The sequence below is a fragment of the Triticum urartu genome, chromosome 6A (assembly GCF_056163025.1).
Source record: "Triticum urartu cultivar PI428250 chromosome 6A, HENAU_Tu73, whole genome shotgun sequence".
NCBI lineage: Eukaryota > Viridiplantae > Streptophyta > Magnoliopsida > Poales > Poaceae > Triticum > Triticum urartu.
This window is the reverse complement of record NC_141878.1, coordinates 373,455,637-373,527,725: the sequence shown is the minus strand read 5'-3', so window position 1 is coordinate 373,527,725 and position 72,089 is coordinate 373,455,637. Positions and strand designations below refer to the sequence as shown.

Genomic DNA, 72,089 nt, shown 5'->3' with positions numbered 1-72,089 from the left:
TCTTCTAGTCGAGAGCGAAACTGTTACAACTGTGGAAGACCCGGACATTATTCCAATGAGTGTACGGCTCCCTACAAGAGAAGAGAAGATTCTCCAAAAAGAAGAAGCAAAGGATCACCACCAAGAGAGAGAAGGAGTAGAGATGATCGTTATGAACGAATATACTCACGGAGAAGCAAGGATTCGGAAAGGAAGGAAAAATCATCAAGGAGCTACACAAGACGAAGACATCAAGCTCATGTTGGTGAATGGGTATCCGGCTCCGACTCCGACAGCCACTCCGAGAGAAGTTATCACTCCGACTCCGAAGATACTCAAGATGAAGGTGTTGCCGGTCTAGCACTTGTGTCAACCAACTCCTACGACATATTTGACTCACCAAATGAAGGAATTGGGAGATGCTTCATGGCCAAAGGTCCTAAGGTAACACACCCCGAGTATGTTGATTTCAATAGTGATGAAGATGACTTGTTAGGTGATGATTTGCTTGGTGACAACTCTAGTGATGAATACTATGATGAAAGACCAATTAATCATGCTAATCAAGATAAAACGAATGACAATGATAAGGATAAGATTGAGGCTCTAACTAAAAAACTAAAAACTCTTAAGTTAGCTCATGACACTATCTTCGAAGATCATCGAGAACTTTTAAGAGCTCATGAGAAACTACGCTTTGAAAAGCTCAATCTTGAGCAAGAGCATGAGTTCTTAAAGGCAATCAATGATGATCTTCGCAAGAAAAGTTCTTCTTACATTGCCAAGCGTTTACTCTTGTCCACTTACATGCCTCAAGTCAAGTCTAACAAGAAAGATTCTTCCTCTAGTAGTAACAATGATCATGCTAAATCCAATATTGTTACTTCTAGTAGTTCTCTTGATTCCACTAATGATTCTCTTAGCCAAGTTACACTTGAGCAAGAAAATAGCTTATTGAAGGGAATTATAGAGAAAGGAGTGTACAAAAGCCTTGCTGGGAGTAAGCAATTCGAGGAAATTATGCGCAAGCAAGGAATGCACCAGAAGAATCAAGGTGTTGGTTTTGAACGAAAGTTCAATGCCAATGGAGTTGAATGGGAAGAAGATCAATACCCCAAGACGAAGTTTGTCCCTCAACAAGAGAAGTATACTTCTTTCAATGGGACACAAGCTCAAGATGATCTTCCACCACAAGACTATGAGCAAAAAGGCAAGGACAAGCTTCAAGAGGATATTGATGCATTTGAAGAAGCTCCTAAGACCTTAGTCAAGTGGATTCCCAAGACTACTTCAAGTTCCACTTCATCAAGTACGACTACAACTCCAAGGATTCCCATCAAGATGATGTGGATCCAAAAGAAGAAGAACTAGAGAGTTCTTGAGGGTGACTCCGCCAACATACTTCACTCTTATCATTTTGGCAAGAACAAGTGCAATCAACTTCCACATCTTGCACTAGTTTAAGGAGTCACAAACCCTCTTGTTGGTAAGACAAGGGACAAGGTAACCTAAAAGTTTTCATGGACATCATCTTTGTGTGCATCACTCTATGTCTATGGATATCCTTGTTTGTTCCTTGTGGGACTAACCCATGTAGGTATTGAAAGTGCAATTCACTCAAATGGATAGCTCCAAGAGATCTACATCAACATTGAGCATCCACATCTTCAATATCTACATGAAGTCATCATCGACAAAACCCAAGGTTAGTTCATCCCTCTTAGGGGGGATATCACATCTAGGGGGAGCTTTACTCTAAGACTTGAGCTAAAGCAACTCTAAAGATGTGAACACAACAATGCTTTATGTAAAAGTGGTAACCCCACTTGAGCTTAAACGATGAGTATGACCTACGATCAAGTGTTCTCACTTGACTCCTAAGTCAATATACTCATATATAGATGACCTAGTCATCGCAAATTGCTTGATAGATGCTAGAATTGGTTGTGCATGCCTTGCCACATATTTCATTTGCTATCTTATTGTGTGAGCATGCTGATTGCATATTTTACTCATTCGAGGACATCCACTTGTTGTTTTGATTGTTTGGCTTTATCTTCTTTTGCCAAGTGGATGGACAAGAATGGCTAAGAACCTCCTCTAGCTATCTATGCTTTTCTCGTCTCAAACTCTATTCATGCTGCATCACAAAATTTGATCAAGTCAGATTCGAACCACTCTGTGTGAGGAGCGTTCGGAGTCCCCGATTCGTCATAGACTTAACCTTCCAAAACCTCTTTATGATTCTCGGTCTGACCGATACTCCACTTTCGGTCCTACCGAGATCATTAAGTTGATCTAGGTTTTCGATCTCGGTGCAACCTATTTGAACCTTTCGGTCTCACCGAGTTTCAGTAACTGCACGCAGTTATGAATCTCGGTGCCACCGAGTTGTTCCACTCGGTCACACCGACAGGGTCGGGCTATATATAGTCACGGGCAAAATTTGGAAATTTCTCCGAACCCCTCGCCCGCGCGATAGCCTGCTCTGCCCTCGAGGTCTCCGGATCGTCTTCTCGCCGCCAGCAGCCTCCAGTCGCTGGTCTCCATCGCCGTCAACGGGAATTCTGCCCCGCCGTTGCCGTCGTAGCAAGTCCCCGCCGAACTAGGGTATGGACTTGATCTTTGTGCTATTCCTCAATCTGATTCCTAGCACATTGTGATCGCATTGATTCTTGCCACGATTGAGAAACTTCTATCCAGTCAAAACGCTCATAGATTAGGTTTGATTCGAAAATTCTAGGTTTAGGTTTCCGCCGAAACCATCTCGGACCCACCGAGTTGAAAAACTCGGTCCCACCGATTTGGCTTATGCCATTGCACAAGTGAGACTCGGTCTGACCGAGAATTACTATCAGTGTGACCGATTTTTGAACCCAGTGAAACCCTAGCAGTCTCGGTGCCACCGAACTGTGACTCGGTCCTACCGAGTTCACTAGTTTAGGTTCCAAAACTGCTTCGGTATCACCAAGTTTTAAAATCGGTAGATCTGAGATGATTTCAGTGGGAAACTAAAACTAAGTTTTTGGATCATTCTTTTTGCAAAAATCTCTGCATTTTGTGATGCTCATCCACTCTATCTCCTCTATAATCTATTCACAGGGTCAGCAGTCAGTTTGCAACATGTCAGACCAGAGTGACAGCCAAAACTTGTCAGAGCAGCAAGTGCAGCTGAGTGAGGGCACTAGCCCCTCAAGTTCATCAGATGATGGCAGCAGGAGCACACCCAGCAACCTGCCTAAAGCTGCCACGAGACAAAGGAAGAAGAAAACCTCAGATTCTGAAGATGAGGACTATGTGGTAGAGGAAGAGGCCACTTCCAAGAGAGTTGAGCCAGCTCAAGGCTCAAAGCCAGGCCTGAAGATCAAAAGGCCAGCAGGCAGGCAGCCCATGTCAAAGGCTAGATCCTCAACTGAGAAGCCTGCTCCCATTGAGCCCGTTGCAGCTGAGGGCAAGAAAAGGAAGGAGAGAGTGAAAAAGACTGTGGCTAGGGTACTTGGCAAAGCCTCCATCATGGTAGAAGAGGAGGAGGAAGAAGAGGCAGCTGCACCAGCGCCCAAGGCAGCCAAACTTATTGGAGATGCCATAAGGTCAGGGGGAGCTGCATCCAAGCCCAAGGAAGCACCTAAGGCTGCATCTAAGCCTAAGAGCGCACCAAAGAGGAACACAAGAAGCATTCCAGCCACTGAGAAGAACAAGGCCCCAGTGTCTGAGACTGTTGCTGAGGAAGAGGTAGAGAGTGTCCTTCGGAAGCTCAAGCCCAAGATCCCAGACCACAATGATGCTCATCCTGTGGCTGAGGATATGAAGCTCAGGAGAGACTCAGGGCTCAGGAAGTGGAGAGAAGCAGATCCATATGCTTCTAGGAGAAGGACTGCAGTGGACTACAGGTTTCATACCAAGGAGCAGCAGGATTTCTATGAGACAGTGCTACTTGACAAGAAGCTAATTGTATGTGACATGAGATGGGTCGACTGGACCTATATCAAGGACAATGAAGAGTACTACCCAGGAGTTCAGGACAGCTTCAAGGCGTGTGGAGTAGAGGACTTTGTTGGGCAGAAGCTCACAAAGTGGAACGAGAAACTCATCATGCAGTTCTACTCCACAGCTCACTTTTATCCAGATGGGAGGATCACATGGATGTCAGAAGGTACGAAGTACCACTCTACTGTTGAGGAATGGGCGAAGCTAATCAATGCCCCAGAGGAGCAAGCAGATGACTTGGACATTTATGCCAAGAAAAAGATGGACCACAACTCCATGTCCAACATGTACAAGGAGATTCCGAATGAAGCACTTGACACGTTCAAGTTTGGCTCAGTGCATTATCTGCTCTCAGGATTGCCTACGATCAACTGGATCCTTAGGCACACCCTTCTGCCCAAGTCTGGAGATCACAAGATGATCAGAGGTCACGCGATCAACTTGCTTCATGTTTTTGACATGCCTCAAAAATTCAAAGTCATGAGCCTTATAGTGGAAACAATCAAAAGGACTGCGGCAGATCAGAAGAGGAGCTGTGGATATGCCCCTCAGATTCAGGAGCTCATCAACTCCAAGATGGGCACGGGCGTATATTTGTTGGATAAGGAACATCTGCCCATCTGTCCAGATTTTGAGAACAATGAAGTTGTGATGACAGAGAATGAACCATCATCTGCCCATGCACAAGCTCAGAAGGAGAAGGCCAGGAAGGAGAAAGCTGCCAGGATGCCTACTCAAGCGGAGGCATCTGATTATTTCTTGAAGACCAAGCAAGAGCAGCTCAGTTACTTGATTGCGTCCACCCTGCGGATTGAGCAGAGTATAGCCACCCTGACTCAGAACCAGGCGAGCTTAGAGAGGATCATGGAACAGAGATTCTATGACTTGGACATCAAGGTGACAGAGATACAGACTGCCGTGGAGCAGCTCCAGGAGGACATGAATGAGAGGAGAGGCAGGACCACGACTCATGCTTTTGCGAGGGTGCCACGAGGTCCGAGGTCGTCTGCACTGCCAGTTGCTGACACCAGAGCTACAACGTCTGCACCAGCCACAGCCTCAGTTCCACCAGCTCCAGCATCCACTTCAGCCTCCACTCCGACCACGTCTATCGAAGGCTTCGTCCTTGGAGTGCTCCGGACTCCACCACCACCTGAAGATCAAGTCTGAGCGTCGATCTAGTGCTATGCATTTTCTAGGAACTTTTTGGTAACTTGTTGCCAAAGGGGGAGAAGATGTATAGATCATAGGCTTCGAGAGAGAGAGAGTGTTGCTTTTCTCTCTTGCCTTGTTTGGTTTTTTTCGAACTTTGTTTGCTTGTGTGTGAGATACTACGTCCTTATGTTTGTGAGACATCGATGATCATGTGTTTGATCATAAGCTACACTTAATGTTTGCTTAATACTTGCTTAAATATTATCATTCTATCTATCGTTTGTGATCATTCACTATTCTTGGTGATGAGTGCATGTATTTCAATCTTATCATTTTTTAGCGCTCCACCAAGATGTATGTGACATGGAAGAGTAACCCATAATTCTAATTCTTTGTGCATTTGCAGTCCAAAGCAAAATTTAAATATGCACAAATTTAGGGGGAGCTCTTACTTATCACATACTTCTCAAAGCGACGATATATTTCATGCTTATTATCATTTGTCGAAGCTTTGATCTATATGTTGTCATCAATTACCAAAAAGGGGGAGATTGAAAGTGCAACTATCCCTAGGTGGTTTTGGTAATTCATAACAACATATAGCTCATTGAGCTAATGCTATTCCAAGATAATTATTTCAGGAAAGCTCAATGATTGGCATGGCATGGATGTGAAAGTGGAACCCTCAAAATGCTAAGGACAATGGATTGGCTCAAGCTCAAAAGCTCAAGACTCTTCATTTTATATTTTAGTGATCTAAGATCACATTGAGTCCATAGCAAAAGCCAATACTATTAAGGAGGGATGAGGTGTTGCTTAATGAGCCTCTTGCTTCATGTGCTTAGTGATATGCTCCAAAATCCTCAACTACTTTCCCATATCCACATATGACCTAAACTCTAAGCCAAACTCGGTTCTACCGATTCTTCCTATTCGGCACTACCGAGTTTCATTTGTCATAAGCCACTGCCAAACCCTAGCAATTCGGTTCTACCGATAAGGATCTCGGTCTCACCGAGATAGGGTTGCAAACTCTCTGTTTCCCCTTCGTAACTTTTCGGTCCCACCGAAAGAGCGAATCGGTCCCACCGAGATTGCAATGTAAACTCGGTGTTTCCCCTTTGTAACTTTTCGGTCTCACCGAGTTCCACTCGGTCTCACCAAAAGAGCAAATCGGTCCCACCGAGTTTGCCTGACCAACTCTCTGGTTAGCTAATTACCAAATTCGGTCTCACCGAGTTTGTGTAATCGGTCTCACCGAGATTACGTTATGCCCAAACCCTAACCGAATCGGTCCTACCGAGTTGCATGTCAGTCCCACCGAAATTCCTAACGGTCACTAGGTTTACTATTTCGGTCAGACCGAGTTTTCTGATTCGATCCCACCGAGATTGGTAAATTGTGTGTAACGGTTGGATTTTGTGTGGAGACTATATATACCCCTCCACCTCTTTCTCATTCGAAGAGAGAGCCATCAGAACACACACATCATTCCAACTCATTTGTTCTGAGAGAGAACCACCTACTCATGTGTTGAGACCAAGACATTCCATTCCTACCATATGAATCTTGATCTCTAGCCTTCCCAAGTTGCTTTCCACTCAAATCTTCCTTCCACCAAATCCAAATCCTATGAGAGAGAGTTGAGTGTTGGGGAGACTATCATTTGAAGCACAAGAGCAAGGAGTTCATTACCTACACACCATTTGTTACTTCTTGGAGAGTGGTGTCTCCTAGATTGGCTAGGTGTCACTTGGGAGCCTCCGACAAGATTGTGGAGTTGAACCAAGGAGTTTGTAAGGGCAAGGAGATCGCCTACTTCGTGAAGATCTACCGCTAGTGAGGCAAGTCCTTCGTGGGCGATGGCCATGGTGGGATAGACAAGGTTGCTTCTTCGTGGACCCTTTGTGGGTGGTTGCTTCTTCGTGGACCCTTCATGGGTGGAGCCCTGTGTGGACTCGCGCAACCGTTGCCCTTGGGTGGAGCCCTGTGTGGACTCGTGCAACCGTTACCCTTCGTGGGTTGAAGTCTTCATCAACGTGGATGTAGGATAGCACCACCTATCCGAACCACGGGAAAAACATCCGTGTCTCCAATAGCGTTTGAATTCTCCAAACCCTTCCCTTTACATTCTCGCAAGTTGCATGCTTTACTTTTCGCTGCCAATATACTCTTTGCATGCTTGCTTGAATTGTGTGATGATTGCTTGGCTTGTCCTAAAATAGCTAAAATCTGCCAAGAACTAAAATTGGGAAAAGGTTAGGTTTTTATTTGGTCCAGTAGTCTAATCACCCCCCTCTAGACATACTTTCGATCCTACAGTCGTCTTGTGAAACAAAGACAGTTCATATTCACCCGACTGAACCCAATGTTGCTCCGACTCACATATCGACAACACTCGACAACAAATAGGAAGAAGCGCTCATCCAGTTCCTTCGTGAGAACTAGGACATCTTTGCATGGAAACCTTCTGACATGCCAGGTGTACCTAGAGAACTGGCTGAGCACCGTTTGTGAGTCGACCCAAAAGCAAGACCTGTCAAAGAATATCTCCGACGGTCCGCCGTGGAGAAATGAAAGGCAATTGGTGAGGAAGTGGCTCGGCTTCTGGCAGCTGAGTTCATCCGAGAGATTTACCACTCCGAATGGCTCGCCAATGTAGTTATGGTTCCCAAGAAGGACGATTCACTCTGTATGTGTATCGATTTCAAGCATATCAATCGGTCCTGCCCGAAAGATCACTTCCCTCTTCCTCGCACCTATCAAATAGTTGACTCGACCGCGGGATGTGAGCGATTGTCCTTCCTGGACGCATATTCTGGGTACCATCAGATCCGACTGTATGGACCCGATGAAATAAAAACAGCTTTCATTACCCCATTTGGGTGCTTTTGCTATGTTACCATGCCCTTTGGTCTCAAGAATGCTGGCGCCACACTCATGCGTATGATTCACAAGTGCCTGCTCACTCAAATCAGTCGAAATGTGGAAGCATACATGGATGACATCGTGGTTAAGTTGCGAAAAGGTTCTGACCTGCTGACTGACCTCGCTGAAACATTTGCCAACCTGAGAAGGTATGATATCAAGCTTAACCCGTCGAAGTATACATTTGGAGTTCCAGGCGGAAAGTTGCTCGGTTTCCTCATTTCCGAACGTGGAATCGATGCTAACCCAGAGAAGATTGGTGCAATCCTCTGAATGAAAAGCCCTGTGCGCATACACGACGTTCAGAAGCTTACTGGTTGTTTGGACGCCTTGAGTCGATTCATCTCTCGTCTCGGTGAAAAGGCATTGCCTCTTTACTGACTGATGAAGAAATCTGACAAGTTCGAGTGGACTCCTGAAGCTGACGCAGCATTTGCATAGCTCAAAACCCTGCTTTCCACCCAGCCGGTGCTCGCTGCTCCAATCAGCAAAGAGCCTTTACTGCTTTATATTGCAGCCACCGGACAAGTTGTCAGTACAGTACTCACGGGCGAGCGGGAAGAAGAAGGTAAAGCCTACAGAGTTCAGCGCCCAATGTACTATATTTCTGAAGTGTTAACTCTGTCCAAGCAGAGATATCCGCATTATCAGAAGCTTGTATATGGAATTTACTTGACTTCGAAGAAGGTGGCACATTATTTCTCAGATCACTCCATCATAGTCATCAGCGATGCTCCATTATCAGAAATTCTGAACAACAGAGACGCAACTGGTTGAGTGGCAAAATGGGTGATTGAACTCCTTCGATTGGATATCAAGTTTGAGGCAAAGAAAGCAATCAAGTCCCAGGCAATAGCAGATTTTCTTGTCGAGTGGATTGAACAACAACAACCGACTCAAGTCCACTCGGAACATTGGACTATGTTTTTTGATGGATCCAAGATGTTGAATGGTTCTGGTGCTGGTGTAATTTTGGTATCCCCGCGAGGTGATAAACTCAGTTATGTCCTCCAGATTGACTTTGATTCCTCCAAAAATGAAGCTGAATATGAAGCACTGCTATACGGGTTGCGAATGGCCCACTCGTTGTCCGTCGCCTAATGGTATATGGCGACTCAGATTTGGTGGTCAATCAAGTGATGAAAGAGTGGGATGTCAAAAGCCCAACCATGACTGGCTATTGCAATGCAGTAAGAAAGTTAGAAAAGAAGTTTGAAGGTCTAGAGCTCCACCATATTCCCTGACTGAAGAACTAGGCAGCAGATGACCAGGCTAAGATAGGTTCCAAGTGAGAGCCTATTCCTAGCAATGTGTTCTTGGAGCATCTTCACACGCCATCAGTCCAGGAAGATCCCTTCATGGAAGAGCCCCCGCAACCTAAGAGTTCCACTGATCTGACTGAAGTTGAAATCCCAGCTATGGTCGACCTAGTCGTGGAAGTTTTGGCCGTCATTCCTGATTGGACTGTACCGTACATCGCATATATTCTCAGGAAAGAACTGCCAGAAGACAAAGATGAAGCACGACAGATCGTCCGTCGATCCAAAGCCTTCACCGTGATAAGCGGTCGACTGTACAGAGAAAGTGTCACTGGAGTTGCTCAGTGATGCATTACCCCAGAAGAAGGTCGAATGATTCTCAATGATATCCACTCGGGGACCTGTGGTCACCATGCGTACTCATGGACAATAGTGGCCAAAGCATATCGAGCAGGTTTTTACTGGCCGCGAGCAAATGAAATGGCAAAGGAAATAGTCGACAAGTGTGAGGGTTGCCGGTTCTACTCCAACATGTCTCACAAGCCCGCTTTAGCCTTGAACACCATTCCACTCATCTGGCCATTTGCCGTTTGGGGGTTGGATATGGCCGGACCCTTGAGGACTGGCAGAAGTGGTTTCACTCACCTACTTGTTGCAGTCGACAGGTTCACTAAATGGATTGAAGCCAAGCCCATCAAGAGCCTCGATTCGAGCACTGCCGTCAGCTTCGTCAGGGGGTTAACATTCATATTTGGAGTCCCGCACAGCATCATCATAGACAATGGTTCAAACTTTGATTAAGATGAGTTCAGAGCTTTCTGTGCTTCCCAAGGCACTCGGGTCGATTATGCTTCGGTCACTCACCCATAGTCGAATGGACAAATAGAAAGAGCAAATGGTTTGATCCTCCAAGGGTTGAAGCCCATATTAATGCGAGACCTCAAGCATGCAGCCGACGCCTGGGTAGATGAGTTACCATCAGTACTATGGGGCCTAAGGACAACGCCAAATCGGTCGACTGGCCGGACTCCCTTCTTCCTGGTTTATGGAGCCGAGGCCGTGCTACCAACTGATTTACTCCATAATGCCCTGCGAGTGGAACTCTTTTCAGAGGCAGAAGCAGAACAAGCTCGTCAAGACATCGTTGACCTTCTGGAAGAGGAAAGAGAGATGGCCCTGATCCGGTCGACCATCTATCAACAAGACCTGCGTCGTTTCCACGCCAAAAACGTCAGGGGTCGAGCATTTCAGGAGGGAGACTTGGTTCTCCGAGTGGACCAGCAACGTCCACACAAGCTTGCTCCTGCCTAGGAAGGCCCCTTCATCATCACCAAAGTGCTCCACGATGGTGCATATCACCTGTACGATGTGGGACACAAGAAAGACGAGCCAAGCGCCTGGAATGCGGAGCTTCTCCGCCACTTTAACACTTAAGCATTCAGACTATCGAGATGTAATAAGAAGTACCTTTCAGTTTGTTTATCAAAGACATGGTTTTGCAGTCTCCTAAATGATTGTTATTACTTATACATGTGTCCAAAATCCCCCAGTGGGTGGCTTAGTCGCGAATCCGATTCGCCTAAGTTACAAAAAACAAAATCCCACCGAGTGGAGAGCATGACTCCCACTCGGGGGTTTAGCTGCGAACTTGATTCGCCTAAAGTTTCAAAAATCCTACCGAGTGGAGAGAAAACTCCCACTCGGGGGCTTAGCTGCAGTCTAGTACCCGCCTAAGTTTAAAAAATCCTACCGAGTGGTGAGCAACCCTCCCACTCGGGGGATTAGCTGCAGTCCAGTACTCACCTAAGTTTAAAAAATCCTACCGAGTGGTGAACAACCCTCCCACTCGGGGGCTTAGCTGCAGTCCAGTACTCGCCTAAGTTTAAAAAAATCCTACCGAGTGGTGAGCAACCCTCCCACTCGGGGGCTTAGCTGCAGTCCAGTACTCGCCTAAGTTTTAAAAACCCTACCGAGTGGTGAGAAACCCTCCCACTCGGGGGCTTAGCTACAATACAGTACTCGCCTAAGTTTAAAAAATCCTACCGAGTGGTGAGCAACCCTCCCACTCGGGGGCTTAGCCGCAGTCCAGTACTCGCCTAAGTTTAAAAAATCCTACCGAGTGGTGAGCAACCCTCCCACTCGGGGGCTTAGCTGCAGTCTCGTACTCGCCTAAGTTTTAAAACACGCTCTATCCTTATCCACAAGGATGATAAGGTGCAAGTGGACCACAACCTTATCCTCGAAGCTTCGACACAAATACAACGTCCGCTCCATCCTTATCTGCAAGGACGGTAAGGTGCAGGTCGACCACAAGTTGTCCTTGGAGCTCCGACACAAATACAACGTTCGCTCCATCCTTATTCGCAAGGACGACGCGGTCAGGTCGACCACGACCTTATCCTCGGAGCTACAACACAAATACAACGTCCGCTCCATCCTTACCTGCAAAAAGACGACGAGCAGGTCATGGACGGCATCAGATGCCCTTGTCTGTCATCCACTCGACTGAGCTACACCACAAAGTCAGTAGCAACACAGATTGAAGAATCAAAGCCAAGAGATTCAAAAGCAACCAAGTTCAGATAAAACCTAAGAGGTTCCAGACTGCAGTTCAAAGGACTCGGGCATCAGGCCCGAAAGAGTTTAAACAGTTACAAGACCACTCGGCATACCGAGGCAAATTCAACCGGATTATAAAAGTTTGTTCACTCCGCGGGGGAAGGACTGGAAGGCTCGATGAACTCGTCCAGGTTGATTCCATCTGCAATTTGAGTGGCAGCAGCAATGAAGGTCTCCATGAAGGACCGGAAGTCATGTTTCCTGGCATTGGCAACCTTGATCGCTGCTAGCTTTTCCTCCTTGGCCTCCTTGGAGTGGACTCGAACTAGCGACAGAGCTACATCGGCACCGCAACGAGTAGATGACTTCTTCCACTCCTGCACTCGGCCAGGGACCTCATTGAGTCGAGTCATCAAGGACTCAAGGTCATTCTGGAGCGTCTCCCGTGACCAAAGTGTTGATTCATTCCGTGACACCGCAACCTTCAGACGTGCAAGGTAGTTTGTAACACCGGCGACGCGGGATTCCATTCGGAGCACGTTCATGGCAGCTTCATCACCGACACGGGAAAGGATGGGGTCTAGGCCTGTCATGATGCGCCCAGTTTCTTCCTCAAAGTTCTGACAGAATTCTACAAACACAAAGAGATACCGATGTGATAATGAGTCGGCAGTTTTATGGTGAGTCGAGCTAAACAATCGGACAAGGAAAATTACCTTCGAGCATAAGGAACAACTTCTTGGCGAGTGCCCCCGGATAAGCCTCCAGGTCATTTCTCTTACGAGAAATGCCTTCAATATTCTCATTCAAAGCAACTTTGTCTTTCTTCAGATGGGTCACTTCTTTGTTGGCCTCGGTGAGGGATGCCTTTAGCTTGGCGTTGTCTTCCTCCAGTGCCCCGATTGAAGCCAGCTTTTTGTCGGCGAGTGTAGTCTTCTCCTGAGCCTCCTTCTGCGTAGCTGCAAGGTCAAGTTCCTTCTGTACCAGGACTTGCTTCATTTTCTCTGAAGAATGTGCACTCAGTTCAGAGAGAAGAACGAAGAGATAACTTGAGAGATGGTCAAGATAGACAGTCGACAGGTCATTACCTTCCGTACCAGCTACTTCTTCTTTAGCCTTTTTCAAATTCTGATTGGCTAGCTCCAAGTCAAGGTTGAGCTATCTCTACTTTTCCTCGAAATCGGCAAACTTGGAGATAAGATCACAAGATTTCTGCAGTCAGCAAAAAGATACATCAATAGACAGGATCAAAGATCATTCACTTCCGAGTGAAAAGAACTCTAAGACTACTACAGAATCAAACATTCGACAATAGTCTCGGGGAATACACCCAGTGGGTGCACTTAGCGTGCCCCCACTGGTTCAGATTCCACTCGACATGGCCCGACTAGACTGAGTGGAAGAAAAAAAAGAGAAGCATTCTCAGATCCCAACCGGCTGGTCGCAGTCGATCGCGGTCTCGGGGACTACACCCAGTGGGTGCACTCTGTGTGCCCCCACTGGTTCAAGTTCCACTCGACATGGTCTACTCAAACCAAGTGGAAGAACGGAAGGAGAAGATGTTTTTATCAGGGCCCCCACCGAATCACACATTCGACGGCGACCTCGGGGACTACACCCAGTGGGTGCCCTTTGCGTGCCCCCACTAGTCCGAAAACTACAATCGACACAACCTAGTCGACTCAACTGGGAAAAATATTCGACATAAATTAAAACACCTAGTGGGTGTGCAGATGAGAAGAGCAGACTGATAGACGGACGCACAAAGAAGAGTTTTTTCGGGTAGCATATCCTAACAGAACAAGCGACGACATAGGAGCTCAGTCGGAAATCAACTTACCTGGACATTGGCTCGGAGGGCTGTACTGGCATCATAAGCAGCTTGACTACTCTCGTGCATAGTCTTCACCCGCTCCATCATCAGGCCCGCTTGGCGTATAGCTTCTGCTGCGGCGCTTGCCTGATCCTCCGGGACGTGATGGGTGGTGAGGAACGGAGTTGTCAGTTCAGTTGGAGCAGCCTGAGAATCCGAGGCGTGACGTTGAATAGATGAAGCAGGGATGGGCACAGTCAATGATGAAGGGCGTTCAGTCGACACTGGAACAGCAAAAGTGACAGAGGTCTGGTTCACATCTTTAGGCTGTTGAACCACTGGCTCCGTCACCGGCACCGACTGAGACGTTTGGCCAGCAGTTGCCTTCTTGCTCGAAGCCTTGCCCCTCCTTCCCATTGTCCTCTGCGGCACGTCTTCATCATCATCCGGAAGCTCAATGACATTGGGCGGAGCTGCAAAGAAATCGTTTACGGGAGTTTACTCGACCGTCAAAAAAGCAGATTAAATAATGACAGAAGGGCAAAGAGTTTTACCTGCATGAGAAGTGACCGCGTCCTCCATCTCTTCATCTTCGTCATCTTGGTAAATAGAAGTCCCAGAGGCAACACTACAAAAGTCAGAATTCACTCAGTCAGAACAAGAGAGTGAGTCGACCAAAGTTTGAATCATGCGAAAACTAAAGAGTTGGGCTCAATAATTACCCAGAAGCGATGGGGACAGACACTTTGATCTTGGGCAGAGCCTTCCGAGGTTTTGATGTCATGACTTTGGGCTGCTGGGAGCTTTTTCAGTCGGCACAGGAGAAGACGTTCGAGTACGCTTTAAAGGCTGACTAGTCGGAGGAGTCATTTTGCCCCGAATGCTTGCTGGATCCTGCCTCTGTTTGGAGCGCCTCTCTGTGCGAGGCGGAGAGTCGACCTCCTCGCCACTGCTCGAGTCCTCACTCTCCTTGTCTCCTCCTCCGTCCGAGTGCCAGTCGCCGCTGTCACCCCCGCTCGCCTCTCCCTCCTGCTCTTGCTTTTCGTTGGGCATCGAGTACGGTTCAGTGAAGGTCTGCAAAGGATAGAGTCGAGTGGATATTCGTCAATTTCAAAAGCTAACACATATTAGAGCAAAATACACTTGGAAGGAAAGAATCAAACCTTGTCAGGCTCAGTGGTGTTGTCAAGTGGAGGAACCCTTCTGGACCCCCCCGGGTTTTCCTTATTCCCAGTGATGCCTTGCAGCCACAGCTCCACCATCTCTTCACTGACTTCCTCCGGGTGGATCCGAGTGATGTCCTCAATGCCCGAGTACAACCACATTGGGTGGTCACGAGCCTGGAGCGGTTGTATGCGTCGACTCAGAAAAGCTTCTAGCAAATTCATACCAGTCACGCCATCGCGGACAAGTTGGACCACTCTCTCGACCAGCATAGCAACCTCCTCTTTCTCCTTTGGAGTCACTCTCAACGAGGAAGGCTTCTGTACTCGCTCAGTGGAATGCGGAGGAAGACCAGTCGACTGACCAGGAGTTGCTTCATCCTTACAGTAGAATTAGGTCGATTGCCACTCCCTGATGGAGTCGGGAAGAATCATGGTAGGGAAAGTGCTCTTCTTCCTCATCTAGATCCCTAAACCCCCACACATCTGAATCACATGTGTTCTCTCATCACTCGGATTGGCCTTTTTTACCGACTGAGAGCGACAGGTGAAAATATGTTTGAAGAGGCCCTAGTGTGGTCGACAACCCAGAAAATTCTCGCACATGGACACATAGGCAGCGATGTATGTGATAGTGTTGGGGGAGAAGTGATGAAGTTGAGCTCCGAAGAAATTCATAAAACCCCAGAAGAAAGGATGGGGGGCAAAGAAAAACCGCGGTCGACGTGGGTCGCGAGTAGGACACACTCACCCTCTTGTGGTCGCGGCTCAGTCTCGTCCCGCGGAAGCCGCCAAGACTCGTGGGCAATCAGCCCTCCATCCACCAGATCTTCCATGTCCTCTTTCACGATGGTCGACCGGATCCAGTCGCCCTAGATCCAGCTGTGCGGTAGAGCAGATCTTGACAATGACCCGCCCCGGCTCGTCTTCTTCCCCTTCGCCTTCGCCGTCGCTTTCTTCGCTCGCTCCAGAGCGGCGGTCTTGTCCTTCCCCATTGTGGTGGAACGGGCTCGAGCTGGGCGGCGACGCCGAGAGTGGATGCGGAAGCAGTGGGGAGCGGAGGAAGGAGGAGGAGAATGGGGCGCACAGTGCGAAGGCAGCGGCCTTAGCGCCTTATATTGCCCCGTTCCCTGAGTGGTTGACCGGTGGACCCAGGCGATCCTGTCAAATCCCGCAACAGGCGCGCACGCAGTACGTGGCGAAAAAGGTGGCATGGGGATCGAGGCGCCCCTGCCTAATCTGCTCCTATTACCACGGTCCTCTCCGCCCCGCGCGTTTCCCCAAATTTCGAATCCCGCCAGATCCGGGAACAGCAGGGCAGTCGATCATAAGATTCTATACAACACTAGCAGTAGAAACTCATCGGCAAAAACTTCACTCGACAAACTTATGAATGGCTCAAGGCGACTAAAAATGAAGTTGAAGTTGTTGCAAGGTTCGCCAATCCGATCTTATGCTTCCGTACCATCAAGGTTGGGTCGGAATCGTTGTCAACTTCATTTTCCACTCGAACCCAGAACCATTCGGGGGCTAATGACAGTGCCGTGTACCTAGGGTAGGGCAATAGACCTGATCTAAGTACCCTCCCCAAGGACACTGCCCTATAGTCAAAGACATCCAAAGGATAGCAAATTCTATCGACTGGAATCACCTCAAGATGCAACCCACTCGTCCATGAGTTCCACTCGGGTATCCCAATTCCATTCAACCATGACATAATCATTCAACCACATCATGAACCACTCGGAGCGCAGAAGATCTAAGGCCACTCAGGATGGCAACAGTCAGGAGTTCACTCTATAGTCTTAAGGGTCATTTATATCACTTTAATGCTGACGTTACCAGTAACGTCCCCTCTTTATGTACATTGAACCCTTGTAACATGGGTTGGCTGGGGTCCTGGCGCACTCTATATAAGCCAACCCCTCCCCTGAGACAAGGGTTCACACCCCCTGTGAGGAAGTCCTGGATTAGGGGGTATTCGGACAACCGGATTATATCCTTTGGCCGGACTGTTGGACTATGAAGATACAAGATTGAAGACTTCGTCCCGTGTCCGGATGGGACTCTCCTTGGCGTGGAAGGCAAGCTTGGCAATACGGATATGTAGATCTCCTTCCTTGTAACCGACTCTATGTAACCCTAGCCCCCTCCGGTGTCTATATAAACCGGAGGGTTTAGTCCGTAGGACCAAGAACAACAATCATACCATGGGCTAGCTTCTAGGGTTTAGCCTCTTCGATCTCGTGGTAGATCAACTCTTGTAATAGTCATATCATCAAGATGAATCAAGCAAGAGTAGGGTTTTACCTCCATAGAGAGGGCCCGAACCTGGGTAAAAACATCGTGTCCCCCGTCTCCTGTTACCATCCGCCTAGACGCACAGTTCGGGACCCCCTACCCGAGATCCGCCGGTTTTGACACCGACATTGGTGCTTTCATTGAGAGTTCCTCTGTGTCATCATCGTCAGGCTTGATGGCTCCTTCGATCATCGATAGCAATGCAGTCCAGGGTGAGACTTTTCTCCCTGGACAGATCTTCATATTCGGCGGCTTCACACTGCGGGCCAACTCGCTTGGCCATCTGGAGCAGATCGAGAGTTACGCCCCTGGCCACCAGGTCAGGTTTGAAAGCTTAAACTACACGGCCGACATCCGCGGAGACTTGATCTTCGACGGATTCGAGCCCCTGCCGAGTGCGCTGCACGGTCACGATGAGCATGATTTAGCTCTACCATCGACAGTGTTCAGGAGACCGCACCGGCAACCGCTCCGACCGTCAATGCGGAGCCAATTGCGCCATCCATGGACGGGTGGATAGACCCCACCACAGAGGCCGCATTCTCAGCGGCGATCGAGCCGAGTATCGACCTTACCCTTCACGAGAGCCGTTACGCCAAACTCCCGGATTCTTCCCCGGCCACGGACTCCGAACCGCCTGCGCCCGTGCCTATCGAATCGGACTGGACGCCGATCATGGAGTTCACCTCCGCGGATATCTTTCAGCACTCACCCTTTAGCGACATACTGAACTCATTAAGGTCTCTCTCCTTGTCAGGAGAGTCCTGGCCGAACTATGTCCGGCAGGATTGGGATGCGGATGACGAAGAAATTCGCCGCCCACCCACCACCCACTTAGTAGCCACTGTCGACAATTTGACCGACATGCTCGACTTCGACTCCGAAGACATCGACGGTATGGACGACGATGCAGGAGACGAACAAGAACCACTGCCCACAAGGCACTGGACAGTCACCTCATCATATGATATATATATATATATGGTGGACACACCCAAAGAAGGCAATGGCGACGGGACAGCGGAGGATGATCCCTCCAAGACGCAACCCAAGCACCGACGTCAGCGGCGTCGCTCTAAGTCTCGCCAAGGCAAAAGCGGTGATACTGGCACAGTAGATAATAGCACTCCGGACAGTGCCGAAGATGACGACAATCCCCTCCAGCAAGATTTAGAGCAGGAGGATGGAGAAGCCAGCCCTCCCGAGAGAGCGGCGGATGGAGAGGCGGAGGATGATAATTACATGCCTCCCTCCGAAGACGAGGCAAGCCTCGACGGTGACTAATTTGTCGTGCCTGAGGATCCTGTCGAGCAAGAGCGCTTCAAGCGTCATCTTATAGCCACGGGAAATAGCCTTAAGAAAAAGCAACAACCGCTTCGAGCTGATCAAGATTTGCTAGCTGACAGATGGACTGAAGTCCTTGCGGCCGAGGAATATGAACTCGAACGCCCCTCCAAGAGTTACCCAAAGTGCATGTTGCTACCCCGACTGGAGGAGGAAGCATTAAAACCTACATCTCCAGCGTATGACGTGGCTGATCGGCCACCTCGTGGCCCCGACAGAGAGGTGTTTCAGCAAAAAGCTCAGCCCGCACCCCGTCGCCACTCAAATAAAAATGTCAAGGCACGGAGAAACATGATAGACCTGCAAGATGTATTGGAGGACAAAGCAAAACACGCAATATCGATCTACGGATCACAAGGGTGCGCCACAACGCGAGACGATAACCGTCACACCAGATACATTAAAAGTAAATCCGGCCGGGCCGAACACAGCGGACAAGACTCATTTGAGCTACGTCGCGATATAGCCCAGTACAGAGGCGCCGCACACCCCCTATGCTTCACAGACGAAGTAATGGATCACCAAATCCCAAAGGGTTTCAAATCCGTAAATATCGAATCATACAACGGCACAACAGATCCTGCGGTATGGATCGAGGACTTCCTCCTGTACATCCACATGGCCCGCGGTGACGATCTACACGCCATCAAATACCTCCCACTCAAACTCAAAGGACCAGCTCGACATTGGCTCAACAACCTGCCAGCAGAATCCATTAGCTGTTGGGAAGATCTGGAAGCCACATTCCTCGACAACTTGCAGGGCACTTATGTGCGACCACCAGATGCCGATGACTTGAGCCACATAATTCAGCAGCCAGAGGAATCGGCCATGCAATTCTGGACACGGTTCCTGACAAAGAAAAATTAAATCGTCGACTGTCCGGATGCAGAGGCCCTAGCAGCTTTTAAGCACAACATCCGCGACGAGTGGCTCGCCCGGCACCTTGGCCAGGAAAAGCCGAAATCTATGGCAGCCCTCACGACACTCATGACTCGCTTTTGCGCGGGAGAGGACAGCTGGCTGGCTCGCAGCAATAACATATCAAAGAACCATGATACTTCAGATACCAAGGATAGCAATGGCAGGTCACATCGCAACAAACACAAGTGCCGCATCAATAGCGACAATACCGAGGATACGACAGTCAATGCCGGATTCAGAGGCTCTAAACCCGGTCAGCGGAAAAAGCCATTCAAAAGAAGCACTCTGGGCCCGTCCAGTTTGGACCGTATACTCGATCGCTCGTGTGAAATACACAGCACCCCCGACAAGCCAGCCAACCACACCAACAGGGAATGTTGGGTGTTCAAGCAGGCCGGCAAGTTAAATGCCGAAAACAAAGATAAGGGGTTACATAGCGATGACGAGGAGGAGCCCCGGCCGCCGAACACCGGAGGACAGAAGAGGTTCCCCCCACAAGTGCGGACGGTGAACATGATATATGCAACCCACATCCCCAAGAGGGAGCGGAAGCGTGCGCTAAGGGACGTATATGCGTTGGAGCCAGTCGCCCCAAAGTTCAACCCATGGTCCTCCTGTCCGATCACCTTCGATCGCAGGGACCACCCCACTAGTATCCGTCATGGCGGATTCGCCGCACTGGTCCTAGACCCAATCATCGACGGATTTCACCTCACTCGAGTCCTTATGGACGGCGGCAGCAGCCTGAACCTGCTTTATCAGGACACAGTGCGCAAAATGGGTATAGACCCCTCAAGGATCAAACCCACAAAAATGATGTTCAAAGGCGTGATACCAGGTGTAGAGGCCCATTGCACAGGCTCAGTCACACTGGAAGTGGTCTTTGGATCCCCGGATAACTTCTGAAGCGAGGAGTTAATCTGCGATTTAGTCCCGTTCCGCAGTGGCTATCATGCACTGCTCGGGCGAACCACATTTGCGAGATTCAATGCGGTATCGAATTATGCATACCTCAAGCTCAAGATGCCAGGACCACGGGGGGTCATCACAGTCAATGGAAACACAGAGCGCTCTCTCCGCACGGAGGAGCACACTACGGGCCTCACAACAGAAGCACAAAGCAGCCTCTTCAGGCAATCCACCAGTTCGGTGATTAAACACCCGGACACCGTCAAGCGCGCCCAGAGTAATCTGCAGCAAGACCGCCTGGCACGTCCCGAGATCGCATATCAATGCGGCCCCCACCCTAGTCCTAGCCAAACGGCGTAATCCGTGCCACGCGTACATAATTACGCATTGAAAATACCAAGGGCATAGGTGGGGGGGCACGACTACGGCACGCCCCAAAACGCGGCTCAACCACACGAGGGGCTTCCCACTTTGCTATTTTTTCTCTCTTTCAGGACTTTACTCTCTGGAAACCCCGTCTGGCAGTTTGATTGCCGGACACACGATAGAACAACCAAGGAGGCAGAAAGCTACGTCGCACCATGGAACTCCCAGGTGGTCTCTGATAACGAGTGAAATACCTGCTTTAAATACCATTCCTCAGCTTGCCCTTGGAGGGCACATGTCAAATAGTCCTACTTTTTGCTTATCGCACTACTTGTATCATTCTGCTTCGACGCACCTTTTTGAATAAACAATGCATAACACTAGACTATTACCGCATTCTCTATTCTTTTATATATATGTTCATTCATGACATTCAGCACCCGTACACTCTGGTACGGCCAATACGCCAGGGGCTTAAGTACCCATAATACGGCGTGAGAAGTCTGAACACTTTCGACAGTGCGGCACGCCGAACTTATAGCATTATATGCATCAACTCCGAATCATGTCTTGGGTCAATAGTTGGGTTTGCCCGGCTCCCATGTTTTGGTACCTTACGTTCTGCTATATCGGCTAAGGTAGCACTGGAAGAACTACTGCGATTGTGCCCCGATTTATCTGGGCAAGCACCTCAGTAGAGAAAGCTAAAACTGACTGTCATGATAAGGCGAGAGCTGGTCGCTGTTCGAGAGGTCTCGACTCCCTAAAGACTTATGCCGCTTAGGGCGAGGAGCCGGCTTTGTCCGGCTTAGGCGTGTATAGCGCCCCGAATTCGGCCTTCCTAATACTAGGGGCTTTGTCAAAATTTAAAATTGTAGACTTCTATGGCTAAGTGAGAGTGATAAAGCATTATAGTCCGATTGCCTTGTTCGTTGTGCTGAGCACCTCCCTCGAAGGACCCAACAATGGGAAAAAGAGTGCTCAGATTTATCCCGAACACCCCAGCACTCGTGGCATGGGGGCAGAAGCCGACGACTGGCCATCTCTCAGATTTGATAAACAGCCGCACAGAAGGTAATATTTTAAATTCAAACAAGCGTTGCATAGCGCACATGAACAAGTTTTCATAATACAGGATCACACGAGCAAGTTCATTCAAAAATTACATCCTTCGCACACTCGTCCGCCACAAGACGGGAACCCTTCAGGACACCCTCATAATACATTTTAGGGTGGCGATGCTCCTTGCCCTGCGGCGGCCCCTCCTTCACCAGCTTCTCGGCGTCCATCCAGTGCACCTTCGCACTGGCAAAAGCCCAGCGTGCACCTTCGATGCAGACAGACCGCTTTATGACTTCCAGCCGTGGGCAGGCATCCACAAGCCGCCTCACCAGGCCGAAGTAGCTGTTGGGAAGGGAGTCGCCCGGCCACATCCGAACTATAAGGCCCCTCATGGCCTGTTTGGCCGCCTTGTGCAGCTCGACCAGTTGCTTCAGCTGGTCGCTCACAGACATCGGGTGTTCGTTCCCAGTATACTGAGACCAGAACAACTTCTCCGTAGAGCTTCCCTCCTTGGCCTGGTAGTACTTTGCGGCATCCGACACGCTGCGGGGCAAATCTGCGAATGCTCCTGGAGAGCTCCAGACTCGGGTAAGTAACAAGTAATTTACTTTCACATGCTTGCTTTGCATAATGAATGCCTTACCCGCCGCTATCTTCCTCATCGCCTCAATTTCCTGGAGGGCCTTTTGGGCTTCTGCCTTGGCATGCTTTGTGCTCTCGAGGGCCGTGGCAAGCTCGGACTCTCGCATCTTTGAGTCAAGCTCCAAAGTCTCGTGCTTCTTCACGAGAGCCTGGAGCTCTTGCTGCACCTCGCCCACCCGTGCCTTTTGTTTCTCCCGCTCGGTGCGCTCCTCGACCGCTTTGTTTTCGGCCTCGGACAGCGCTCGCTTCAGGGTCGCCACTTCGGTCGTGGCCCCTGGCACATCCATGATGATCCTATCATTTTGCAACCACATCTTATATATATAGACCAGGTATTACTTACCTTTGTTCTCCTCGAGCTGCCTCTTGGCAAGGCCGAGTTCTTTCTCGGACCGCTCGAGGTTCTGCTTCAGTGTGGCGACCTCCGCAGTCAGTGCGGCAAAGGTCAGCAGCGAAGCCTGCATACGCATATAGACATACTTGTATTAGACTCCTGCATATATTATTTGATCCTCTATTTGGCTTTTCTTTGTGAACACCAAACAGAGCATCAGGGGCTACTGTCTATGCAGTAATATTTTCCTATATTTTAAATACTTACCTCAAAGCCTATTAGAAGGCTGGCACAGGCTTCAGTCAGTCCGCTCTTGGCGGACTGAACCTTCTTGATCACCGCACTCATAATAGTGCGGTGCTCTTCGTCGATGGAAGCGCCGCGAAGCGCTCCCAGCAGGTTGTCCAGTGCCTCTGGATAGACAGAGGTCACCGGCACGGGCGGCTTGCCCCTCTTGGCAGGGGGCCACCTGCTGGAGTCCGGAACCACTGGAGGTTCCGGCGCGGTGTTCGGCTGAGGGCCGAACTTGGAGCCCTTGGGAGTCTTGCTCCCTTTGCGCCTGGAGTCCGGTAGGTCGCCTTGAGGCGCCTCCAGGACTATCTCCCCTCGGTTCGGTGCCCCTTGAGACAATACCTCGACATTGTCCGTAGGGCGAGGAGAGGAGGCAGTTGGAAGTGAATCGCTATTCATATCCGACGAGTCCAAGGAACCATCCGACGAGGATACGTCGATGCGGGCTCGGGGCGGACTGCATGATCATATTCGATGTTAGGAGAAGCAGTGCGATAAAAGTATGCTATGAGTTACTATGGTATCCGAATACTCACGACTTCGCCAGGGACTTGACCCTGAGTAACCACTCATCTTCGCTGTCGGCGGCGGTGGTGGAATAGTCCGGAAGGAGAGTCCTTCCCTTCTTGGACCCTCCGGCCTCCTCGGTTGGGGCGGCCTTCCTTTTCCTGTCTCCCCCGGCTGGAGGGGGAGAACCGTCATCTTCCTCCTCCTCGTTTTCACGGGAGGAGTGCGTCTCGGAGTTATCGGACGATGAGTCCGATACCACCTGGCGCCGGGAACTCTTTCGGGTTCCCGTGGCCTTCTTCTTGATCTTCTTCTCCGACACCTCATAAGGAGCCGAAGTCCACATCTCCGTCAGGAGAGCGTTTGCAGGGTCTTCGGGCAGAGGGGCCGGACAGTCAATCTGCTCCGATGTCTCCACCCAGTCCTATCAAAGGCATGGGAGCTTAGACCCCGCAGATGGTTAAACTATGGAAAATAAATACCCTACAAGGTGTACAGAACTTACCGGATTCGTAGGGCGCGCCGCGCTTAGCCCGCGGTCCTCGGTAAGGGGAGGGGGGACCTCGGCGCCCTTGAACAGCACCTTCCAGACGTCCTTATGCGTCGTGTCGAAGAGCTCGCGTAGTCTGGTGCTGGGCCGGGTCGAACTCCCATAAGTTGAAAGCCCGTCGTTGACACGGGAGGATCCGGCGGAAGAGCAAGACCTGGACAATGTTGACAAGCTTGAGTTTCTTGCCTATCATGTTCCCGATACACTTCTGGAGTCCGTCCAGCTCCACTGTTGAGCCCCAGGACAGGCCCTTCTCCTTCCAGGAAGTGAGCCGCATGGGGATTCCGGATCGGAACTCGGGGGCCGCCACCCAGTTGGTGTTGCGCGGCTCGGTGATGTAGAACCACCCCGATTGCCATCCCTTTATGGTCTCCACGTAGGAGCCCTCGAGCCATGTAACGTTGGGCATTTTGCCCACCATGGCTCCGCCGCATTCCGCTTGTTGGCCGCCTACTACCTTCGATTTGACATTGAAGGTCTTCAGCCACAGGCCGAAGTGGGGCCGGACGCGGAGGAAAGCCTCGCACACGATGATGAATGCTGAGATGTTGAGGATGAAATTCGGAGCTAGATCATGGAAGTCCAGCCCATAATAGAACATAAGGCCGCAGACGAATGGATGGAGGGGAAACCCCAGTCCGCAGACGAAGTGGGTGAGGAAAACCACCCTTTCGTAAGGTTCCAGGGTAGGGACAATCTGCCCCACGGCTGGCAGCCGGTGCGCAATATCCGCGGCTAAGTATCCGGCCCCGCACAACTTTTTGATGTCTCCCTCCATGACGGAGGAGACCATCCACTTGCCTCCCGCTCCGGACATGTTTGGAGAGGGTTGAGGAGAAGGATGTGGACTTGGGCGCTGGAGCTCGAGTGCGCGAGAATGGATGAGCAAGGAGGAAGAAGGCGTGGGTAGAAAAAGGTGAACCCTTATCCATTTATAAGGGAGGACGAAACTATGCGCACCCACCAGCCTGGTAAAACTCGCTTATCCCCCAAGCGCCGTAATTGATGGCGCGGTTGGGTTACCCATGTCCGTATTGATGGGAATCCCGTAATAAGGGGACACGATCTCTGCTTCGACAAGACGTGCCAAGGAAACCACCTCGCGAAACACACTAAGGTTGGTTGTGAAAAACGATTCGAATGGTGACCTGGCTGTGGTGTGATGTCACACTGCGGAATGCGTCGGCAGATTAGATTTGTGAAAATATTATTCTCTCTACGGTTGTATGTGAAACTTGTTTTGCAGAGCCGGACACGATCCTCGTGTTCAAAATCTTCTATGAAGTATTCGGAGGAGGAACCCGCCTTGCAATGCCGAAGACAATCTGCGCGCCGGACTCATCGTCATTGAAGCCTGGTTCAGGGGCTACTGAGGGAGTCCTGGATTAGGGGGTATCCGGATAGCCGGACTATATCCTTTGGCCGAACTGTTGGACTATGAATATACAAGATTGAAGACTTCGTCCCGTGTCCGGATGGGACTCTCCTTGGCGTGGAAGGCAAGCTTGGCAATACGAATATGTAGATCTCCTTCCTTGAAACCGACTCTGTGTAACCCTAGCCCCCTCCGGTGTCTATATAAACCGGAGGGTTTAGTCCGTAGGACCAAAAACAACAATCATACCATAGGCTAGCTTCTAGGGTTTAGCCTCTTCGATCTCGTGGTAGATAAACTCTTGTAATACTCATATCATCAAGATCAATCAAGCAGGAGTAGGGTTTTACCTCCATCGGGAGGGCCCGAACCTGGGTAAAAACATCGTGTCCCCCGTCTCCTGTTACCATCCGCCTAGATGCACAGTTCGGGACCCCCTACCCGAGATCCGCCGGTTTTGACACCGACACCCTGTAACTTCACACATAATCCAATCGACCGAGCCTCCGGGTACCCAGACGTAGGGCTATTACTTCCACCACGAAGGGCCTGAACTCGTACATCTTGTGTGCACAATCTCACTGTAGCTAGGATCTTGCCTCTACATTCCTACCCCCCTACTTTACTGTCAGACTTATAACCACGACAGTGCCGCCTGCCCACATATATAAAGGAGGGAGGAGGAGGAAGCCGGCCTAGGAGGGGCGCACCTATAGGGGGAGTCGAACTAGGATTCCCAATCCTAGTTGGAGTCCCCTTCCTTTTCCAAGAGGGGAGAGAGGGAAGGAGTAGGAGAGGGAAAAGGAAAGAGAGGGGGCGCCGCCCCCCCCCCCTAGTCCAATTCGGACTTGACGTGCGGGGGGGGGGGGGGTGGCCACCCCTTGAGACCCTTCTCTCCTCTCCCATATGGCCCATTAAGGCCCATTACTTCCCCCGGCGAATTCTCGTAACTCTTCGGTACTCCGAAAAATACCCAAATCACTCGGAAACTTTCTGATGTCTGAATATAGCCTTCCAATATATCGATCTTTACTTCTCAACCATTTCGAGACTCCTTGTAATGTCTGTGATCTCATCCAGGACTCTGAACTACCTTCGGTACATCAAAACACATAAACTCATAATACCGATCGTCATCGAACGTTAAGCGTGCGGACCCTACGGGTTCGAGAACTATGTAGACATGACCGAGACTCATCTCCAGTCAATAACCAATAGCGAAACCTGGATGCTCATATTGGTTCCTACATATTCTACGAAGATCTTTATCGGTCAAACCGCATAACAACATACGTTGTTCCCTTTGTCATCGGTATGTTACTTGCCCGAGATTCGATCATCGGTATCATCATACCAAGTTCAATCTCGTTATCGACAAGTCTCTTTACTCGTTCCATAATGCAACATCCTGTAACTAACTCATTAGTCACATTGCTTGCAAGGCTTATAGTGATGTGCATTACCGAGAGGGCCTAGAGATACCTCTCCGACAATTGGAGTGACAAATCCTAATCTCGATCTATGCCAACTCAACAAACACCATCGGAGACACTTGTAGAGCATCTTTATAATCACCCAGTTACGTTGTGACGTTTGATAGCACACAAGGTGTTCCTCCGGTATTCGGGAGTTGCATAATCTCATAGTCAGAGGAACATGTATAAGTCATGATGAAAGCAATAGCAAAAAAACTAAACGATCATTTATGCTAAGCTAACGGATGGATCTTGTCCATCACATCATTCTCTAATGATGTGATCCCGTTCATCAAATGACAACACATGTCTATGGTCAGGAAACTTAGCCATCTTTGATTAACGAGCTAGTCAAGTGGAGGCATACTAGGGACACTCTGTTTTGTCTATGTATTCACACATGTACTAAGTTTCTGGTTAATACAATTCTATAATGAATAATAAACATTTATGATGATATAAGGAAATATAAATAACAACTTTATTATTGCTTCTAGGGCATATTTTTTTCAATCTCCCACTTGCACTAGAGTCAATAATCTAGTTCACATCGCCATGTGATTTAACACCAATAGTTCACATCTTTGTGTGATTAGTTCACATCTTCATGGGACTAATACCCAAAGGGTTTACTAGAGTGAATAATCTAGTTCACATCGCTATGTGATTAACACCCAAAGAGTGATCATGTTTTGCTTGTGGGAGAAGTTTAGTCTATGGTCTGCAACATTCAGATCCGTATGTATTTTGCAAATTTCTATGTCTACAATACTCTGCACGGAGCTACTCTAGCTAATTGCTCCCACTTTCAAAATGTATCTAGATCAAGACTTAGAGTCATCTAGATCAGTGTAAAAATCTTGCATTGATGTAACTCTTTACGTCGAACTCTTTTATCACCTCCATAACCGAGAAATATTTCCTTAGTCGTTAAGGATAATTTTGACCACTGTCTAGTGATCTACTCCTAGATCACTGTTGTACTCCCTTGCCAAAATCATGCTAAGGTATACAATAGGTCTAGTACACAACATAACATACTTTATAGAACCTATGACTGAGGCATAGTGAATGACTTTTCATTTTCTTTCTATTTTCTGCCATGGCCGAGTTTTGAGTCTTTACTCAATTTCACACCTTACAACTCAGGCAAGAACTCCTTCTTTGATTGATCCATTTTGAACTCCTTCAAAATCTTATCGAGGTATGTACTCATCGAAAGTCTTATCAAGCGTCTTGATCTATCTTTGTAGATCTTGATGCCCAATATGTAAGTAGCTTTACAGGTAATTCTTTCTTTGAAAAACTCCTTTCAAATTCTCCTTTATGCTTTCTAGAAAATTCTACATCATTTCCGATCAACAATATGTCGTTCAGATATACTTATCAGAAAGGTTGTAGGGCTCCCACTCACTTTCTTGTAAATACAGGCTTCACCGCAAGTCTATATAAAACTATATGCTTTGATCAACTCATCAAAGCGTATATTCCAACTCCGAGATGTTTGCACCAGTCCATAGATGGATCGCTGGAGCTTGCACACTTTGTTAGCACCTTTAGGATTGACAAAACTTTTCTTGTTGTATCATATACAACTCTTCTTTAAGAAATCCATTAGGGAATGCAGTTTTGACATCCATTTGGCAGATTTCACAAAATGTGGCAATTGCTAACATGATTCGGACAGACTTAAGCATCGCTACGAGTGAGAAAATCTCATTGTAGTCAACACCTTGAACTTGTCAAAAACTTTTTGTAACAATTCAAGCTTTGTAGATAGTAACACTAATATCAGCGTTCGTCTTCCTGTTGAAGATCTATTTATTCTCAATGGCTTGCCGATCAACGGGCAAGTCCACCAAAGTCTATACTTTGTTCTCATACATTGATTCTATCTCAGATTTCATGGCCTCAAGCCATTTTGTGGAATCTGGGCTCATCATCACTTCCTCATAGTTCGTAGGTTCGTCATGGTCAAGTAACATGACCTCCAGAACAGGATTATCGTACCACTCTGGTGCGGATCTTACTATGGTTGACCTAAGAGGTTCGGTAGTAACTTGATCAGAAGTTTTCATGATCATCATCATTAGCTTCCTCACTAATTGGTGTAGGAATCACTAGAACTGATTTCTGTGATGAACTACTTTCCAATAAGGGAGGAGGTACAATTACCTCATCAAGTTCTACTTTCTTCCCACTCACTTCTTTCGAGAGAAACTCCTTCTCTAGAAAGGATCCACTCTTAGCAACAAAGATCTTGCCTTCGGATCTGTGATAGAAGGTGTACCCAACAGTTTCTTTTGGGTATCCTATAAAGACACACTTCTCCAATTTGGGTTTGAGCTTATCAGATTGAAACCTTTTCACATAAGCATCGCAACCTTAAACTTTAAGAAACGACAGCTTAAGTTTCTTGCTAAACCATAGTTCATACGGTGTCGTCTCAACGGATTTTTAGACGGTGCCCTATTTAACGTGAATGCAGCTATCTCTAATGCATAACCCCAAAATGATAGTGGTAATTCGGTAAGAGACATCAAAGATTGCACCATATCTAATAAAGTACGGTTATGACGTTCAGACACACCATTACATTGTGGTGTTCCAGGTGGCGTGAGTTGTGAAACTATCCACATTGTTTCAAATAAAGACCAAACTCGTAACTCAAATATTTGTTTCCGCGGTCAGATCGTAAAAACTTTATTTTCTTGTTACGATGATTTTCCACTTCACTCTGAAATTCTTTGAACTTCTCAAATGTTTCAGACTTATGTTTCATCAAGTAGATATACCGATATTTGCTCAAATCATCTATGAAGGTCAGAAAATAACGATACCCGCCGCGAGCCACAACACTCATCGGACCGCATACATCAATATGTATCTCTACTCCTAATGTCTCAGTTGGTAGGTCGCGTTCCGGGTTTTATTTTCGTCCCACCCCACCCGGTCTTTTTTGGTACTTCTTTGATACTTTCTCCCACCTTCCCCTCAGCCGCGAAAAACCAAAGAAAACCATGTGATCAAGTCCCGCACACGCCGAAACTCCCGTCGTTATCTCTACTCTTAATGTCTCAGTTGGTAGTCTGCGTTCCGGGTTTATTTTCGTCCCACCATTTTCGTCCGGGTTTTTCATTTTTTTTTCGTCGGTTTTTTTCGTCCGGTGCTCTCTGTTGGTTTTCCCCCTCCGCATCGCTCGATCCAACTCCTCCCTCGGTCTCGCCTCTCCTATCGCTCGCTCGGTCCTCTCTAGGGTTCGCCGCCCGCCGCCGTCCCCCGCCGCCCTGCTCCGCTGTTGCCCCTCCCTCTCCATCTCCTTCCCTCGCGGGCGTCCCCATGTTCCCCCGTCCAACAAGATCATCCACGCCGCAGACTGCGTCTCCCGCTGGTTCCCGCTCCCGCCCTTCTCCAACGACGCTGAATCTATCCGCCTCGAGCCCTTCCCCTGCTACACCGTCGAGCGCATGACCGGCGCCAAGCCCCTCGTCCTTGCCCTCTCCTCCCCATCCTCCGGCTCCACGGAGGCCGCGGACGCGGCCGTAGTCATTGCCGAGAGGTTCTTGCCGGACCTTTTATACGCGGCGGAGAAGGCGAGGGAGAGGACGCACGATGTGCCCAGGGAAGACGAGGAGGCAAAACTGAGTCTCATGGCAAGGGTGGGCAAGGTCATGTTCCAATTGTGAGTCTTCTTCTATGCGTCCCACCATTTCCAGTTCTTGGATCTCTTCTTCGTGTCACAACTCACATAGCATTGTGATTAACGCGCGCCACCACCCAGCTTTTGTGTTGGTGGATCGCACGTCTCCCTGGACACGGTCCGCGACCTCGTAGGGGCAGGGACAGAAGGATCCAAGAGCCCAGTCCGTAAAACGTTCCATACGAATCTGCCAAGTGATTTCTTGGATGACATGGAGTGATTCGCTGTGGAGAGGATGGGGCTGGAGTTCGTTTCAACAAAAGAGCACTACCATGTCAAGGTTTATGCATCTAACAATTTGATAATTATCCCCTGGTTGTTGTTTAGACGAGTGTGAATTGACTTTGCGACCTGTAAATATCTGATAGGTGGTCGACAAGCAGGGAATGGTTTCCAAGATGTCTTGGAAATGCACTGTGCAAGAAGATGGGAAGCTTGCAATCGACAAGGTGTGCTAAACATGCTATCCTTTCCTGCACATTTGATTAGAACTCAGGGTCACAGTTAACTTTTAGCACTACCATGCATTGATTATATGGGTATCCATGCTAAATAGTACTACTAAATAGTATGAAATATCAGGATTGTGCATGATTTTATTCTTTTACGACTGACAATGGAGAATCCCAAGACTGTAGAAGGCATGTCGTTTGATTCATGCCAAGAAGCGTACAAACAATTCAGCACGTGTTTGTTTTCACGGCGAAATGCAGGTTGAACTGACCAAACAAGTTTGTGCATGTTGCCTGTTTCAGGAAGCCATTGCTGTTGGACAGTCTTTCGCCACGGTTAGATGGTACGAGCTCGATGCCGAACACCGGCCATACAAGTCACACGCATCGATATGTCCTTCCTCTGCTTCATCAATGCGACTTTCATCAAAGAAAGGTGCCAACATGATCAAAGAAAGAAAACCTCGCATTGTCTAAAGTTTGATGTAAGTCCTCACATGGGTGTTGTTAATTCAGGATCATGGAATGGGTAAGGGCTGAAGTGGATACATCCAATGATAAGGTCAGGGAAAGGGTGCAATCAGTTGTCTTTGACTTGTCAAGTAAGCTCCTACAGGGAAGTTTGATAATTGCTAAACTTGTATAAAAATTCCAAAGGCATCTTCAATTCAGTTATGATTCTGGTCTGCAGACATGGTGAACATTGACACTTCAGGACTCGTGGGATTGGAATAAATTCACAAGGATCTAGCATCCCTGGGCATACAGGTGAAGTGATTTACTAATGGGCATCATATTGTACTTTCGTCAAAAAAAAATTCTCCAAGTCAATGGAAAGAGTAGACCACTAGACCTACATATAATTTAGAATAGTTTCAGTTACTGCTTGCATATACTATATGAATGCCCTTTGTTCAGTTAGGATCAACTTTGTTAGTTCACGTGCTCTGTTGGAAAACAGCCCTAATGTGTATGCTACAACAATACAACCAGTGCAAAAAGCACATCTCATATGTCAGGAACCACACACATGGTAGGGGATATTTTATGAAGGGTGGGAGCATGAACACCTTGTGTGTGGGAGCACCCGATATTCTCCCATATTCTTAGATACGGAAGCTACAGCCTACATAAGCAAGCTATGTATTAATTATTCAATCAGAAAAATATCTTATGCATATTATGGGTCTTTCTCATGAAATCTTGTACATCCAACAGTTTCACAGGAACAAGTCAGTGGCAGTAAAAGTTGAAGCTCCTTAGTCAGGTTCGTTCAGGTGAGTACCTTTCCTGATACAAGAATTAGCATTGAGAATGTTTTTAGAGGTAAATTTGCACTGAGATTTCTGTATATTTACAAGCAATGGGGCATACATTAGTTGGTTTTTTGACATTAATCGAGTTTAACGTATACTTATAGATTTCTCGTACACGTACACATATGTAGTCACCTAAACGAACATCCTGCGCGTGTTGTACATGACCGGTACGGCGGCCCTGATGGGGAGCGAGAACCGCCATTGGAACGCGGCAGTGAGCCCCTCGGTGAAGACCTGCGCGGAGAGCAGGAACGTGTGCGGGGCCATGGCGGCGATCCCCGTGGTGTCCCCGGACCGGAGGCCGTCGAGGATGTAGAGCGCCGGGAACGCGGCGCCGACGAGGAACCCGCCCACGATGTGCGCGGCGAGGAGGAGGCGCTCGGGGCCGAGGAAGATGGGCGCAGACGGGTTGGGCTTCCCGGGGCGCTGCGGGAAGGTGATCGTGGCCAGGAGGAGTAGGTAGGGGAGGAGCAGGCCGATCGATCGAACCGTAAGAAAAGAAATCTAAATTCTGTCATATTTCTGCGGTTATTTTCAATTCCGATGGTGGAAACGATTTAAGGATAAGTTGGAGGAATGCCTCGAAGATGTTTTATAAGCTTTAAAAATAGTGGGTGGTTTGAGGTAGTGCATCATTTGCCTTTTATCTGAAGACTTGCAGCCAAATTTTTTATCGCACTATGAGTTGTTTTGTGCACATGCTGCGTTCTGTGTAGATATGGATGAGAAAATTCCGTGCCTACAACATTATTTGTGTCTGACCCTGTCCGAGGATCCTGTGGCATGCTCTGATTTGTTTCAGAGTGTGGATGTTCCGATGCTGTGCATCGTGTGCTTCCAAGGCAGCAGAAGGTTGTACACATATCAACGTCTATGGGTGAAGATATCCTACCATATCTAGAACCTGTTTGATATGCAGATTAGTCAAGCTTTTGCAGAGCAGCCCTCATAAGTTGTAAGATACATGCATGGTTCGTATGGTTCATTACTCATAACTAATCTATATGTCAAAACTTGGACAACTATTTAGCCCTTGAATTATCTTATAAATTGACAATGATGATGTTTTGATGCAGTCTGCAATTTTGGTTTTGTAGCAGCTGCTGTAGAACAGGATTTTATCACATATCCAGAGAAGGTTCTTGAAATGAGGAAAGGCTTTATTGTGCTCGGCAAGGATGATGATTTTTGTGCATGAGCTAGGACTAGCAACAGCAGTTGGCGGAACCAGGATGGAAGTCATATTGCCTCCTTTTATTGAAGCTGCTATTTCAGTGAGTCCTAATTCCACTACTTCAGAGTTCAGACAACCAAACGGCTTTAGCGCAATTATTTATGCTCTTCATATTTGCAGGGTTTTGGATTGGATTATAGCGAGCTAATGTAGTACTAAGGGATATAGACAACAAGGTCCACCTAGACCATAAATCACATTGTTTGTGACATCAACACATCCAATTGTAACTGTAGTCCCTCATTTGTATGACGTTACAGTCAACGTTTAACACCCACTGTTCGTAATATATACATGATATCCACTGACCAAATTCAGATATATGGAATCCCAGAATCAATTATGCAACTTGAGCAAGGTATGTGGCCATCTAACTTAATCCTTGCATACAGTAGAAGATCTATCCTACAAACATATATCATCTACTTTTCTGAATTTCACTGGCATCCCTTAGCTGTGTTTGTGGGTCGAAAACATGTGTATACTACACTTTGCGCAGGCAGCATCCCTAGAGAATATATTGCTCAGCGTTATGTACCTAATAAACATATGATAAATAGAGGCATTTTCTTTCATCTTGATCCGAACACTCCTATTTGGTGTTGGTGCTCTTTCTAAGTAACTATATGTTCAAGAATTGATCCAAATTTAAAGGATAAGAAAGTTTACATTTTCTTATAGGGCTCGGACCGAATAAAGTCTTATCAGGCTTGCTGCTATGTTGTTTGTAATATAAAAACAACCATAATTGTGGAGGAGTGAGTCATTCTCTCATGGGGATTTGTTTGCTTAATAGTAAAATTCCAATTGCTTTTGGATTTATATGATGCAGCTTACATACTCCCATCACCCAGTAACATATCAATATCAGTTACTGCATCGTACCGGGTTTATATTATGCATCCCTACTGAAAGTTCCATTGTTAAATAGAAACGAAGATTACAATTATAGATGATAGATATATGTAATTGTGCGATGCATTCTCACTGCTTCCAGTAGATACTATCATTTCAGAGTTCACCTAAAATTTGCAATGTTCAAATTTTTGGGATCAAAATACAACTTTTTTTAAATTTAAGCCAATATAAAGTGTCTGCAGGTTGACTTTTAAAACATTTTTGCTTACAAGAAGCTTATCAGTTGTAATGTTTAGCACCTACATAACCTGATGGTCCTGTAGTGACTTGGGATTGGCGATTAAAGAAATATGGGTATCAAGCATATTAATGTGGGAAGTAGATATACAATATGTTATAAAGGAGAAGACAAGTAAATATTGAGTGTGAAAGATCAGTATGATTTTTTTACTATCATATGAATTATTGAATTTAATCTGGTATTCAACCCCTCAACATTATATTTAATACATGCTACTACACCATTACTTATCTCTACTATAAAAGGAGAATTTGACAAGTAATCAAGCAAGTCAGCACTATCGTCGATGGAAGTTGTCGTGCGGAGATGGAAGTTGACAATTTTCTCCATGAAGTTGATCTGATGCGAAGCTTGTCCCAGATAAAAGGTTAATTGAGTTCTCATCTCCTATATGTTTGCATTCTAACTATCCTTGTTGATTCAGTGTTTCCATGATGCTACATTTCACTTGTTTTTCACCTCTTGATGCTACTATGGACAGAAGGCGTTTGCTAATTTGCACATTTTTTTCTTCTGATAAATTGTGCCAATATCACCTGTAATATAAAAGTTGATTGATACTTTTCATTTTATATTGATGTGCTCTCCAGCGAGAACAATTTTTTGACTGGATGTGTTTAATTAGATATGCTCTTTTATTTGTGCAAAGTTGTTCAGACTTTTCTTTGATTCATCATTTTAGCTGTATGAAAAAGGAGTATGAGTACTGTTTGGTTCCACGCAGGACCAATGAAGGAAGAGAAGCAAATCACAACCCTTTAGTTCATGGTCTAGGAGCAGGGAGGTACACATCCATCTTTGTGATATTCTGATATGAATAAGCATAGTACTACGTACAGAATCTCTCAATTGTGTAGATAGGTCACCTTTCAGTTAATTATCCGCTTTCAAGTATTTGTTGCCGAAGTGAGCATCTAATTGCAGGAATTCTGTGAGGTAACCATCTCAATCTTTTTGTCACAAGGCTCTTGCGCGGTAGAGATTTTTGCTTGGTCATAAATGAATTTGTTCCATTCTTTTACAGTAAGAGAATGGAGCCAGATGGAGGAACATCAACATTGATGCCAAAAGTTCCATTCTCTTGTTGTAGTAGTGTCTTAATTGGAAGAATATTTTGATGATGTTGATTTCTTTATGTTCTCAACTTTTCATCATTTTAGATCACTTTCTGGATAGTTCAATACTATATTTTTGGGATTAACTGTAACATTATGTGAATATATGTTTATTGTTCTAAAATCAATGTTCATCAGCAATCAGCCTTCTAACTAAATAATATTTTCGCAAGGGCTTCTCTACACCGGTACGGTCTCTCGCTGGTACACGATTTGAGGCATAGGAGGGAGGGGCACGTTGGGATGTCGTCTTCGGTCACGGCTATAGCTTATGAGAAGAATGGGGTTTATGCTTGGCAGACTGCCCCATGGTTAGCAAGTCATTATTGCCGCCTCCGCTTCCCAAGTTGCCTCGGCTTGCTGTTGGTGTGTGCTGCTTCTGCAGCCCCTGTCGGCCGCCTCTTAGGTTCGGTTTTGCTGCCACTGCTGAAGTTTCCATTGCCTCGGCAAGGCGTCCTCGTCTTACTTGCAAGGCACACATTGCACCGCGGGCAACATCTTGCTATGCATGGCCACTCATGTCAAAGTTGGGTTCCAGTTTGACGACCTCTCTACCAAGTCTCCATGTTCTTCTTTCCTGTACTTTCTCCATCTGCTGTTATACTCTTGCAAGTACGGCTTAACCAGTTTGATGTCATGTTGCTTTAGCAGTTGTGACGTATGTGCAGGATAGATAATGTTTCATTGGTAGCGCACATAGTGCATCTAGAGAAAACAATTGCTTTCATCGGCAAACATGGATATATTCTTAAGTGGACATTCAGCTAGAATACATATGCATTTTCCATATACTTCAGAGTTTTATCTCTCAAGGGAGCTGCATTTTTTTAGAAAGGGAATAACACATATTGGTTGTTTTCATTGTGTTAGCCACATCTATTGTGCGTCTCAATCATTTAAATTTTGGGCATTGTACTATCATGAATCAGTTTTGCAATAAATTTGTAGAAGTTTTTGCCCCCAAGAATATACTGAGAAATATTTGCTGCAACTAAACTTTGTTGAGCATGTCTATTAACACTTTCCTCTTCTCCTATTAGATGTAATGATCTAGACCAAAGCAACCCTCACGTATATTGATACTATACTAGAAGGCCACCAAAGAATTTTACAGAACAAGAGAAGATGGCGTGCACCATATCTTTAAGATGACTTCCCTCACCATGTGGCATGCACTTTTCGGTTTTACTTTAGCGCAATTGCCATGTATGTAAGGGATACAATTAGGCTGAATATTGCAATTGTAGTTTTTTTCTGAACTTTTTCAACATCCCAGCATTAGTAAAATACTCCCCTATTCCATAATGTAAGACATTTTTGCAAGCTATATGTTTGTTATACATTATATTGCTTGAAATCAATAATTTACTCTTTTTTACTAATATTGTGTTTTAATAGTCCATTTCTTGTGTTTCAAAGGGCTACAATAGTTAATAAAGCAAGAGCAACACCTTATTTTTCGCAACAAGAAATTCTATATATTTTGGACAATTCTTAAATTCGTCCATATGAGCAACTTGTTAAACAATGTCGCCTGATGTGCCCTATAAGAATATGTTAGGCGCAATTGAAGTTATACCAGTGGAGCAGTTTCCCCCATTGCAACGTATTGGCACTTAACTATGTGTTTATATGTTTAGTTTTGCATATTAGATATCAGAACTCATGGCTCGATAATTCTTTGGAAATGCCGATTGACAAAGTCATTGATGTAACTATGATGGACTAGACTAAAAACCCATCGAGTTTTACGCAATCAGAAGAGATGCATACAAATATTTTTTTTTGTATATATGTTGCACATAGACAAGGCTCTTGGGGCAATGTCGTTGGAAGGGGCCAAAAATTCACCGACTTTGATACAACAAATATTGGTATATGTATATGCAATCAATGCTCATGAGAAAGATACTAGAGCGTTGAAGCCTTCTTGAGAAGGCAACACACTCGAGATCGAGAGAGAGTGAGGGAGGGAGAGGGGGGAGAGATCGAGGGAGTGATGGAGGGATAGGGAGGGAGGAAGGAGAGACAGATCTTGCAGGTATACATTGGTAGGACAACCATGTTATTAAATATAAATTGGATTTGGTGGTAACTCACCTATGTGTTTGTAGTCAATCTATCAGATGTGTTGTAGAAATGTTCTTTGATAAATATGGTTTTAACTCTTGATATTTTATTATGGTTGTAAATTTATCCTTCTACATGTCATTCCAAGGAACATTTTTAGTTGTGAGAAGTAAGAAATGTAGAATAAGAGAACATTTTAACGGTAAAAAATAAGTCATCAAAGTAGCCCGTAGCAACGCACGGGCATTCTATTAGTTATTACTAGCAGTACAGAACAGAAGCAACCATGGCTAAACCATTACAAGATATGAAATAAACACGTACGACTAAGACACTAAGTTGACTTGTTCTTCAGTTCCCAACATTTGGTCTAGGCGGAGCGAGGCCGTTCGGAGTGAAGACAGGCAGCATAGGCAATGGAGATCCGATGCAAATTAAGAATGAAACGTTGATCGGTATATGACAATATGCTTTTCTTTCTGCTCTACATTTTCAAAAACTCTGAACGAAGGTGGTGCACATTGGTTCTGGGTTGGTATATTTTCTTATGTAGCCTTTGTTCAGGTAAATCAGACAGAGATGGGGACTATAGGTGGCCTCTCTTTTTACCCATCACTATTATTGTTAATGAGTCTAACAATGAACTGACTACATCTCCATCTTTTTACCTTTGTTACCAGAGAGATTCTCAAAGGTACAAAATATTACGTCTGCACTTTAAGTCTTCCATTTTGATTGCCGTGATTTGCAATTTGTGTGTGGGGGCAGTAGTAAGCTCTCGTGCAGTTACGTTGTTGCCAGGTGCTACATTCTCCCGTGATTGTTCAAGCGAAGGTTCTCAAAAACAGCATAACCATTTATGTTGCTTCTATTAGGTGTGGCTGACAAAGACGGGGGGGTGATTTGGGCATGTGAAAGTCCTTAAATCGAGACAAATCCTACGTTGGAACCATCTCGATGTTCTTCGCCAGCTTTGTCGCATCGAGCCTGTGTATATAATATTGGATCTTGAAGCCCCAAGTCATTTTCTGTTCCCATGACTTTTTAGCAAATGCAGAAAACATTGTCGATTATATTATATGTATATTGTTGGGTAGTAGTTTTTCCCACTAGATCTGAATATTAGGAAGGATATATCTTGTAGCTGGTCAGATTCAGATTCATGTCGTGATTTCTTAAGGGACTAATGATTGTTGTTGTTTTTTCCTTTCAAAAATTAAAACTCCTAGGTGATTATCGTAACTATCATAATTGTACAAGCAAGATTATAAGAATAACTAAGCAACTATTTCTTCAGATTAAGTACAGAGTTTAGGGTGGGTTTTTTTTTTGCAGATTTATAGTGCCTATTTTTTTAGAAGATTTATAGTGCCTAATTTAAATCAACAAGGACAATGATATTGCAAGGCTTGAAATTTTAAACTCACTGTCTATGCCAAGATGGGTATGAGTTAAGGAAGCGGTTTTTATTATACTACTTGCTAAAACATTGTGGAAATAAAGCTAAAGGCAACTTTCCTGATATTGTGAAAGAATTTCTTAAGCGCATCATCTAGGTATTTATAATTTTATAATAGATGTTTAGTTGGAACATCGCTCAATTTGTTACATGGACATGTCGTTAATCTTTCTTTTTGTTATCAATTTACATTGCAAAAAATGGACTTCAATTATTCAATAATTGTGTTTCTGTTATATTGTTTGTACATGTGAAATTTAACATGCAAGTCTTACAAACTATTTCAAGAGCCCGTGGCAACGCACGGGCACTCTACTAGTTATTTCCAGTAAGTCAGTGGCTCACTCCATTGTTCTGGAGAATGGAGTCTTAGTCATCTTGCCCATGAGGCATGGTTCGCAAGCATCAAGTGATTCATAATCAACTGATTCCAAAAGTCCATCAGCATGAAGTTTCTTCATGCGCTTTACACCAATATGACCTAAACGGCAGTGCCACAATTATGTTGCACTATCATTATCAACTTTGCATCTTTTGGCATCAATATCATGAATATGTGTATCACTAAGATCGAGATTCAATAAACCATTTATATTAAGTGTATGACCATAGAAGGTTTTATTCATGTAAACAGAACAACAATTATTCTTTGACTTAAATGAATAACTGTATTGCAATAAACATGATCCAATCATGCTCATGCTCAACGCAAACACCAAATAACATTTATTTTAGGTTCAACACTAATCCCAAAGGTAAAAGGAGTGTGCGATGGTGATCTTATCAACCTTGGAATCATTTCCAACACACATCGTCACCTTGCCCTTAACTAGTCTCTGTTCATTTTGCAACTCCTAGTTTGAGTTACTAATATTAGCAAATGAACCGGTATCAAATACCCTGGGGTTACTATGAACACTAGTAAAGTACACATCAATAACATGTATATCAAATACACTTTTGTTCACTTTACCATCCTTCTTATCCGCCAAGTATTTGGGGTAGTTCCGCTTCCAGTGACCATTCCCTTTGCAGTAGAAGCACTCAGTTTCAGGCTTAGGTCTAGCTTTGGGCTTCTTCACATGAGTGGCAACTTGCTTGCCATTCTTTTTGAAGTTCCCTTTCTTTCCCTTCCCCTTTTACTTGAAACTAGTGGTCTTGTCAACCATCAACACTTGATACTTTTTCTTGATTTCTACCTTCGCCAATTTTCAGCATCGCGAAGAGCTTGGGAATTGTTTCCGTTATCCCTTGCATATTATAGTTCATCACGAAGTTCTAGTAACTTGATGATAGTGACTAGAGAACTCTGCCAACCACTATATTATCTGGAAGATTAAATCCCACTTGATTCAAGTGATTGTAGTACTCAAACATTCCGAGCACATGCTCACTAGCTGAGCTATTCTCCTCCATCTTATAGGCAAAGTACCTGTCAGAGGTCTCATACCTCTTAACACGGGCGTGAGTCTGAAATACCAATTTCAGCTCTTGGAACATCTCATATGCTCCGTGGCATTCAAAACATTTTTGAAGTCCCGGTTCTAAGCCGTAAAGTATGGCGCACTAAACTATCAAGTAGTCATCATACCGAGCTTGTCAAACATTCATAACATCTTCATCTGCTCCTGCAAAAAGGTTCGCCACCTAGCGGTGCATCAAGGACATAATTCTTCTGTGCAGCAATGTGGATAATCCTCAGATCACGGATCTAGTCCCCATCATTTCTACTATCAACTTTCAACTTAGTTTTCTCTAGGAACATATCATAAATAAAATGGGGAAGCTATACACGAGCAATTGATCTACAACATAGATATGCAAATATTATCAGGACTAAGTTCATGATAAATTTAAGTTCAATTAATCATATTACTTAAGAACACCCACTTAGATTGTGACGTCCCGAGACCGATGTGCCAGGTGTCTTCCAGTTATTCGCTATCGTTGCCATGTCTTTTGCTTGCTTGTTGCATTTCATCATGTCATCATGTGCATTGCATCATCATGTTTTTGAAACTTGCATTAGTCCGGGTCTCCCAGTTCCTTCCATTGTCCGTTCTGAGCCCAGACACACTTGCACTCGCCCGTGGCATGTCCGAAATAGTATTTTATAAGTGGCTGGAAAATGTTCTCGGAATGGGTTGAAAGTTGGCAAGCGGTGTTGAAAGCACAAGTGCTCCCTAGGTGGTTTTGATAATTGATGACAACATATCTCTTGTTGGACTAACATTCCGATCTAGCATGTTTCAGATAAGTTCAACAATGGAGTGGCATGGACTAAAGGTTGTGGGAACTCCTTCAAGATGCTAAGGACAAAGGATTGGCTAAAGCTTCAAGCTCAAGACTCTTCATTTTATATTTTAGTGATCCAAGATCACATTGAGTCTTTAGGAAAAGCCAATACTATCAAGAAGGGATGAGGTGTTGCTTAATGAGCCTCTTGCTTCATGTGCTTAATGATATGCTCCACAATCCTCAGCTACTTTCCCACTTCCACATATGACCTAAACCCTAAGCCAAACTCGGTCCTACCGATTCTTCCTATCCGGCGCCACCGAGTTTCACTTGTCATAAGCCACTGCCAAACCCTAATCAGTTCGGTCTCACCGATGGGATCTCGGTCTCACCGAGATGGGCTTGCAAACTCTCTGTTACCCATTGCAATATTCTCGGTCCCACCGAGATATGCAATCGGTCCCACCGAGTTTGCTTGATCAAATCTCAGTTTCACTTATTACCCAAATCAGTCCCACCGAGTTTGAGTAATCGGTTAAACCGAGTTTTGGATTTACCCTAACCCTAGCACATCGGTCCCACCGAGTTGATCCAGTCGGTCCCACCAAAATTTCTAACGGTCACTAGGTTTACATTTTCGGTCCGACCGAGTTTATTGATTCGGTCCCACCGAGATTGGAAAACTGTGTGTAACGGTTGGATTTTGTGTGGAGGCTATATATACCCCTCCACCTCCTCCTCATTCGATGAGAGAGCCATCAGAACACATACACCATTCCAACTCACATGTTCTGAGAGAGAACCACCTACTCATGTGTTGAGACCAAGGCATTCCATTCCTACCATATGAATCTTGATCTCTAGCCTTCCCAAGTTGCTTTCCACTCAAATCTTCTTTCCACCAAATCCAAATCCTATGACAGAGAGTTGAGTGTTGGGGAGACTATCATTTGAAGCACAAGAGCAAGGAGTTCATTACCTACACACCATTTCTTACTTCTTGGAGAGTGGTGTCTCCTAGATTGGCTAGGTGTCACTTGGGAGCCTCCGACAAGATTGTGGAGTTGAACCAAGGAGTTTGTAAGGGCAAGGAGATCGCCTACTTCGTGAAGATCTACCGCTAGTGAGGCAAGTCCTGTGTGGACGATGGCCATGGTGGGATAGACAAGGTTGCTTCTTCGTGGACCCTTTGTGGGTGGTTGCTTCTTCGTGGACCCTTCGTGGGTGGAGCCCTGTGTGGACTCGCGCAACCGTTACCCTTGGGTGGAGCCCTGTGTGGACTCGCGCAACCGTTACCCTTCGTGGGTTGAAGTCTCCATCAACGTGGATGTAGGATAGCACCACCTATCCGAACCACGGGAAAAACATCCGTGTCTCCAATTGCGTTTGATCTCTCCAAACCCTTCCCTTTACATTCTTGCAAGTTGCATACTTTACATTCCGCTGCTCATATACTCTTTGCATGCTTGCTTGATATGTATTGAGTGTGTTGAAATTGTGCCTAAACTCCACTTAAACCAAAAAAGCTTAAAAATTGCAACTTGAGCATTATGTGTCTAATCACCCCCCTCTAGACACATCTACTTCTAGATCCTACAAGTGGTATCAGAGCTTTGGTCTCCATTGCCTTGGTTTAATCACCATTGGAGGAAGATGGATGTGTCTACATTAGGGAGTCTTAGACATAGAGTGCCTATTCTTGAGGGAGAGTATTTTCATGAGTGGAAAAATGAGATGCTTCTAATCTTCAATCAATATCATTTGAGCAAGTATATTGCTAGCCCTTGTGCACCCCATATTGATCCCTTGCATCCTACCCTAGATGAAGATATTGACATGATTCGCAATCTTAGAACTATTGAGCTCATCATTAGAGGATTGCCCAAAAATTTGATTGCTAGCTTGCCTACTCAAAATTGTGCCTATACTATATGGAAATTTCTTGAGGAACGATTTCCCAATCATTCCTTGAAAACTTTGGATGAAATTCTCCATAAGTCTATTGCCTTGAGTAAGATGAACTCTAGTGATCCCAGTTTTGGTAAATGTCTTTTTGAACTTGCCAATCTTAAGCATGCTAAAGGAGATGTTGGAATCATTAATGATATCATATTCAAAGCTATAAGAATTCATAAAAGTAACCACTTTGATCATTTATCTAATGAATTACCCTCTCTAGGAAATGATGAGTCACAAGATCATGATGAACATGAATATTATGATGATGATGATAGTGACTTCAATCTTGATGATGCAATGAGACATTTTGGTCTTATGGCAAATCTTCGGGGATATGAATCAGGAGGAAAGGAATGGGTTCTTGATAGTGGATGTACTGATCATATGACCGGAGATGAAGAGATGTTTCGTGAGCTTGCTGAAAACAACGACCCTCGAAAATATGTCACCTTTGGTGATAATTCAAAGGGTAAAGTGGTTGGCCTTGGTAAGGTGGCCATCTCACATGATAGTTCCATTCAAAATGTCATGCTCGTTGAATCTCTTGGCTACAACTTACTTTCAGTATCTAGACTTGCTGATTTCGGTTTGAATGTCCTATTTACTGAGGTAGATTGCCAAGTATTTCGTCGAGACAATCATAAAATGGTCTTTACGGGTATGCGTAGAGGTGATCTTTACATTGTCGATTTCTCTAAAAAGGCACAACCTAAAACTTGCTTTGTTGCTAAATCCTCAAAAGGTTGGTTGTGGCATAGACGACTAGGTCACGTTGGCATGAGAAACCTTGACAAGCTTATTAAAGGAAATCATATCCTTGGAGTTAATGATGTCATATTTGATAAGGATAGACTTTGCAGTGCTTGTCAAGCAGGTAAACATCTTTTTGGTCCCAACGCCTACAAGAGTCTCGGTGGAAATTCTTTTGGTCTAGTTATAGTTGATGATTTTTCAAGATTTACGTGGGTGTTCTTTCTTAATGACAAGTCGCAGGTCCAGAAGATCTTCAGAAACTTCGCTAGGAAGGCCCAAAATCAGTTTGATGTGAAGATCAAGAAGGTTCGGAGTGACAACGGAACGGAGTTCAAGAACGCAAATGTGGACGCCTTTCTTGACGAAGAAGGGATTTCACACGAGTTCTCGGCTACGTACACACCTCAACAAAATGGAGTTGTTGAGAGGAAGAACCGGACGCTCATCGAAATGGCAAGAACGATGCTTGATGAATACAAGACGCCAAAGCACTTTTGGGCAGAAGCGGTTGAGACAGCTTGTCACGCAACAAATCGCTTATATCTTCACAAGCTACTCGGCAAGATGGCATACGAGCTTCTCACCGGTAACAAACCCCAAGTTGGATATTGTAGAGTATTCGGCTCAAAGTGCTACATTCTTGATAAGCATCGTTGTTCAAAGTTTGCTCCTAAAACTCATGAAGGTTTTCTACTTGGTTATGGCTCAAACTCTCACACTTACCGTGTCTACAACAATTTCACCCGAAAGGTTGAAGAGACGGTAGATGTGAAGTTTGATGAATCTAATGGCTCGCAAGTAGAGCAATTGCCAATTGATGTAGGAGACAAAGACTCTTCAGAAGCAATTCAAGACTTGTCCATCGGCAAAATTCGTCCAACGGAGGTGAAGGAGAGTACTTCATCCGTCCAAGTGGAAGCTTCTACTTCACGACAAGGTGAACCAAGAATCGACACGGAAGCATCCACAAGTGGGACACACCAAGATGAAGAAAACGAGGAAGTACGTCAAGGTGAACATCAACAACCTCCTTCTCCACCACGACAAGAGAACGACGACGTCAACAATGAAGAAGGCCAAGAAGAAGAACAAGATGAAGAAGATGTTCAACGAAGATCCAAGAAAAAGCTCTCTCGAGTTCGAGCAAGAATTGCCAAAGATCATCCCGTTGAGCAAATCCTCAATGATATACAAACCGGGAGAATCACTCGCTCAAAAACTCGTTTAGCTAACTTTTGTGAAAACTATTCATTCATCTCTAGCATTGAACCTATGAAGGTTGAAGAAGCATTGGAAGATCCAGATTGGATAAACACTATGCATGAAGAGCTACATAATTTTGAGAGAAACCAAGTTTGGACAATGGTTGAGAAGCCCGACAACAACCACAACATCATTGGTACCAAATGGGTGTTTCGCAACAAGCAAGATGAAGATGGACAAGTGGTTCGCAACAAAGCACGTCTCGTCGCCCAAGGGTACACACAAGTCGAAGGTATGGACTATGGTGAGACGTATGCTCCCGTTGCTAGACTTGAGTCCATTCGCATCTTGCTTGCCTATGCTAATCACCATAATATCACCTTGTACCAAATGGACATTAAAAGTGCTTTTCTAAATGGTGAAATAGAGGAGGAAGTTTATGTCAAACAACCTCCCGGCTTTGTCAATCCTAAGAAATCAAATCATGTTTACAAACTCCACAAAGCTCTTTATGGTCTTAAACAAGCTCCTAGAGCATGGTATAAATGCTTGACCAAGTTCCTTACTACAAGTGGTTTTGAAATTGGTAAAATTGATTCTACTCTTTTTACTAAAAGGGTTAATGGAGAACTATTTGTATGCCAAATTTATGTTGATGATATCATATTTGGTTCAACTAACCCTCTCTTTAGTGAAAAGTTTGGAAAGCTAATGTTAGAGAAGTTTGAGATGTCTATGATGAGTGAACTCAAATTCTTTCTCGGGTTGCAAATCAAGCAAACTAAGGAAGGTAAATTTGTCTCTCAAACAAAGTACACCAAGGACTTATTCAAGAAGTTCAATATGCAAGAATGCAAAGGTATGTCTACACCCAGGCCTACTAGTGGACATAATGATTTGACCAAAGATGGTGAACCTGTTGATCAAAAGGTTTATCGCTCTATGATTGGTTCATTGTTATACCTATGTGCTTCACGTCCCGATATTATGCTAAGTGTGTGCATGTGTGCACGATATCAAGCTGCTCCTAAAGATTGTCATCTTAAGGCTGTGAAAAGGATAGTGAGATATTTAATCCATACACCAAATTTTGGCATTTGGTATCCTAAGAGGTCTTCTTTTGATCTTGTTGGCTATTCCGACTTGGATTATGCTGGAGACAAGGTTGATAGAAAGTCCACTTCGGGTACTTGTCAATTTCTTGGCAGATCTCTTGTGTCTTGGTCTTCCAAGAAACAAAACTCGGTATCCTTATCCACCGCCGAAGCGGAATACATTGCCGCTGGTTCATGTTGCGCTCAATTACTTTGGATGACCCAAACTCTTAAAGATTATGGGATTTATGTGAAACATGTTCCACTGCTTTGTGACAATGAAAGTGCTATCAAAATTGGTCATAATCCTGTACAACATTCTCGAACTAAGCATATTGAAGTTCATCATCATTTCATTCGAGATCATATTGCTAAGGGTGACATCAATCTTAAGCATGTTCGCACCGACAAGCAATTAGCGGATATATTTACTAAACCACTTGATGAGAAAGTGTTTTGCAGGTTGAGAGGAGAATTGAACATCATTGATGCTTCGAACTTGGAGTAGAAACTCCATTGGATACATGCAAGACATGAGCTTATGACTAATCCATGATATATCTCTTATGATAACTATCTTATGTCTTGGATATATTTGCACCTTGCATGTTGTCTAACCCATGTAGGTGCTTGGTTGAATCTAATTCCATGAGATTGCGACTCACTCATATCTTGAGCAATCTCTACATCACCAAGAGTCTACACAATAGTGGTTGAAGACAGGGAAGCACAAAACCACTCAAACATATCCTTTGACAAATTCTATGTTAAGCTTCATGATTGTCATTTTTGGATACACAAGTGCTCTTCCTTGCAAGAACTAACCCATGTAGGTAGATGAACTCAAACTCCAAGTGGTGCTCCCAACTCTTGATGAACTACATCAACCTTGAGCACCTACACAAGTTCAACTACACGAGCAAGAACCACACCGCCACCCAAGGTATGTTATTCCATCTTAGAGAAGCTTTACTCCAAGACATGAGTCAAAGCAACTCAACAAGATGTGAATACATCAAGATGCTTAAATGAAAAATGGTAACCCCATTTTGAGCTTAAACGATGAGTATGACCTATGATCAAGTGTCCTCACTTGACTCCTAAGTCAATATACTCTAACATAGGTGACTATGTCACCGCCCAATTCTAGATGAAGTTCTCCTGTGCTCTTTTCTGAGTTATTGCATTTGTCCCTTGCATATTTGTTTCCTTCTTTTTCAAACAAAAAAAAACTTCATCTAGAAACTTTCACTCTTTTCTTTTTGGTTTTTGTTCTGCATCAAATTCCTTGCAAATCTTTCAGCTAATTCATTGCAAATCTTTGTGAGATCTTACTTGACTAGTGAGCTGAGGTGACAAGTGTTTTTCTCTGTGATGAACTCGGTTTCACCGAATTGCCATTTTTGGTCCAACCGAATCCCTTCGGTACTACCGAAACATGCCACTTGGTGCCACCGATTTCGCAACAGGAAAAACAGCTTGCCACATACTCTATATTTCCTCTCATCCAGCTCCACTCAATGAATCTTGTCCTCTACAAGCATCACAGTTTTATTCACTGCTTTATGCTGAATCTCAAGGACCAAACCTATTCGACGGATTCCAGGAAAAACCTTCTTGGAAATTGATGTCAAAGGGGGAGAGAGAGATCACATCAAAGCTTATCATCAGGGGGAGAGAATACTCAAGGATCCCATATATTAAGGGGGAGAAAGAAATCTCCAAGGGGGAGAGAATACTCAAGGATCCCAGATGCTTGATGTTCAAGAGGAGAGATGCCGCACGTCTTTTTGGGGGAAAGACATGTTCATATGAACTCATTTGAATTAAGTTCTATTCATATCTTTCAGCTCTGATTTTCTGTTTCCTATCTTCTCCCAATATCCCATGTACAATTCAGGGGGAGCAAGACACCTAAGGGAAAGAAATCAGTCAAATTCATTGCATATCTTTATTCTTGGGGACATGTTGAATTCAATGTGGTACCTTGTACTCACTCTCTACATGTCATCCCAGTCTTGGTATTCTTGTGGTTTCTTTTGTTTACTCTGGCTAGTGGATGCACCTGTGTTATCTAACCTTGTTTGTGCAGGTTCATTCCATCCTAAGCCAACTCAAGACCACAAGGTAAGTATATGCATCAAAATCATGAGTATGAGGAGTTCTTGCTTATGTACATACTGTTTGCAAGAAGGACTCATGAGCATGAAGGTATTCTCCTTGATAATCCTTTGCTCTGATGCATATGGACAAGATGCATGTAACACATTGCGTACTCTGTCATGGTTATGCTCTCTCATATGTCTCTATATTTCATATTTACATGAGTGCATACATGTAGGGGGAGTCTATGCTTGTTACATGTTCTTCCAAAGCTTTACCTGCTGTTCTTTATATCTTTATCTAAAGCTTTGATGTATGTTGCCATCAATTACCAAAAAGGGGGAGATTGAAAGCACAAGTGCTCCCTAGGTGGTTTTGATAATTGATGACAACATATCTCTTGTTGGACTAACATTCCAATCTAGCATGTTTCAGATAAGTTCAACAATGGAGTGGCATGGACTAAAGGTTGTGGGAACTCCTTCAAGATGCTAAGGACAAAGGATTGGCTAAAGCTTCAAGCTCAAGACTCTTCATTTTATATTTTAGTGATCCAAGATCACATTGAGTCTTTAGGAAAAGCCAATACTATCAAGGAGGGATGAGGTGTTGCTTAATGAGCCTCTTGCTTCATGTGCTTAATGATATGCTCCAAAATCCTCAGCTACTTTCCCACTTCCACATATGACCTAAACCCTAAGCCAAACTCGGTCCTACAGATTCTTCCTATCCGGCGCCACCGAGTTTCACTTGTCATAAGCCACTGCCAAACCCTAATCAGTTCGGTCTCACCGATGGGATCTCGGTCTCACCGAGATGGGCTTGCAAACTCTCTGTTACCCATTGCAATATTCTCGGTCCCACCGAGATATGCAATCGGTCCCACCGTGTTTGCTTGATCAAATCTCAGTTTCACTTATTACCCAAATCGGTCCCACCGAGTTTGAGTAATCGGTCAAACCGAGTTTTGGATTTACCCTAACCCTAGCACATCGGTCCCGCCGAGTTGATCCAGTCGGTCCCACCGAAATCTCTAACGGTCACTAGGTTTACATTTTCGGTCCGACCGAGTTTATTGATTCGGTCCCACCGAGATTGGAAAACTGTGTGTAACGGTTGGATTTTGTGTGGAGGCTATATATACCCCTCCACCTCCTCCTCATTCGATGAGAGAGCCATCAGAACACATACACCATTCCAACTCACATGTTCTGAGAGAGAACCACCTACTCATGTGTTGAGACCAAGGCATTCCATTCCTACCATATGAATCTTGATCTCTAGCCTTCCCAAGTTGCTTTCCACTCAAATCTTCTTTCCACCAAATCCAAATCCTATGAGAGAGAGTTGAGTGTTGGGGAGACTATCATTTGAAGCACAAGAGCAAGGAGTTCATTACCTACACACCATTTCTTACTTCTTGGAGAGTGGTGTCTCCTAGATTGGCTAGGTGTCACTTGGGAGCCTCCGACAAGATTGTGGAGTTGAACCAAGGAGTTTGTAAGGGCAAGGAGATCGCCTACTTCATGAAGATCTACCGCTAGTGAGGCAAGTCCTGTGTGGACGATGGCCATGGTGGGATAGACAAGGTTGCTTCTTCGTGGACCCTTTGTGGGTGGTTGCTTCTTCATGGACCCTTCGTGGGTGGAGCCCTGTGTGGACTCGCGCAACCGTTACCCTTGGGTGGAGCCCTGTGTGGACTCGCGCAACCGTTACCCTTCGTGGGTTGAAGTCTCCATCAACGTGGATGTAGGATAGCACCACCTATCCGAACCACGGGAAAAACATCCGTGTCTCCAATTGCGTTTGATCTCTCCAAACCCTTCCCTTTACATTCTTGCAAGTTGCATGCTTTACATTCCGCTGCTCATATACTCTTTGCATGCTTGCTTGATATGTATTGAGTGTGTTGAAATTGTGCCTAAACTCCACTTAAACCGAAAAAGCTTAAAAATTGCAACTTGAGCATTATGTGTCTAATCACCCCCCTCTAGACACATCTACTTCTAGATCCTACAGGTGTTGTTATGTTGTAGGTAGGCCGCCTGCCAAGTTTCATCGCATTCGGAGTTCGTTTGATGCCCCAACGAATAACTATAGCGGCAGTATAGCCGGTCTATCGTCGGACGTTTTCGGTCTCCGAAAACTGTTGTCGGGCTTTCCCTCTCTTTCCTCCCTAACTGTCTACACAATCCACTACCTACCGCTAGACCCAACCTAACCACTCTCGTCAGCCTGCAGCTCTCCTCGCATGCGCGTCCGAAAAATGTCCCGGACCCGACCCGGGCAGTCGTCACCGTTGGTTTCGGATCATCCCTAAATCATCTGCGATTATTTATTTGGACCCTCTAGCCTTTATTTTTCTCGGCCATCCGATTATAATCGTAGGAAAGATATAGCCCTACCCTAATCCCTACCTATATATATATATAGTCTAACCCTAGCCCTGTCCCATCTATCCATCAAATCCTCCCCCCCCGCCGCCACCCACTCTTCCTTGTTCCTCGGGATCTTCCCGGTCCACTCGATCGAGCCACCCGACTAGCCTCCTTCCTTGTTATCCCCATCGGACCAACCACCTCTCTCGCCTCGATCCACCAACCAGTGTAGCAACCCCCGCCTCCTCCTCATGCCAGGGGCTTGTCCTCGCGCTCGAGCGCACGCAGTCAGCTCCGACCGGCGCCCATGCAGACTCCATCCGCGGTCGTGCTTCCTTGCCTCCACGCCCGCAACCACCCAAGGAGAGAGCCTCGCGCTCGTGCACGGGCACACACATGAGCTTCTGCGCCCACGCCTCGATCCCGATGCCATGAAGGACCTCCGAGCTCTTCCCCAATGTCGGCCTCCTCAACCACCCCGCGCCACCACCGGCAGCTCATCGCCGGAGACTGTTGGAATCATGCATCCACACATGCAGCACCGACGTGACCACGTCCCTCCTGTAACTGCCTGCGCCACTCTCTCCATCCTGATCGCATGCAGCTAGCTAGTAGGGACTTCGGTTAGTTTGTTAGGCCTCGCACGTTGTGCTCCTGTACTGGTATATAATGTAATCTCTGTGAATGAATACAAGTGTGAATTACTCCAGCCTCTGCCTGTCCCACTACATGGTATCAGATACCTAGTTCATCCCCGATCCAACATCTCGCTTTTGCCTCCCTCCCATGGACTTCTCTGATCTGACCTCCGGCGCCTCGGACACCAATCCGTTCGTCACACCACCCAGCCTTCTCTCTGTTACCCTCTCCACAATTCTCACCCTCTACATCCATGGCCAGATCCCCGTCACCCTCCACTTCAATCCTCCAAACTTCAAACTCTGGTGCTCCTTCTTCTATTCTCTCTTCATGTCGTACGGCATCTCCGATCACATCGACGGCACAGTCATCGCCAAAAGCCGTCGTCACAATGTCGCCTGGACCCAGGTCGATTGGTGCATCGTGCATTGGCTGTACACCATGATCTCCGCGGAGCTTCAAGGTATGGTTCCGCAGGACCAACCCTCTGCGTACACTCTCTAGACAGCCATCTGCAGCCTTTTTCTGGACAACCGCACCCAGCGCGGCCTCATCGCCCTTGAGGAGTTCCATTCCCTTCGTCAGGAGCATCTCTCCGTCATGGAGTACTTCACCCGCCTGCAAACGCTGGCCGACACGCTCCGCGACTGTGACATGGGCGTCACGGATCGCGGCCTCGTCTCCAACATGTTGCGTGGCCTCTCCAACAAGTTCAGCCACGCCATCTCCACCATGACGTACGACAAGACGAAGCTCCCGATGTTCCTCCAGGCGCGCTCTTATCTTCTCCAGGAGGAGCGGTGCATCGATCGCCGCGGCTCACGAGCCGGCCACTGCTCTCCACGCTGCGGCTCGCGCTCCCGCGGCGCCCCCACCGGCTCCCGCCCCTCCTGCCCCCAGCTCCTCCAACGGCGGTCACCGTGGCCGCAAGCGCCGCAAGGGTGGCAACGGCGGCCCCGGCGGTGCAGGCGGCACCGCCGGTTATGGCGCGTCTTCCGGCCCTGGCGGGGCTGGCGGATCTGCTCCCGCCTTCTTCCCCAACATCGTCCCCCCTTCCGGTGCTGGCGCGCGCTCTCCATCGTCCTGGTACCCCGGGTTCAACCCCTGGACCGGCACTTTCCAAGCCTGGCCCGTGATGCCGCGCCCGCCCGGCACCGGAGTGCTCGGCCCCCGCCCCGCCGCCCAGGGTCTTCTCGCCTCCATTGGCCCCGGCGCCTCAACCACACCTTCTGGAGCCTCCTGGGACATGTCTTCGCTCCAGACTGCCCTCATGTTGATGCTGCATCCCTATTCTGGCGGTGGGGACTGGTTCTTCGACACAGCGGCGACCTCCCATATGGCCGCTGACCCCGGTATGCTCTCCACTTCCTCTTCTCGATCCACTCATCCCGGCATCATCGTTGGCAACGGTGCTATCATGCCCGTCTCCCACTCCGGCGATGCTCTTATTCCCACATCCTCCTCTCCACTCACTCTCCGCAACGTACTGATTTCTCCTCATCTTATTAAGAACTTGATTTCTGTTCGTGCATTCACTCGTGATAATTATGTTGCTGTCTCATTTGACCCATTTGGCTTCTCTGTTAAGGATCTCATTTCCGGGACGGTGCTCCTCCGATGTAACAGCTCCAGTGATCTGTACCCACTCCGCCCCACCGCCGACGTCCAGCAGCCTCATGCCTTGCTTGCCGCCGTCTCCACTGATTTGTGGCACCAGCGACTGGGACATCCTGGACGTGTTGCGCTCTCTACAATAACTTCATCCTTTGATTTTCAGTGTAATAAAACGCATGCACATACTTGTCATGCCTGCCAGATAGGCAAAAGTGTTCGGTAGCCGTATTCTGCTTCCTCCACCATTGCTACTTCTCCCTTCCACTTACTACACTGTGATGTATGGACCTCTCCAATTGTTAGTAACTCTGGTTTTGCATATTTTTTGGTTGTCTTGGATGATCACACGCATTATGCATGGACTTTCCCCCTTCGCCGAAAATCTGACGTGTTTGAGATCCTCATCACATTCCATGCGTTTGTCAGCAGACAATTTCAGCGACCCATTCTTGCATTTCACACTGACAACGGTCGTGAGTTCGACAACCGTGGCTTTCGCGCCTTCCTCGCCAAACACGGCATCGCCTTCCAAATCTCGTGCCCCTACTCTTCGCCTCAGAATGGCCGCCCGAGCGTATCATTCGCACCCTCACCGAGGGCCTGCGCAGCCTCCTCTTCCACGCCTCCCTCCCTACCAAATTCTGGCCCGATGCCCTCGCTACCATCACCTATCTCCTCAACCGCCGGCCATGTCGCCCACGCCAACTCACCACCCCATTCGAGCTTCTCCACGGTTCCCCTCCCTCCTATCAACACCTTCGTGTCTTCGGTTGCCTGTGCTACCCGAACACCACCGCCACTTCTCCGCACAAGCTCGCCCCCCGGTCGCGGGCGTGCGTTTTTCTCGGCTACCCACCCGATCACGCCGGCTACAAGTGCTTCGACCCGCAGACCGGCCATGTTTATCTCTCACGCAGCTTGTTCTTCGACGAGCACGTTTTTCCCTTTGCGCAGGTCTCCACCGTCGCCGCCCCCTCGTCGGCCCCGTCTCTGGCTCTCCACTACGACGACAACGCCGCGGTCGTCGTCCCCCCACGCGCTCCGCGGCGTGCCCACGTTGGCACCCCACCGGCACCTCCATCGCCCCCGGGGACGGCCACCTCGGGTCCTGCACCAGCCCCGTCGTCACCTGGGAGCTCGCCCGGCTCATCTCCTATGGGCGCGCCCTCGCCTGCAGGCTCTACTGCTGTAGCACCCATGTCGCCGTCTGGTTCGGCTGCCACGACCGTGGCCTCCTCCACTCGTTCTGCTACCCCGACAGCGGCTTCGTCCACTCGTTCGGTTGTCGCGGCAGCGGATTCGCCCGCTCCTTCGGGTGACATGGCTGCGGCCTCGCCCGCTGGTTCGCCGCCATCCGCACCAGCTGGTACGCCGCCGTCCTCACCCGCTGGCTCGTCCGGCTCCTCCAGCGCCACGGCTACACCGAGCTCGCCTTCGCCCTTCACCGACCCGAGTGCAGTGCCGACCTCCTCTCCAACACCGCCGGACCCTGCTCCCCGCATGGTTACCCGTGCCATGGCTGGCGTCCGTCGGCGCAACACGTAGTATGATGCCGACTATGTTCTGACGGCCGGTCCTGCTGCTCCATCGCCACTACCCACGTCCGTGGCCGCCGCTCTTCGTGATCCAGCCTGGCGCCTCGCCATGCAAGAGGAGTATGATGCCCTCTGTGCCAACCGCACGTGGACGCTTGTTCCTCGGCCGCCGGGCGCCCACATCATTTCCGGCAAGTGGATTTTCCGGCACAAGCTCCATCCTGATGGCTCCCTCGACCGGTACAAGGCGCAGTGGGTTGTTCGCGGTTTCTCTCAGCGCCCGGGGATCAACTACACCGACACATTCTCCCCGGTCGTGAAGCCTGCGTCGATTCGCCTCGTGCTCCAGCTCGCGGCCGCTCGGTCCTGGCCGGTCCATCAGCTCGACGTCAAAAATGCATTTCTCCATGGCGAGCTCTCCGAGCATGTCTACTGCCAACAACCAGCGGGGTTCGTCGATGCCTCACGCCCATCTGATGTGTGCCTCCTCTCCAAGTCTCTCTATGGGCTTAAACAGGCACCCCGCGCGTGGTTCTCCAAGTTCGCTGGCTGCCTCTCTCAACTGGGGTTCACGGCGACGCGCTCTGACGCGTCTCTATTTGTCCTCAAGAATGGCCATGGCATCGCCTACTTACTACTCTATGTTGATGACATAGTGCTCACGGCTTCTTCAGAGGCGCTTCTGCACCAGCTCATCAGTAGCCTACACGCAGCTGTGTCCCTCAAGGACTTGGGGCCGCTCAAATTCTTCCTCGGCATCCAAGTACAGCGCTCTCCTCGTGGGTTTCTTCTGCACCAAGCACAGTACGCCGAAGAACTGCTTGAGCATGCTGGCATGACCACATGTCACCCCGCCCCGACGCCCGTTGACACCAAGGCCAAAGTCTCTACTGCTGCCGGCGAGCCGGCTGATGACGCCGCCTTCTATCGCAGCATCACCGGCGCTCTTCAGTACTTAACACTCACGCGCCCGGACCTGACATACGCCGTGCAACAAGTCTGCCTACATATGCACGCCCCACGTCAACCACACTAGGCCATGGTTAAGCACATATTGCACTATGTCCGCGGCACTACCTCCCACGACATCTTCATTGCTGCCTCCTCGCCAACCGAGCTCGTCGCCTACACCGACGCTGATTGGGCCGGCTCCCCGTACACCCGTCGCTCGACCTCGGGATACTGTGTCTTCCTTGGCGACACACTCATTTCTTGGTCAAGCAAGCGGCAGCCTACGGTCTCTCGGTCGAGTGCCGAAGCTGAATACCGAGCCGTGGCAAATGCGGTTGCTGAATGTTGCTGGGTGCGTCAACTCCTTCACGAGCTACACTCTGATCTAGGCAAGGCCACAGTCGTCTTCTGCGACAATGTCTCCGCTGTATATCTCTCACAGAATCTAGTACATCATCACCGAACCAAGCACATTTAGCTAGATGTGCACTTTGTCCGCGAGAAGGTTGCGCTCGGCCACATTCGTGTACATCATGTACCAACCAGCCAGCAGTTCGCGGACATTATGACAAAGGGGCTCCCTGCTGCAGCGTTTGCTGATTTCCGCTCCAGTCTGTGCGTTGTCGACGCCGCCACCGACGCTCAGACTGCGGGGGGTGTTGGAATCATGCATCCACACATGCAGCACCGACGTGACCACGTCCCTCCTGTAACTGCCTGCGCCACTCTCTCCATCCTGATCGCATGCAGCTAGCTAGTAGGGCCTTCGGTTAGTTTGTTAGGCCTCGCACGTTGTGCTCCTGTACTGGTATATAATGTAATCTCTGTGAATGAATACAAGTGTGAATTACTCCAGCCTCTTCCTGTCCCACTACAGAGACCCATCAGCAGATCACCAGCGTTGTGCCCCGCCATGCTTCGTGCCTTGCCGAGTGTCGCCGAGAGCGTGTTGCGCCCCTCACTGAACCTCGCCGCCGCCTTGCCTGCTCTGCGCCCAGCCTGCAGCACTGAGGAGAGGCCTCTGCGTGGACCCCGCCGACCCGTCCTGCTGCTGCCGCCAAGCTGCATCCGCGCCATCCCCGTCGCCAAGACCGCCAGAGGTCGCGTCCTCGCCGCCCCTGCTGCCTTCCCCGTTCTATTTCTGCACCGAAGCTCTCTTTCTCTCTCGTCACTGACCTCTCTCTCCCTCTAAGCTTTCTGTCATTTATACTCCAGGGAGACCACCATGACCTCGAAGCTCCATGTGCCGCTGCCCGAGTCATCACCCGCGTGCGTCCTCCTCTGCTTCATTGCATCGAGCGAGCGAGGGGAGCGCCTGCGTTGACCGCGCTGCCAGCATGCTGGGCCATCGCTCGCCTTCACCCGCATCAGCCCAGCAGTGCCAAGGCTGTGCCAGGCCTGCGGTGCCTCTCCACTAGCCGGGCCGAGGCCCATGGTGAGGCCACCCCCGTGCGCCCTCCTTTTTTTCCCTTTTCTTTTTTTCCCGCAGTTGGGTCAGATCTCATATTCGGCCCATATCTTTTTTTCCTGCCTCTGCGATTTAGCTATTATTCCAGGGAGTGCAGTTTTTCAGAAAAGTCCCTAGAGTTCATGCATTTAATAACTCATCAACTATACATCATATGTTAAAACATTATATATGAAAATTTCTTAGAATTATGTGTAGGTTAATTATATGCCACTTTCATGCATGTTAAAAATGTTTAAACTTGTTGTTTGCTTTGTTTTGCTATATTGCCATGTTAAAATGCTTTAATTCATAACTAAATAACCGTAGCTCCAAATTTAATAAACTTTATATGTAAATGGGGTAGAAAAATGCATAGTTTAACCTGGTACCACTACTTTGCATGTTTACCAACTCTAAAATTGTGTTTAGGGCAGAACAGTAGCTAATTCCAAAATATGCCCATGAGGATTTTCCGGTTTTGTTGTTTGTTATATCCGGCCTCACTTAAACTTGCCTAAATAGGTAGTTTATATGCTTCATCCCTTGCCATGTTAATCAACATTTAATATTGTTGGGTACATAAACGAGATTGAACTAAATAACTTGATGTGGTGTTTCGTCAATACGCAACTCGTTGCATATTGAGCTCCACTTAACTTGTAGTTTTGTTTGTGCATTTTGCTATGCCATGCCTCATTAAACCGGACATGCATCATACGTGGTTGTGCATCATGCCATGTTTATGTGATGGTTGTTTACCATGTTGTTTGCTTCTTTCTGGTGTTGCTTCTTCAGGTTAGTTCCGATAACGTTGCGTTTGTGAGGATCCGTTCGTCTACGTCCGTTTGTCTTCTTCATGGACTCATTCTTCTTCCTTGCGGGATCTCAGGCAAGATGATCATACCCTCGAAATCACTTCTATCTTTGCTTTCTAGTTGCTCGCTTTATTGCTATGCGGCGATACCTACCACTTGCTATATCATGCCTCCCATATTGCCATGCCAAGCCTCTAACCCACCTTTCCTAGCAAACCGTTGTTTGGCTATGCTACCTCTTTGCTCAGCCCCTCTTATAGTGTTGTTAGTTGCAGGTGAAGATGGAGTTTGTTCCATGTTGGAACATGGATATTGTTGGGATACCATTATTATATCTTGTTTACTTTAATGCACCTATATATTTGGTAAAGGGTGGAAGGCTCGGCCTTATGCCTGGTGTTTTGTTCCACTCTTGCCGCCCTAGTTTCCGTCATACCGGTGTTATGTTCCTTGATTTGGCATTCCTTACATGGTTGGATGTTATGGGAATCCCTTGACAATTCGCTTTGAATAAAACTCCTCCAGCAAGGCCCAACCTTGGTTTTAACATTTGCCACCTAAGCCTTTTTCCCTTGGGTTCTGCAGACTCAAGGGTCATCTTTATTTTAAACCCCCGGCCAGTGCTTCTCTAAGTGTTGGTCCAACCTGAGCAATGTCCGGCGCCCCCTGGGCAACCAGGGTCTATGCCAACCCGACGTCTGGCTCATCCGGTGTGCCCTGAGAACTAGATATGTGCAGCTCCTATCGGGATTTGTCGGCACATCCCGGCGGCTTTGCTGGTCTTGTTTTACCATTGTCGAAATGTCTTGTAACCGGGATTCTGGTACTGATCGGGTCTTCCTGGGAGAAGGAATATCCTTCGTTGACCATGAGAGCTTGTGATGGGCTAAGTTGGGACACCCCTGCAGGGTTTTGAACTTTCAAAAGCCGTGCCTATGGTTATGGGCAGATGGGAGTATGTTAATATCCGGTTGTAGAGAACTTGACACTTAACTTAATTTAAATGCATCAACCGCGTGTGTAGCCGTGATGGTCTCTTCTCGGCGGAGTCCGGGAAGTGAACACGGTTCTGGTGTTATGCTTGAACGTAAGTAGATTTAGGATCACTTCTTGATCACTTCTAGTTCACGGCCATGCTTTGCTCCACTTCTCGCTCTCTTTTGCGTAAGTTAGCCACCATATATGCTAGTGCTTGCTGTAGCTCCACCTCACTACCCTTTTTCCTACCCATAAGCTTAAATAGTCTTGATCTCACGGGTGTGAGATTGCTGAGTCTTCGTGGCTCCCAGATACTTCCAAACAGTTGCAGGTGCCGATGATACTAGTGCAGATGATGCAACCCAGCTCCAGTGGGAGCTCGATGAAGATCTTGTTCGTTGTGTTGTTTCGTTTCATGTTGATCAGTAGTGGAGCCCAATTGGGACGATCGAGGATCTAGCATTTGCGGTTGTCTTCTTTTACTTTGGTTCCGTAGTGGGACCTTGATTTTACTCTGGATGATGTATGTTTAACTTGTATTTGTGTGAAGTGGCGATTGTAAGCCAGCTCTTTATCCCTTTCTTATTAAGTACATGGGATGTTTGAATATTACCCCTCTTGCGACAAGCCTACCATGCGGCTATGCCTCTAAGTCGTGCCCCGACACGTAGGAGATATAGCCGCATCGTGGGTGTTACAAGTTGGTAATCAGAGCCTTCCCCGACTTAGGAGCCCCCTGTTTGATCGAATCGCTGACGTTGTTGAGTCTAGAACAAATTTTTTTGAGTCTTAGGATTATATATATCGAAGAGTAGGATTCTTTTTAATCCTCAGTCCCTTTGACGCTCTGGTGAGGCCTCCTGACGTAGAAGTTTTGAATTTTCTCTCCTCAAATTTCACGATTTTTTTTAGGATTACGCGGGTATCTTGGAATCGTTCTGGTAGTTTTGTGACGAGAACATTGTTCTTGGTGCCTCCTGACATTTAGGGGTTGTGGCAGTGTCCCGGGGAGTTGAGCTCCGAGGTGTTGTTGTCACAATTTTATCGTTGCAGTTTTGGAATACCTGAGTTCGCCAACATCGAAAATCTCTTTTATGCAGTTGTTGGTGAGATAACCTCGACGCCACCCAGTACTGGGGCGGGAGTTCAGGAGTATTGCCATAACTCGTATAACGGGTGCTTTTAGAAGGTTGAGGTAAACGATTTCCGAAGGTTTATTGGTTATGTGTTGAAGGATGGATACAACTGGATGTAGGATTTGTTAGTTTTGGGTGAGATATTATGCTTCCCGTGTATCCCCAACACCTGATTGCATAACCAGAAAGTTTTGGGAGTTTATAAGTGGGAATTCAAGTATATCGTATGATATCCTTCCAACAGACACATGATACGACATGGGGTCTATCTTATGTTTGTTTCCGGCTTATTTTGCAGGCCAATCCTTTGTTTTGTTTTTCAGTTGTGGTATTCGAGTTGCTTCGAAGTCAAATGTTGATTCCATGCCTCTTTCCAAGTGGTGTTCTCATATTTCTATGGGAGTGCTAATCCTTTTCGATCATCGAGATGGTCATGCCAATTCGTTTTCAACCGGCGTGTTTCTCTTCAAGCGAATCCGATCATTTCAACATTCGCAAGATCAACTCAAGTCTTCTCAATGTTGTTTGTTTCATCCGTCCCAAGTTGCCTTTGTTTTCCTGCCCTCCCACCCTTTTTCTTCAAGGACTCAGACTTCTTAATGTAGTATCCTTTTTATTGATGTGAAGTCTCTTCATTCTTTTTCGTCAATGTTCTTACCCGGTGGTTCACATGAAGCTGATCTGCAAGTTAATCATTCTTCGTTCTTTTTCTTCTCCAGCGGTTTCAATTCAAGCTTTCAGTGTTGATCATATCCCTTTTCCTCCTTTCAAATGATCTCTCATGCCGGTGGACCTCTTTAACATTCATCTCTCACTATTCATCTGTTCTGGAGTGCAGAAGATATCTCAGAATATTCGTGTTTTCACTCCTAATCCGTTCAAGCTATTTTGAGGATGTTATCTCATACAAGCTATTTAATTCAACCAGTGCAATCTCCTTTTCAAGTAATTGTTCAACGGTGTATCTTTTGAGTGGGCCCTAACCCACAGGTCTTTTTCCAGGATCTTACCTGACTCTTCTAATTTTCCTGGAGTTATTCTCAAATTCATTTCAAAGTTTGACATAAGAATGAGTTATCATCAGTCAAATGTCTTTCACCAAGATATTTCAAATTATTTTCAACGTTGGTTCAACCTTTATATTTTTCATTCCGGAGTGTCTCAACAATTCATGGTGATGTTTCTTGTCATCATTCTCGAAGTTTTGAAGACCGAAGAAGAGTTTCTCTTAAATCTTGCTTCCTTCTCTTCAAGATCCATGGTTCTAGCTTGATGCCATCCTCTCATAATTGTTTTAGATTGTGAGAATTCTTTTCACCCATCCGGAGCAATTCAGTTGTCTTTTCAGTTTGATTCTTCGGAGCCCATCATCTCAGAATTATGCATTCTAGCCTTCAACTCTCGTTCTCCAAATCTTACCGGTGCATCATTCAAATATCCTATAATCAGTTCATGATCTCTTCGTTCTCATGTATCTAAATCCCGGCAAGTATCTTCATTTGTTTTCAAATTCTTCCCAGTGTTTTGTGCCTTTTCTACTTTCATTTTCAAGTCTTACGGTGGTTTGCTCAAGATTCTCTTCCATGGTTATCATATTAATTCATTCGTTGTTTCAACCCTACCGGTGGTTCGTTGAAGATTTTCCCAAGTTTGCGCTATGCCTATCTTAATCCTTCTACAAGAATAAGTAGTATGCCAAATCCGTTGCTCGCCATCAATTTAATTGGTGAAGGATAAACATACAATAAATCTTATTCTTGTTTCCTTGAGGTGATTCAATTCTTTTCTTCCGGAGTTCATTCTTCATATCAATTTGTCGGTGCTAAGTGGTTCATCTTTTGTTTCGGAGCTCCAAGCTATTTGAATGATATCATTTCGAAGCTCCATCTAAATCATTGCAAGGCTTCACCTTGTGTTTTCAACTCTCTTTCCTTTTGATCATTCTTTCATTACCGAAGTTCTTCATGGAGGCTCAACATGGTGGTTCGTCAAGGTTTCCTTTCATTCTCGATTTGTTCTTCAAGATTTCTACCGAAGTTATGATATGCCAAGCTATACTGTAAAATAAACATGGTGCTCAACACATGTTTTGTTTTGAGGAGTTCAAGCATTGTTTATCTTGCATTTGGAAGTGCAATTCTTTCTACCTTATCATTTGAGGTGGTGATATGTCATTCTTGATAATTTCCCTTCTGGTTTCATGATTCACAAGTTTTCAAAGAGTGACATATTTAAATCCATCATTTTCTCTTCGCTTAAGAGATCTTTTAAACCAATCAATCCTTTCGTCGGAGTTACCTTGGGTTAGTTTTCACCTAAAGCCTTCCCTAAGGAATGTTGCTTATTGTGGCGTCTATCAATGATCCAAGTTTTTTTCCTCCTATCCTCTCGGCAAAAGGAGTTGTCATCTCCTTGTTGACCTCAATCCAATCTTTTTCCCATGAGTGGCAAGTTGTCACCTCATAATTTTGAGATGTATTCCATAAGCCCATATCAAGCTTATCCTTTCGTTGTTGATAATACAACAACTCCGTTCTAGCATTTGTTGTAAGCGTGCTCTCTCAAGATCTTGTTTCCCTCCGTTCATTTCATTCCATTCTTTCTTTCTTCCGGAGGCATTGTGATGTTGCTCTCTTCACTCATCATCTCAAATTGTGAGGATCGTGTTCTTTTCGTGCTTATCCATTTAACCTGAGTGTTGTGCCCTTTGCTCAAGTTCTTTTCATCTTATCAAGTTTCGTATCACTTTTCAACCGGAGTGCTGTCCGAATTTGTTCTTCCTTGTTTCTCTTTTCTAACGGAGTGTTTTGAACTTTGTTCATCTTCGTTGTATTCTTTATTTCAATTTGTTCAACCTCGCAAGGTTTGTTGGTTTCACTCGTTTGTCAAAGAAGCAACTTAGTTTTACCTCTTCTCTTCCTCTTCCGATTTCACTCCGGTGCCATCCTAGATCTCGGGACGAGATCCTCTTGTAGTGGTGGAGTGTTGTGACGCCCTGAGACCGATGTGCCAGGTGTCTTCCAGTTATTCGCTTTCGTTGCCATGTCTTTTGCTTCCGTGTTGCATTTCATCATGTCATCATGTGCATTGCATCATCATGTTTTTGAAACTTGCATTAGTCCGGGTCTCCCAGTTCCTTCCGTTGTCCATTCTGAGCCCAGACACACTTGCACGCGCCCGCGGCATGTCCGAAATAGTATTTTATAAGTGGCCGGAAAATGGTCTAAGAATGGGTTGAAAGTTGGCAAGCGGTGCTTTTATGTTGTAGGTAGGCCGCTTGCCAAGTTTCATCGCATTCGGAGTTCGTTTGACGCCCCAACGGATAACTATAGCGGCAGTATAGCCGGTCTATCGTCGGACGTTTTCGGTCTCCGAAAATTGTTGCCGAGCTTTCCCTCTCTTTCCTCCCTAACCGTCTACACAGTCCACTACCTACCGCCATACCCAACCTAACCTCTCGCGTCAGCCTACAGCTCTACTCGCGCACGCTTCCGAAAACTCTCCCGGACCCGACCCGGGCAGTCGTCACCGTTGGTTTCGGATCATCCCCAAACATCCCTAAAACATCTGCGATTATTTATTTGGACCCTCTAGCCTTTATTTTTCTCGGTCGTCCGATTATAATCGTAGGGACGATATAGCCCTACCCTAATCTCTACCTATATATATAGTCTAACCCTAGCCCTGTCCCATCTATCCATCAAATCCTCCCCGCCGCTGCCACCCACTCTTCCTTGTTACTCGGGACCTTCCCGATCCACTCGATCGAGCCACCCGACCAGCCTCCTTCCTCATTATCCCCATCGGACCAACCACCTCTCTCGCCTCGATCCATCAACCAGCGTAGCAACCCCCGCCTCCTCCTCACGCCAGGGGCTCGTCCTCGCGCCCGAGTGCACGCAGTCAGCTCCGACCGGCGCCCCACCCAGACTCCATCCACGGCCGTGCTTCCTTGCCTCCACGCCCGCAACCACCCGAGGAGAGAGCCTCGTGCTCGTGCATGGGCACGCACATGAGCTTCTGCGCCCGCGCCTTGATCCCAACGCCATGAAGGACTTCCGAGCTCTTCCCCAATGTCGGCCTCCTCAACCACCCTGCGCCACCACCGGCAGCTCGTCACCGGAGACCCATCAGCAGATCACCAGCGTCGTGCCCCGCCATGCTTCATGCCTTGCCGACTATCGCTGAGAGCGTGCTGCGCCCCTCACTGAACCTCGCCGCTGCCTTGCCTACTCTGCGCCCAGCCTGCAGCACTAAGGAGAGGCCTCTGCGTGGACCCCGCCAACCCATCCTGATGCTGCCGCCAAGCTACATCCGTGCCATCTCCTTCGCCAAGACCACCGGAGGTCGCGTCCTCACCGCCCCTACTACCTTCCCCGTTCTATTTCTGCACTGAAGCTCTCTTTCTCTCTCGTCACTGACCTCTCTCTCTCCCTCTAAGCTTTCTGTCATTTATACTCCAGGGAGACCACCATGACCTCGAAGCTCCATGTGCCGCTGCCCGAGTCATCGCCCGCGTGCGTCCTCCTCTGCTTCGTTGCATCGAGCGAGCGAGGGGAGCGCCCGCGTTGACTGCGCTACCAGCGTGCTGGGCCACCGCTTGCCTTCACCCGAATCAGCCCAGCAGCGCCAAGGCTGTGCCAGGCCTGCGGGGCCTCTCCACCAGCCGGGCCGAGGCCCATGGTGAGGCCACCCCCTTGCGCCCTCCTTTTTTTCCTTTTCTTTTTTCCCGCAGTTGGGTTAGATCTCAGATACGGCCCATATCCTTTTTTTCCTGCCTCTGCGATTTAGCTATTATTCCAGGGAGTGCAGTTTTTCAGAAAAGTCCCTAGAGTTCATGCATTCAATAACTCATCAACTATACATCATATGTTAAAACATTATATATGAAAAATTCTTACAATTATGTGTAGGTTAATTATATGCCACTTTCATGCATGTTGAAAATGTTTAAACTTGTTGTTTGCTTTGTTTTGCTATATTGCCATGTTAAAATGCTTTAATTCATAACTAAATAACCGTAGCTCCAAATTTAATAAACTTTATATGTAAATGGGGTAGAAAAATGCATAGTTTAACATGGTACCACTACTTTTCATGTTTACCAACTCTAAAATTGTGTTTAGGGCAGAACAGTAGCTAATTCCAAAATATGCCCATGAGGATTTTCCGGTTTTGTTGTTTGTTATATCCGGCCTCACTTAAACTTGCCTAAATAGGTAGTTTATATGCTTCATCCCTTGCCATGTTAATCAACATTTAATATTGTTGGGTACATAAACGAGATCGAACTAAATAACTTGATGTGGTGTTTCGTCAATATGCAACTCGTTGCATATTGAGCTCCACTTAACTTGTAGTTTTGTTTGTGCATTTTTCCATGCCATGCCTCATTAAACCGGACATGCATCATACTTGGTTGTGCATCATGCCATGTTTATGTGATGGTTGTTTACCATGTTGTTTGCTTCTTTCCGGTGTTGCTTCTTCGGGTTAGTTCCGATAACGTTGCGTTTGTGAGGATCCGTTCGTCTACGTCCGTTTGTCTTCTTCATGGACTCGTTCTTCTTCCTTGCGGGATCTCAGATAAGATGACCATACCCTCGAAATCACTTCTATCTTTGCTTGCTAGTTGCTCACTCTATTGCTATGCCGCGATACCTACCACTTGCTATATGATGCCTCCCATATTGCCATGCCAAGCCTCTAACCCACCTTTCCTAGCAAACCGTTGTTTGGCTATGTTACCGCTTTGCTCATCCCCTCTTATAGCATTGTTAGTTGCAGGTGAAGATGGAGTTTGTTCCATGTTGGAACATGGATATTGTTGGGATATCATTATTATATATTGTTTACTTTAATGCACCTATATACTTTTTAAAGGGCGGAGGGCTCGGCCTTATGCCTGGTGTTTTGTTCCACTCTTGCCGCCCTAGTTTCCGTCATACCGGTGTTATGTTCCTTGATTTGGCGTTCCTTACGCGGTTGGGTGTTATGGGAACCCCTTGACAGTTAAATTTTAAGAAAACTCCTCCAGCAAGGCCCAACCTTGGTTTTAACATTCGCCACCTAAGCCTTTTTCCCTTGGGTTCTGTAGACTCAAGGGTCATGTTTATTTTAAACCCCCGGGCCAGTGGTTCTCTAAGTGTTGGTCCAACCTGAGCGATGTCCGGCACCCCCTGGGCAACCAGGGTCTATGCCAACCCGACGTCTGGCTCATCCGGTGTGCCCTGAGAACGAAATTGCTGGTCTTGTTTTACCATTGTCGAAATGTCTTGTAACCGGGATCCTGAGACTAATCGGGTCTTCCTGGGAGAAGGAATATCCTTCGTTGACCGTGAGATCTTGTGATGGGATAAGTTGGGACACCCCTGCAGGGTTTTGAACTTTCGAAATCCATGCCCGCGGTTATGGGCAGATGGGAATTTGTTAATATCCGGTTGTAGAGAACTTGGCACCTAACTTAATTAAAATGCATCAACCGCATGTGTAGCCGTGATGGTCTCTTCTCGGCGGAGTCTGGGAAGTGAACACGGTTCTTGTGTTATGCTTGAACGTAAGTAGATTCAGGATCACTTCTTGATCACTTGTAGTTCACGACCATGCTTTGCTCCTCTTCTCGCTCTCTTTTGCGTAAGTTAGCCACCATATATGCTAGTGCTTGCTGCAGCTCCACCTCACTACCATTTTCCTACCCATAAGCTTAAATAGTCTTGATCTCGCGGGTGTGAGATTCCTGAGTCCTCGTGGCTCACAAATACTTCCAAACAGTTACAGGTGCCGATGATACTAGTGCAGATGACGCAACCCAGCTCCAGTGGGAGCTCGATGAAGATCTTGTTTGTTGTGTTGTTTCGTTTCATGTTGATCAGTAGTGGAGCCCAGTTGGGACGATTGGGGATCTAGCATTTGGGGTTGTCTTCTTTTAATTTGGTTCCGTAGTCGGACCTTGATTTTACTCTGGATGATGTATGTTTAACTTGTATTTGTGTGAAGTGGCGATTGTAAGCCAACTCTTTATCCCTTTCTTATTTAGTACATGGGATGTGTGAAGATTACCCCTCTTGCGACAAGCCTACCATGCGGCTATGCCTCTAAGTCGTGCCCCGACACGTGGGAGATATAGCCGCATCATGGGTGTTACATAGATAGACATCCCTCTAATCATCTAAGTGATCACGTGATCCATATCAACTAAATCATGTCCGATCATCACGTGAGATGGAGTAGCTTTCAATGGTGAACATCACTATGTTGATCATATCTACTATATGATTCACGCTCGACCTTTCGGTCTGAATGTTCTGAGGCCATATCTGCATATGCAAGGCTCGTCAAGTTTAACCCGAGTATTCTGCGTGTGCAAAACTGGCTTGCACCCGTTGTATATGAACGTAGAGCTTATCACACCCGATCATCACGTGGTGTCTCGGCATGATGAACTGTCGCAACGGTGCATACTCAGGGAGAACCCTTATACCTTGAAATTTTAGTAAGGGATCATCTCATAATGCTACCGTCGTACTAAGCAAAATAGGATGCATAAAAGATAAACATCACATGAAATAAAAATATTTGACATGATATAGCCATCATCATCTTGTGCCTTTGAACTCCATCTCCAATGTACCGTCATGATCTCCATCGTCACCGGCATGATACCATGATCTCCATCATCTTGATCTTTATCAACATGTCGTCACATGGTCATCTCGCCAACTATTGCTTTTACAACTATTGCTATCGCATAGCGATAAAGCAAAGCAATTATATGGCGCTTGCATCTTATGCAATAAAGAGACAACCATAAGGCTCCTCCCAGTTGGCGACAACTTTAACAGAACATTATCATCTTATACAACAATTTATATCTCATCATGTCTTGACCATATCACATCACAACATGCCCTGTAAAAACAAGTTAGACGTCCTCTACTTTGTTGTTGCAAGTTTTAAGTGGCTGCTATAGACTTAACAAGAACCGTTCTTACCTACGGCATAAAAACCACAACGTGGTATAGTGATTGCTTTTTGATCTTCATAAAGAACCATCTTCATTGAATCTGATTCAACTAAAGTTGGAGAAATAGACACCTGCCAGCCACCTGTGTGCAAAGCACGTCGGTAGAACCAGTCTCATGAACGCGGTCATGTAATGTCGGTCCGGGCCGCTTCATCCAACAATACCGCCGAATCAAGAAACAACTAGTGACGGCAAGCAATATGTATATACCCACGCCCACAACTCCTTTGTGTTCTACTCGTGCATATAACATCAACGCATAGACCTGGCTCGGATGCCACTGTTGGGGAACGCAGTATTTCAAAATTTTCCTACGATCACGCAAGATATATCTAGGAGATGCATAGCAACGAGCGGGGAGAGTGTGTCTACATACCCTCGTAGACCGAAAGCGAAAGCGTTTAGTAACACAGTTGATGTAGTCGAACATCTTCGCGATCCAACTGATCCAAGTACCGAATGCACGGCACCTCCGTGATCTGCACACATTCAGCTCGGTGGAGTCCCTCGAACTTTTGATCCAGTTGAGGCCGAGGGACAGTTTCGTCAGCACGACGAGGTGGTGACGGTGATGATGAATTTACCGACGCAGGGCTTCGCCTAAGCACTACGACAATATGAACGAGGTGGAAAACTATGGAGGGGCACCGCACACGGCTAAGACAAATCTTTTAGTGCCTTTGGGGTGCCCTTGCCCACGTATATAAAGGAGGAAGGAGGAGGAGGCCGGCCTAGGAGGGGCGCGCCTATAGGGGGAGTCCAACTAGGATTCCCAATCCTAGTTGGAGTCCCCTTCCTTTTCCAAGAGGGGAGAGAGGGAAGGAGTAGGAGAGGGAAAAGGAAAGAGAGGGGGCGCCGCCCCCTCCCTAGTCCAATTCGGACTTGACGTGCGGGGGGGGGGGGTGGCCACCCCTTGAGACCCTTCTCTCCTCTCCCAGATGGCCCATTAAGGCCCATTACTTCCCCCGGCGAATTCTCGTAACTCTCCGGTACTCCGAAAAATACCCAAATCACTCAGAAACTTTCTGATGTCTGAATATAGCCTTCCAATATATCGATCTTTACTTCTCAAACCATTTCGAGACTCCTTGTAATGTCTGTGATCTCATCCAGGACTCTGAACTACCTTCGGTACATCAAAACACATAAACTCATAATACCGATCGTCATCGAACGTTAAGCGTGCGGACCCTACGGGTTCGAGAACTATGTAGACATGACCGAGACTCATCTCCGGTCAATAACCAATAGAGGAACCTGGATGCTCATATTGGTTCCTACATATTCTACGAAGATCTTTATCGGTCAAACCGCATAACAACATACGTTGTTCCCTTTGTCATCGGTATGTTACTTGCCCGAGATTCGATCGTCGGTATCATCATACCTAGTTCAATCTCGTTACTGGCAAGTCTCTTTACTCGTTCCGCAATGCAACATCCTATAACTAACTGATTAGTCACAATGCTTGAAAGGCTTATAGTGATGTGCATTACCGAGAGGGCCTAGAGATACCTCTCCGGCAATTGGAGTGACAAATCCTAATCTCGATCTATGCCAACTCAACAAACACCATCGGAGACACCTGTAGAGCATCTTTATAATCACCCAATTACGTTGTGACGTTTGATAGCACACAAGGTGTTCCTCCGGTATTCGGGAGTTGCATAATCTCATAGTCAGAGGAACATTTATAAGTCATGATGAAAGCAATAGCAATAAAACTAAACGATCATTTATGCTAAGCTAACAGATGGGTCTTGTCCATCACATCATTCTCTAATGATGTGATCCCGTTCATCATATGACAACACATGTCTATGGTCAGGAAACTTAACCATCTTTGATTATTGAGCTAGTCAAGTAGAGGCATACTAGGGACACTCTGTTTTGTCTATGTATTAACACATGTACTAAGTTTCCGGTTAATACAATTCTAGCATGAATAATAAACATTTATCATGATATAAGGAAATATAAATAATAACTTTATTATTGCCTCTAGGGCATATTTCCTTCAGCCGGCCCCCGTGCGTTTGGCTGCACCCGCCGTGCCCATGCCCCTGCCCATGCGTGCCCCTCGACCCACCGCGGTGCCGGTCCCCGTGCTTTTGGCTGCACCACCGTGCCCGTGCCCGTGCCTGCGCCCCCCTCAGCGGCATGGGACGCTGCCGTCGACCGCTACCTCTTAGTGGTGCCAGTTTCCGTCCTCCCGCGTAGGGATGGCAACGGGGACCCATACCCGCCAAACCCGTGGGGATTTCATCTATTAGGGGGTGGGGATGGGCGGAAAACATCCCCATGGGGATATTTACCAAACTATTTTATTCCCCATAGGGTACAACGGGGATGGGGACGATATCCTATTCCCCAGACCCAATACCCATTGGGGATCCGGTTAGTAACTATGATACTGCGGTCAACCTTAAAATATTCACAAACAAACTTGCGAAAACAAAAAAAAAAGCTCTGAAAAAAACGTTAAACCTATCTCACATCCTCACCTCAGCTGCCACCATGACCAAGCAGTCAATACGACCTAGATAGGCATTAGCAGGACAAGGACAACACCATGTATGTATGTTGATTATAGGGTGTCATATTATGTATATGAGTATTTGTTTATGGGGATGGGGACCCTAATGGGGCCACGTTCCCCAATGGGGCATGGGTATGGGAAAATTTCATCCCCAGACATGTAAACGGGGATGGGGATGGGATGATAGGGAATAGATGGGGATGGGGATATTGTAGGTATCCCCATAGGAGATTGTCCCCATTGCCATACCTACTCCCGCGCCCCGACCATCGATCGCGTGACGACATGATGTTTGATTTACAAGTGAAGAACATTTTGTGCTGCCTTGAAGACTTCAACAATGGCATCCCGAAAGAAGATAACGACAACGACGGCGCGGCACGCCGCCTCAGCCGCCGCCGGAAATAGTTTTTTGTGGTTTAATACTGTATCTCGAATTCTCGATCATATGAATATAAATTCGCAGTGTGACTGAATAAAAGATGTAGTTTGAACGAACTTGCGTTTTCTCTCTCTTAATGTACAGACTTATCAAATGATTTTCTTTTGAAAAAAACGTCAATGGTTTTTAAATATAAAACACTAATTGCAAACGTTTTAGTTAGAACACCCTTATGCAAACTGACAGCTTCCCCAGGAAGCCAAGGGAAAATGTGCCAAGCAGGATTTCTGCATCCCTTCAACGCAAATGGTTGTTTTGCATGACCCGTGTGCAAGCACGTACAAACAATTGGGTAAGATTTGCATATCTGTCATTTTGGGTAAGTTGCCATTTGTCAAACTGGAAAGATTGACATTTGTTTATCTAGTAACATTGCCATTTGTCAACCTTGTAGCACTGGGATTTGTCGAAATATGCAGCTACAAATCACTAGCACTATCTAAATTTTGCAACTAAAATCACTAGCACTGTTCATATGGACACCACTAGCAGGCGTAAGTTGATGGACGCATATGCAAATGTACCATTGATTACATACAACAAGTCATCAACCCACAACGACAACGAGGTTACACGTTGGATTATAGATCATTTCCAACAAAACATTCTAGTAAAGTTTTTCTCACACAACAAATAACAAAGTGATGAAATGAACTTCAGCTCAACCACTCGTCGGCGTTGGAAACGCTTGCTTTGAACCAGAAGTGTTTCTCTGGGAAGGGCCAACTACTGTCAATCTCGAGACCAACGCAGGACTGATCATCGAGGCTGAAGTGGCCTATGCCAGGACCCATATTGGGACGATAGG

At 46.6% G+C, this 72,089-nt stretch overlaps 1 protein-coding gene and 2 pseudogenes across 2 annotated transcripts; 2 read left to right on the top strand and 1 right to left on the bottom strand.

Annotated features, from left to right (window-relative positions):
* The first annotated feature begins 15,750 nt into the window (after positions 1-15,750).
* LOC125516790 (uncharacterized) lies at positions 15,751-37,225 on the top strand (annotated as a pseudogene). The gene is made up of 11 exons (XR_015609264.1): positions 15,751-15,980; positions 29,955-30,605; positions 30,705-30,903; positions 30,992-31,072; positions 31,379-31,511; positions 31,592-31,677; positions 31,767-31,843; positions 32,294-33,365; positions 33,495-33,668; positions 33,749-35,154; positions 35,512-37,225. The product of XR_015609264.1 is annotated as an uncharacterized LOC125516790 (transcript).
* On the bottom strand, positions 32,527-51,479 carry LOC147965304 (uncharacterized). The gene is made up of 2 exons (XM_087530402.1): positions 51,384-51,479; positions 32,527-32,898 (listed from the first exon to the last, which is right to left on the bottom strand). Exons 1-2 carry the CDS (start codon positions 51,477-51,479, stop codon positions 32,527-32,529), a joined length of 468 nt encoding a protein of 155 aa, XP_087386528.1.
* A 466-nt stretch (positions 51,480-51,945) lies between these two features.
* Positions 51,946-53,635, top strand: LOC147965303 (uncharacterized; annotated as a pseudogene).
* Positions 53,636-72,089: the final 18,454 nt, after the last annotated feature.

Bases quoted from the DNA above. Each gene is read 5' to 3' on its own strand.
- LOC147965304 (XM_087530402.1), bottom strand. From the start codon at position 51,479: ATGGAGTCTGCATGGGCGCCGGTCGGAGCTGACTGCGTGCGCTCGAGC. The intron at 32,899-51,383 runs GTTGGTGGATCG...GACAGAATTTAG, and splicing joins AGGCGGGGGTTGCTACACTG to ATTTCTTTTCTTACGGTTCG.